Source organism: Panthera tigris, chromosome A3 (genome assembly GCF_018350195.1).
Source record: "Panthera tigris isolate Pti1 chromosome A3, P.tigris_Pti1_mat1.1, whole genome shotgun sequence".
NCBI classification, from domain to species: Eukaryota; Metazoa; Chordata; class Mammalia; order Carnivora; family Felidae; genus Panthera; species Panthera tigris.
This window is the reverse complement of record NC_056662.1, coordinates 110,340,405-110,412,493: the sequence shown is the minus strand read 5'-3', so window position 1 is coordinate 110,412,493 and position 72,089 is coordinate 110,340,405. Positions and strand designations below refer to the sequence as shown.

The 72,089-nt window shown below is 37.0% G+C and overlaps 1 long non-coding RNA gene across 1 annotated transcript; it reads left to right on the top strand.

Moving 5' to 3' along the window:
• The first annotated feature begins 24,562 nt into the window (after positions 1-24,562).
• On the top strand, positions 24,563-64,095 carry LOC122237063. Its single transcript, XR_006215270.1, has 3 exons — positions 24,563-24,747; positions 26,075-26,191; positions 64,000-64,095. It is a non-coding gene; the product is annotated as an uncharacterized LOC122237063 (long non-coding RNA).
• The last annotated feature ends 7,994 nt before the right edge of the window (positions 64,096-72,089 follow it).

Genomic DNA, 72,089 nt, shown 5'->3' with positions numbered 1-72,089 from the left:
AAGTACACTGTCTTTGTTCAGCATTAATTAATACACAAGCTCCTTTGAGATACAGAGAAAAACCTTGGGGGCCTGAGTATGAGCAGAATCACTCCACAGTCTTTTCTAGAGAGGAAAAAGAATGTGCTGGCTTCTCCTCTGGGATGCAAAGGAGCAGAGCAAAGGACAGAGCAAAGGGTGATCCATGATGGGATCCCCATGATTTAAAACGTGGTCTCACCCATATTTTGCTGAATATCCGTGGTGAAGGAATAAATTCATGAAATGCTTGCATGATGGAGGATTTTGTGGAAAACTGGTGAAAGCTGGAGTTTTGCACTCATGTGGCGGGGGTGAAATCAGGACTGAAAGGACAGAAGCAGTCAGGTGACAGCCAAGAGAAAGGTATAAAAATAAAAGTGATTAGATGTTGGTGATTGGCAACAAGTTTACAGAAATCTCTTATGCCTGTGGTCACTCAGGTTTCATTTTACACTCTATGCCCTGGATCCTGTGATCTAGCACAACTTGGCCAGCTACGTATTGTATGTAATTATCCACCCTCGAACACAATCAAGGTTGTGGATGGTCTTGCCTTGACTCCTATCTATTGAAAGAATTGGATAAGGATGTAGAGCATCACCAGGCACAAGTCCTGACTGCTTTTGGAATAAACCTCAAAGTCAAAGCAAAGTTTCGGAAACTACTACTTACACTATTGGATGGTGTCAAATGGAAAGCTAAGCACACAAAAAGTAGGGTGTGAACTTACTAGACTCAGCAATTCTAAGAAACTCCCACCTGAAGCAGCTGACTAGAGGTTGTTTTTAACACAGCTTAGCTGACATGCCATGCGTTAAGAAATTGAAGAAATCTTTCCTAGAAGGGGAAAAAAAGCCTGTTGCACATGTATTTAAGCTGAATTTCTTTCTCGTATTTCATCCACTGAGAGAGGAATCTGCAGCCTGGACTGTTACTATAATAGCGTCTATCTGACAGATACTGGAATCTCTAAATAAGGCTACAAGCTACTAGAAACAAGGGGCATTTTAATGGAGCATATATTTAGGGTTTGCAGTGGAGGATTTGGAACCAAGGAGAGAGCGTGATCCTGAAATGTTGTAGTGCAGCCACAGGTCTTGAGAGTAGCAAAGTAACAGCAATTAATAGAAAGTTGGGAGGATATATAGCATACGATCCCAAAGCCACCAGGGAAAATATCTTGCAGATACAATAGCATAAAATACTAGAATGGGTACTTAAGAAAGTGGAGAAATTCTAGAATGCAATTCAAATTTCTGACCATAAACAGGAAGGGAATGGCATAGAAATATTTTAAGACATATGAGACACCTTAAGTAAACCATTCAGCAAAGTGCTTGGAAGTCATTTTTAAAAATCAGGCCCAGGGAGCAATTTACAGCAATGCTTTACTAGAAAAAAATTTCACCAGCATAAGCAGGTTTAGAGCCCCCAAATTCTTACTATTAGTGAATCTAATCCAGAAAAAAAGAGAGTGATGTGACATCAGCTGCCCTCTGGGATCAAGAATAAATCGACTTCCACACTGAAAGTGAGTGGGAATTTGAACTGAGGTAAATATAATGCAGACCCAGAAGACGAATGCAGGTGCTAGAAGTCAGCTGAAGCTGGCTCCCCACCTTTAGTAAGAAGGTATGGCAGCCAAACGTGCTTTTGAACAAGTATTTCCTCTTCTCTAACATATGGTGGTATCACATTTCTCCATTCCCTTTGAATTTAGGCATTGCCACCCAACTTGCTTTGGCCAATGAAATGTGAGCAGAAGTGATCAAGTCACTTTATAAGATAAAAACATTTAGAGTTAGTACACAAGTTGTTTCATACCTTCCCATTGCTGCAGTGATTAAGGAAACATATCAAAATGGAGTTTCCATGGGCACCTTGGTGGCTTAGTTGGTTAAGTGTCCAGCTTCAGCTCAGGTCATGATCTCACAGTCTGTGAGTTCAAGCCCCACGTCCTGCTCCGTGCTAACAGCTCAGAGTCTGGAGCCTGCTTCAGATTCTGTCTCCCTCTCTCTCTGTTCTTCCCCTGCTCATGCTTTCTTTCGTTCTCTCTGCCTCTGTCTCTCTTGAAAATAAATAAACATTTTTTAAGATGAGGTCTCCATTAGCCTGGGTCCTTGAATGTCTCCAGTGAACATGTACATAGATATGACTTAGAACTTAGGACAGTTAACCGACTGAGCCACCCAGGCGTCCCTATTATATTAATTTTAAAACATTATTCTGAGAAGGGATACACAGGATTTACCAGATGTCCAAATGGGTTTAGGGCCCATAAAAATACTGAGATCAAAGATAGGCAAGAAGTGTTAAGATTACCAGTGAGCTAAACAATCAAATCCATAGAAATCAGGGGAACACCAAGTGGAGCGCGACCCTTATACCTCTGAGAATTACTGTTATTTCCTATGCCCAGGTTTGGACATTTTATACCTACTATGTGAAATATCTGACTATATCTTTAAAAGACCTTAGTGAAAAATATGAGATATAATTTTTTTTCCTGCTGTAGCTGAAGTCTTTATATGTAATGGCTGATGAAACAGTAAGTGGTATTATCATGCTGAGTCAAATCATTCAAGTTGACTACCAGTTAAGGAACGTAAACACGGGTTGTATTGAATTGGGAGGGAATAATGAAAAAAATTAAACTCCATCATCATTCCTATCATTTCAATTATTGTTTTGCTTATAACATTCCAATCCTCTTTCAGTAACTTAAGATAACTTAAGATATATTTACATATGCATTCTAGTGGTGGTTTTAAATAAGCATTCTGTCAGCCTCCAGTTATTACCTCAACTAATTTGAGAAAGAGAATCTGTGGCTAGAATTACAAATGAGTGGGTTTGCAACTCACGGCACTTAGGGAGTGAAGGACCATTGACAGTAATTACTTCTTTTCCCCTTGAGGGCCCCTGAGAAGGAAAGTACTGCATTTTCCTACTGAGAAAATTCAGTGTTTGACAGACCATGGACAATTATAAAATTAGCTAATTGATAACTTATTAACATGAGAAACATGCATGTTCATCAGTAGATATTTTTAAAATAAAGTTCTACTCTAATTTCGCATGAATATTTCAAATGAGGCCTATCAAGAAATTCTGTTTCATTTTACTTCCTTTTTCTTCATTTGCATTGTCTGTCATCCCTGATAAATTCTGGAATCTTCAGAGATTTAGGTATAAATAGGGAAAACCACTGACTCTGAGGTCTCTGAAGTTTTCCACAATTGCAAATTAATCTATGACATAATTCTAAAAATATTAAAAATTATTATCAACAAGTGCAACAGGAATGAGGCTGGATGAAGTAAGGCCACCTCTGACTGTTTCTTTAAAACAGAAACACACTCACACACACACCTTGATTCTGGACTATTTGAAGGCAATGGACACTAAATAAAGGAAGAATAACAGATGGGAGCATACTCTGTTTTCAATATCCTTGAGGACTTGTTTTAGAAAAAGACTTGTTTAAGCCATTCTGCCCGACCTACAAAATTCTGTTGTAAAATTTAGTCTCTTGAGAAATAGGAATAAAAAAAAAATACCTGATGAAGAGAATAGCTCTATATTGTCATGTTCAAACAAAGGTTAACTAGAAAATGGAAAATCTTGATTCTAACAAGTTTATAATGCCATAGTTCATGGCAGCACTTAAAAGCTGCTTACTGGCAAAGTAGAATCTGAGCTCAAATTCCACTGCCACGTTCCACCTGCCTATCCTAGGGAAAAGGAATGAATGAGCCTTAGATGATTCACGTGTAAAAGGAGGAAAATAACAATTCTCCCTCAGGGATGTTGTGAGGATTTCATGAAACAAGAAAAGTGCCTAGGAAAGTGCCTGACATATGACAGGTGCTCAATAAACTGAAGCATGCTGCCCTCTTCTGCTGGTTTGTACCCTACTGTCCACCAGACTGAGCAGCATGTACAGGAGTGAGCCAAATGGATACTAATTTGGGGTAAGATGGAATCAAGGAAAAGAAAGGAACATAGAGTGATTACATTTGAAATAGGACTACACCTTGAGAAAGAGAAAAGCAATACCTCTCAGATAGGCAATGAAATAACTCAAGCTTACATATCTTTAATTCTTGTTAGTTCGAATCTCTGAGGCCCTTTCTTAGTTTCTTTTTTCTCAACATTCCCCGTGGCTTTCCAGAAAATCATTGCCTTATGTTTTGGTTATTTATTTTGATGCTATATATTTAAATTGGGCTTATTATGTTTTCAGTGATTTAAAGGAAGTGGACTTACAGTGGTAGTACATAATATTTCTTAATGCTTACTATCTTCAACTAAAATTTAGGTAATAAACCACTAGAAGATAGATTTCCCCATTCTAAAAACCCCATAACCCAAATGACTGGTTTGTTTAAGCAACAATAAGTGAGGAGGGAAGAATAAAAATCAAGAGAAGGAGAGAAGAGTGAAGGAAGGAGGGAAACAGGAAAAAAAAGGATAAATATGCACTCCTTTAAAAAAATACAATTTCAGTTAGGTGAGTAGTTAATGGCTTCTTGAAAATATAGACTTAGGGCATTTCTGTAACCCAAAAATCCAGCAAGGTATGGACTGTTTGCAAAAATATAAGAAAACACACTACCTTTCCAATCTGCTTCTTCCTCTAAAACCCTATATATTTCTTTGTTGTTGCACCTGCAGAAATGCAAAATGGAATTGGGAGATTTTCAGAAAGGAAAACCAAAGCAATCACAGGGATTTGGAGTAGGAATCAAGCTAGGGAAGTCATCCAGCAATGCAAGAAGAAACTGAAAGAGGAAAAGTCTTCAACCAGGAAAGGCAAAACCATAGGATGCTAACCACATTAAAATCATTACAATACAAAATTGCTATGACCAGAACAAACATACACTTAACTTTCAAAATCTGAAAGACTAGGGTGAATCTTCCTTAAAGGAGATGTTTCTCAAACTGAGCAAGGCAAACTTAGGAAAAAGAAAAAAAGGAAGTACTTTTTTAGACAGAGGACAATAATCTTACGAAATGTAATCCCCAAGAGGTAGGTACTGACAGCAAATATAAGTAAGTTTTGAAAGGGATTGGCTGAATTTATATACCACAGTGCCATCAATAGAGATTAAGAAGAACTGACGCATGTTCTACCTCTAAGGTTGATGTCAGAATGAAAAATTACAACCACTCATGGTTCATCCCTAAGGGCCATTGTTTGCACAGATTTGGGGGCTAGTTGGAACATTAATCTAGACCAGTCATGGTTATTTCTAAGTTTCTAAGCTTTATCTTTATAATTTAAAATTTATAAAGTCAGGAAATAAGTTGGAAGAAAACTTAGGTCTCATCTGGTTTAACCTCCCTCATATTTTTCATAGGAAGCTTGAGTCCCGGAGTCACATTGACTTACCTCAGGTCACCCAATTTGCTGATGGAAGAATCAAAAATAAAATCAATTCTTCTCCAAAATTTATAGATGACAGCATTAACATTCTTCTCTCCTCATGGCAACTATAAATAAAATTATAGACTATAATATAGCTAATCAAGATGCATACCCAGGGCAGGAGTCATTGTGGTTCTCCTACCTCAATCAGGAAATTAATTTTGTAGTAATGGTTTGAGGTATTCTATTTACCTCTTCATCAGTTCATCTGTCATGGGCCTTGAAATCCACATAAATTTAGTTTCTTTACTAAATTCTCAGTTCTCAGTCAGTTTTTAAGCCTGCACTAAAGCAAAAATCTCTGAGAGACCCTTTTTTTCTGTTAAAGAAACTTCAAATTAGGGAAACTGACATCATCTTTGTCTTACTTAATTTTAAAACTTATCTTGGTAAGCAGCTCTACAGAAAGTAATTGACTACCAGGGTTTTATGTAGATGCCTTCAAAACCACAAAATCACCTTGAACTAAATCATAGTAAACGCCCCTCCCAGGTTAACTTGAGTAAATGGAACCACTCAGTTATAGCTGGTAAGCATTTTCCCTCTTCATTAATGTGTGTACCCATATTTTTAGCCATTCTTCAGAGAATTGCACTATTTGGCATTGCATTTACAGGGTCCGTTAAGGTAGATGGTCTCAGATATTTACTGGAAACAAATAAGAATTATTATTCACACGTAAAATTTAAGATGTACATGCACTACCTCAATGCAACGATGTTGCAATTTTATTTGACTGATATTCAGAGAAATCAAACCACAAGGGAAATTAACCTGAGAATCCAGTGGAGCTCTGGTCACCAAAAGGTCACTCATGGAATTCTATATTAATGTCTGTTATCAGAACTTAGTAACCAAAGGGATATGCAAAGTGTAAGCAATAGAGATTAACTGAAAACATAAACTACACATAACTATACCTAGCATACAAATGTCCATGAGTAGGAAAGAATATGAGAAGATTATGCAAAAAGAGAAAAGCTTGTTATTCTGGGCAAATGCAATCTACTTAGGGTATGAATTTTGCCTAAGGAAGGCCTCACTTGCTCTGGAACTTCTGAGTAAACCATTACTTGATTGTAGCATGGAAATGCAAAGTGATTCCTTCAGAGGACTGCTATTGGAACATCCCAATATTAAGACCAAGTCATGGAAATTCTCTTCAAAGCAGCCAGTCGTGCTCTCTGCATACTCTGAAGAATTGTAGTACTTCATGTTTTATACTTGATGATTATATTCTCATTCCTGATTTTTTTTAATTAGACTATAACCTATTCAAGGAAAATAATACTATAATCTTTCAAAATATTTTTAAACTCATTGTGCCCCACATAGTATCTGACCTGGACCATTAACAGACTGAGCAAGCTTAGATCATGATAGGCAATCAAAATGGAGAGGGCAAGGAAAAAGGGGGACATTTTTCAAAGTACATTTATATTCATAATCTGACCTTTAGATTTCTTATAGAGTTTTGGAAATGATTTTTTTGATAAGATAAAATTATTATTCCATGCATACTAAATCTGCTGTGGCTGACATTTTGGAATAAACAGAATTTTTACACAGCAGAAAAACATATCTAAATCTACTTTATAAAGAAATTCAAATCCTGCCTGGCCATGATGGAGTAATAATGCTAGAATACCGCTTCTACTGCAGACCATTAAAAGGTAGACAGAATATATGAAATTACTTTTTTAGTCACTAGAAAGCAAATGGCACAGACCTACAGTCCTTGAAAACAGGAGTCTTTGGCTTTCTGCCTATGTCCAGTTTCAGGACTGGATAAGAAGGAAGGGAAACTCAAATAGAGATTGCCATCTTTCTTAGTACAGGACACAGAGATTGACATTCAATGAGGCCAAGGAAACTCAAATTAGTTGTGGGAGGCAAAGGAGGAATTATAGAATGCCAGAGAGGAGAAAGCTATGAAGAGAAAGAGGTCCAATATGTATTGCAGTCCTCTTGAATCTTTAGCTGAATATAAATCTGCATATATTTGTGGTGGACCAGACAAAGAACAACTTTCAGGGAAAGAAAACGTACTGGTAATCTGTTGGAAAATAATTCCTAGCACTCACTCAGGGCAAGAAATAATGTGTGTTCCCACCAACCAAAATGGAAAGACCTTGTTAATATACAGGGCATTCAGTACATGTCCTGAAAGAATCAAGCTTTAGTAATGAAGCTAGAGTGGAGGCTACTCTCTACCTGTCCCCACCCCAAAAGCTTGAAAACAAATCACAAAAGCATCAAAATGATTTGTAACCAACTTGATTGCCTGTCAGGACATTCTTCATACAAATTTGAAAAGTTCAATACTCGAAAAAAAATGTAAAGTCATAATGCCCATCAGCCAATAAAAACCACTAGATAAGTGAAAAGGCAGAAAAATGTAACCTACAACCAGGAGAAGAATCAAATAACAGAAGCAGACATAGAAATGACAATGACAATGGAATTAGGAGAAAAGTATACTAACATCATTATTATTAATGTGTCAATTTTGCTCAAAGATTTAAAGAGAAACATAATGAGAAGAGAAATAGAAAATATAAGAATCAAATGCAACTTCTAGAAATGAAATACTGAAATGAAACTGTCACTAGGAAGAATTAAGACCAGATTAGACACTCAGGAAGAAAGGTCAGTGAATCTGAAGACATAACAAAAGCAACTACCTAAAAAATACAATGAGAGGGGAAAAAAAAAAAGAGAGCAAGAGAGATTGGAAAAAAGAAGAGTCTCAGTGATGTATGCTTAATTGCAAGATGTGTAACCACCATGTAGTTTGAGTACCAGAAGAAAGGAAAGAAGAGGGAGATAGAAAAATATTTAAGGAAATTAAAATTCCAAAATTGTCCAAGAGTTTTCCAAATTTGGTGAAAACAATAAACCCACAGATTCAAGAAGATCAATAAACATTAACTGAATACAAAACCACACCAACACACATTACAATCAAATTACTGAAAACTTCAACAAAGAGAAAAATCATAGGAAAAAAGATACATTTTTTACATAATAAAAAAAATGACCACAGACACATGAAAAGTCAGTGATTCAGAGTTGATGAAATGAGAGGGGGAAAAGAAACTTGCCAAACAACACAGTGAAAATATTCTACAAAAAAATAAGCAATGAAGACTTTTTCAGGCCAAAAAAAATCTGTAACAATGTTTTGCCAGCAAGTATTCACTGAAAGAAATGTTGAAGGAAATTCTTCAGATATAATGAAATGATACCAGACGAAAAACTAGATGACAAAAAAGAAAGAAAAATAAAAGGTAAATAGGTAGGTAGACACAAAAGCATGTTTGTTTTATGTTTAATTTTTATTTTTTTAAGTTTATTTATTTACTTTGAGAGAGTGAGTGCATGAGAGGGGCAGAGAGAGAGGGAAAGAGAATCCCACGTAGGTTCTTCACTGTCAGCACGGACCCTGATACGGGGCTTGAATTCATGAACTGAGGGATCGTGACCTGAGCTGAAATCAAGAGTTGGACACTTAACTGACTGAGTCACCGAGGCCACCCAGGTTTGTTTTATTAAGGGGGGGAAAAAAAAAAAAAAAAAAAAAAAAAAAAAATATATATATATATATATATATATGTATAATTGGTTGTTTAAAACAAAAATATACTGTGGGATTTAACTTATTCCTATAACTATACCTATATACACATAAAGTGCACCACAACAAAAATACAAAGGATTGGAAGGGAAATGGTTTAGGGAAAATTTTTTAAGGTTTTTAGCCATACATGTAATGTAAAATATGTTAAGTTACAGATATATAGTGCAAAATCTATAGTAGCCACAAAAAGATGTATACCTAATACACCAATAGTGGAGATAAATATTAACAAATTAGACAAAAAATAATCAAAAGATAAAGAGAAATAAACAAATATCAGATAGCATGATGGTATATGTAAGCCAATTACGTTAAAATTTACTTAAATACAAATGGTCTAAGCACTCTAACTAAAAATCAGAGATTATCAGACTGAACCAAAAAAGCAATAATGAACTATATTTTGTCTACATTTAAGTATGTTTTTTTAAGTGTAAAGATGTCAACAGGATAAAAGTAAAATGGTACAAAAAGGACTGTACAAACACTAATATTAAGAAAGCTATAGTGACTGTGATTAGATAAAATGCAAATCAAAGAATATTAACAGGGATTAAAAAGAATATTTCATAATGCTTCATAAGGATAAATAGGTCAATTCTCAATGAAGATACAATAATTTTACACTTTACGTGCCTAAACATAAATTTTAAAAACGAGTTTCAAAATTCCATGGAGCAACAAATCAGAACTGAAATGAGAAAGAAGCAAATATATTATTCTAATTAGAGAGTTCAACATTCTGAGCAATGACAGAACATGTAGACAGAATATCAGTGAAGATACAGAAAACTGAGCAACACATTCTAACAATGTGACCTAACTGACATTTATTTACACAACACTTTACCAAAGAACAGCAACACATACATTATTTTCAATTGAACATGCCACATGCTACCAAGATAAACCATATGGTGGACTATAAAACAAGTCAATAAATTTTAAAAGATTCAAATACACAGTATGTTCTCTGACAACAATAGAATTAGCACAGAAATTAACAAAGCTATCTGGGAAATTCCCAAATATATAGACACAAAACAATGCACTTCTAAACAAATATGTCAAAGAAAGAATCACCAAAAGAATTAGAAATGCCTTAAACTGGTGAAAATGAAGTCATCAAAATATCAAAATTTGTAAGTTTTGGCTAAAACAGTTCTTAGAGAGATAATTATAGATTGATAAACTTATATCAGAAAAGAAGAAAGTTCTAAAAATAAGTGAGGTAAGCTCTCAACTTAAGAAACTAGGAAAAGAAGAGCTAATTAAAAATAAATTAGCATAATGAAGAAAATAACGGATACACAATTGAAAATCAATACAGAAAAACAATAAAGAAAAATCGGTTAAAGCAAAAATTGTCCCTTTGAGAAGGTCAACAAAAATGGTAACTAATTATCCTGATCAAGAAAAAAGAGAGAGAAGAGACACAAATTGCCAAAAATGATGGAGGAGATCACTAAAGATCCCACAGACATTAAAAATATAATAAAGGATAATTTCACAACTTAATAACAATATATGCTACTTCCAAGAAAAACAAATTCCTTGAAAATCAGTGAACCAAAACTAATACAAGATGATACAGAAAATCTAATCTAATTTTTGAAATATTCGTTAAACACATTGATTTTTCTATCACTTTCAAAAAACTGTAGAACCTTATGATTTATATGAATTATGTCATACATTTATGAAATAAATAATACCAGCCACATACATACTCTTTCAGAAAGCAGAGAAGGAAGCACTTATCAAATCACTTTATAAAGCTAGCATCACTCTATCACCAAAATCAGTTGAAGACTTTACAAAAACAGGAGCTGCAGACCACATCCTTATGCATATAAATGCAAAAACTCTTAACAATTTATAACAAATAAAATCCTATAACATATAAAGAGGCTGACATATAGGGTTTACCCTCGAAATGAGAAGATAGTCATGAAGAAAGAAGTAAGATCTATAAATGGATCTTATCTGGGGAACGTAAATACTGGAGGAAGAGGCCACTTGTTTTTATGTAAAGACAGCAACACAAGACTTCAAGGAACAGGAAGAAATCAAGGAACCATGACACCACCAAAGGAACACACTATAGACTCTTCAACAGTGATGTTAGAACAACTGGGTAACCATATGGGAAAAACTAAATCTCAACTCTTAACTGCATCTTAAAAAAATTAATTCAAAATGGTTCTTAGACTTAAATGGTAAAACTTTAATTATAAAATTCTAGAAGAAAATATAAGAGAAAGATATGTGATCTTGGACTAGCAAAAAGTTCCAAAGTCATACACATACACACACAACAAACCATGAATCATAAAAGAACTGAACGTAATCACAATTAAAAATTACCGTTTTTCTCGGGGCGACTGGGTGGCTCAGTCGGTTGGGCGTCGACTTCGGCTCAGGTCACGATCTCGCAGTCCGTGAGTTCAAGCCCCGCGTCGGGCTCTGTGCTGACTGCTCAGAGCCTGGAGCCTGTTTCAGATTCTGAGTCTCCCTCTCTCTCTGACCCTCCCCCGTTCATGCTCTGTCTCTCTCTGTCTCAAAAATAAATAAACGTTAAAAAAAATTTTAAAAAATTACTATTTTTCTGAAGACACTTATATGGAAAGTCACAATCTGAGAGAAGATATTTGCACTACACACATGTGATAAAGGACTTGTATGCACAATATATAAAGAATATTTACAACTCGGGGCACCTTGGGTGGCTCAGTCGGTTAAGTATCTGACTTTGCCTCAGGTCATGATCTCACAGTTCATGAGTTCAAGCCCCACATCAGGCTAGCTGCTGGAAGCGCAGAGCCTGCTTCAGATCCTCTGTCTCCCTCGCTCTCTGCCCCTTATCCTCTCTCTCTCTCTCTCCCTCTGTATGTGTGTGTGTGTGTGTGTCAAAAATAAATAAAACATTATATATATATTTTTTAAAAAGAATATTTACAACTCAATAATGCAAAGGAGATCTGACTTAAAAATGGGCAAATGATTTGAACAGACACTTCATCAAAAAAGAAAATACAAATAACTAATAAGCACATGAAAAGATGTTCAACGTCATTAGTCATCAGAGAAAATGTGACTTTAAACTGCAATAACTTACCATTGTACACTCACACTCAAATGTCCAAAGTTGAAAAGACTTGTCCAGGTAGTAGAAAAACTGGAGCTCATACATGGCTGGTAGGAACATGAAAGGGTAAAACCTTTGGGACACTGATTTTTTAAAAGAATTTAAACATACAGGGGCACCTGGGTGGCTCAGTCGGTTGAGTGTCCGACTTCAGCTCAGGTCATGAACTCACCGCTTGTGAGTTTGAGTCCCGCGTCAGGCTCTGTGCTGACAGCTCAGAGCCTGGATCCTGCTTTGGATTCTGTGTCCCGCTCTCTCTCTGCCCTTCCCTCGCTCATGCTCTGTCTCTCTCTCTCTCTCTCTCTCTCAAGAATAAATAAAACATTTTTAAAACATTTTTAAAAAAGAATTTAAACATACAGTTACCATATGATTCAGTTATTCAACTAAGATATTCACCCAGGAAAAGTGAAAACATTTATGCACAAAAACACTTGTACAAGAATGTTCACGTCAACTGTTTTCTGTAGTCAAAAATTGGGAACAATCAGAATGTCTATCAATAAGCAAATGGAAAAGCAGTTGGTAGGGACTAGTTGGTAATATAAAAGAACTAACAACTGAGAACAATGTGGCTGAATCTAAAAACAACACATTGAGTGAAAGAAACCAGATACGAAACTACATGATTCCATTTCTATGAAACTCTAGAAAAAGGCGAATCCTACATATAAGCGAAAGAAAGCATGTCAGTGTCTACCTGGGACTCAAGTTGCAGTAATGGAAATGTTCTCTATATTGATTTTAGTGGTAGTTTTCAGATACATACATTTACCAAATCACATAAACTTCCCATTGGAAATCAGATCTTTTCTGCTTCCTTTGGCTACCACAATGAAAGACTACCATGTCTAGGGAGACTTGTAGAGTTTGTTTTTGATCTTTACATTTCTGATGTTTAATAGCATAGTGCATATAATGTCGTCGTAGATACAGATGCACAGATTCTATATAAATGTTTGTTCATAGGCTTTGACGCCTTGGAAGGGTATATATATTTTCTCAATATTGGCTGCAGAGTTGTACACATGACTATCCATTCAGGCTGTTTATTAGATTGTTTGATTGATCAGTATCTAAAAATGCTATTTTTCCTTCGTAATTCTGTCAATATTTATGTCTTATGTTTGAGGCTACAGGTATATTCAGGGTTCAGAACTGGTATATCTTTATAGTGAATCATTCCTTTTATGGTTAAGTGATAATAATATATTTGTCTTGGATCTGTTTTGATAATAGTGCCACATCAATGTTCTTTTGAATAGAATTTTTAAAACATACATTTTCCATTTCCTACCTTTCAAACTTTCTATATCTTTATATCATAAGGATGTCTCTTGAAATTACCTGAGCTGGATTTAGTTTTTGCTTTTACAGCAAAAACTTTCTCTCTCTCTCTAAGAGATTGTGATCAAGAAAGTTTCTTATATTTACAAGTATTGTGATTATTGATGCATTTAAACTCATTTTAGTTTTTAATTTTTCATGCATTTTTTATTAGTATGCAGCTTTTAATATCCAGTTTGTAATATTTGTTAGTGGCATATGTTACGAGACCATGATTTTTTTTTTTTCCATTTGAAACTCTCAAGATGTGCTTCCTAAATATGATGATCAGAAGAGGGAAGCAGAGGCACCAGTTGATGTCTGTTTCTTAACTGAAATGATCAGTCCTACCCCCCCCAGTAAGAAGATGTATTTGTGAGAATTTTGGACTTGGAAAGAGTCTCAAAAATGTGGCCTAATCCATTTTACATGTGAAAATTGAAAACTGGAAGGTTTAGATTTGTTGTTCAAGGTCACAAAGCGAGCTAATTATTACGATATGACTGGAGTGGAGTCTCCTAACTCTTTGTCTAGTATTCTCTCCATGCTGTCCTTTCAGATTTATGCTGCACAGACAATATTGAGTATCATCATTTCGGCGATACAATTGTAGCACATGTCTTCCTGAAGGAGCTTGCAAGTTGAATCAATTCTGATGTGCATATTAAGTTAAGAAGCATGCAAAGCAGATGGTAAAATGCAAATGGATTAAGAGCTCCAAGGTTATACAGATTTGAATCTATTTTAAAAAGCGATAGCCTGTTTTAAGTCTCATCAGTGACTTTGAAAACAATAGACTCAACCACAATGGGAAATATGAAATATTTTCTAACTTGCAGTTGCCCTTTGTAAAAAATGTTTTATTTCCATACCTAATTTATTATTTCTCATTTATGTAATACCCTTCAGCTTTATTTCTCTACAACTTTTACCTTCCCATTGAGTATTTAAATTTTTCTATCATTTATTTTCCCTCAAAGGCATTAACCTGCTTTTCTAAACCATATTTCATTTTCTTTGTTACTTTCCAGACACCTAAAATTTTTAAATATTATTTCTAGTTAATCCCATATGGCACACAAAATGGAGAGCCAGTGTAGAGAATAATTACTCAGTATTTCAAAATGCAGGACTGCTGGGGTAAATTACATGATGGGAATCAATGCCATCAGGTCTCATAGTATTGACCATGAAAATGTAGCAGTCATACTTGGAAAAAGCTTTTACTTTCTCTACATGAGAAAGAAAAGGAAAACACAAAAATCCAATCTCAAATTATGCTTCAATTTCTACATTAATGTTCTCTTCTTAAAATATACATCGCTAAACCCCCTGGTTCAGCAGATCTTTCAAAACCAGCCTTTGAGATTTCAGTCTAGGTCTGCATTCTGAGCATATTTTTTAGCAGATAGACCAATTAGGCTTTTTTCCTGACAGCAGCCAATGTCGTGGGGCCTTTGTTGAATTTCTATCACATCTTGTGTTTATGAAAATGAACTGTGTCCTTGGGAATTTCAAAAGGTAATGAAGCATGGGTCTACGGGGAGCACCAGAGGGAGGCATAGCACAGAGTTTGTGACTATGCCACTCTGATGGGGGTATTTGATTTCAACTGATAGCGATGGTTCTCTATGGTACATAGGTCCAAAGAATCAGAAATCAAAACAAAACCTCGTGAACTCTAATATCTAGAAAAACCCAATTTTTGTTTAAGCCCATGTGTACCACCAATTAATCCCAAGAAGAGATAGATTTGGAATTTGGCATATTTTATTTTTTTACAGAGACCTATTTAAACTTGAGAAAGGGCAGACATGAGCTATTTACAATCTCTTGGGCATATACTATGTTGTGCCTGCCTCATGCCAGCCCCACGCTCAGCCTTTCACTGTTTTGGTTGAAGGACTCCCTCAAAGGTCGGCTCATCCTGAACTCTACAGTCAAGCTCTTTCCACTTTCATTCTTCTCCCTTGGCTATTCTTCTTTCCATCCAGGGATGCATTTATCTGTTCATCCTCAGACTCTGGAACTTTGGGTGATCAAATCATGCAGCTTTGCCAGGGACTGTCTCAGTTTTAGCCCTATAAATCGCACCTCCCAGGAACACCCCATTTTTCCTTTCCAAGCTGCTCTGGAGATTTACATCTTCCTCCAAGCCCAACCAAGGGATTGATCTTACTGCATATTCATTCTTTCAATAAGATCCTTCTCCTAAGTCACTGCCCCATCCCCTCCCCAAACACACACACACACACACACACACACACACACACACACACGAGCTTAGAAATATACTGAGAATGAGCACGAAGGCTTTGCTTCATTGATGTGATGTTTGGCCTAAATGTCACCTCTTCTTTGCCTTTTCAAAATCAGCCAGGACTTGAAAGACCTGCCTCAGTCTGCTTAGTGTCTGTGTCTTCAATCTGTGTTCCCAGGTCAGCCTTATGCTGAGTAGGTGTTACTCTCCCTTGGGCTCATTTCACCAAGCTTTTTATGCTCTCTGATGGCCTTCACTTGCTGGCTCAGGCTCATCTTGGATGAGCCTGGGAGCAACCTGGGAGAGAAAGTTCCTATTTCAGTTACGCCTCTCCACCATATTTCTAGGAAGTGGAACATGGAATTTTCATACTTCACATTTTGGGATTTGCGGGACCAACTATGATTGCTCTTTTTGTATGTGACTTGCTTTTTCCTCCTTATTTGGAAGGTTTTAACATCTTTCCTTTGTCCCTACTATTCTGAAAATTCACAAATATGTTCTTTCTTAATATTTTATTTTATTTTTGAGAGAGTGCAAGAAGGGGAGGGGCAGAGAGAGAGGGACAGGGATCCTAAGCGGGCTTTGCGCTGACAGCAGACAGCCTGATGTGGGGCTCAAATTCACAAACCGTGAGACCATGACCTAAGCTGAAGTCGAATGCTCAACTGACTGAGTCACTCAGATGCCCCACAAATATGTCCTTTAATGTGGGTTTTTCTCCATTCATTTAACTAGAAACTCCGTGGGTCCTTTCATTCTGAAAAATCATGTCTTGATACCTTTTTATCCCACTTCTTTATTAATTTAGTCATCTTGCAATTTCCCTGTTCCTTCTAACAGTTTATTGTTGTTTTACTCCTTTCATTATATATGACATCCTATTCTTTTTAATTGATGTAACATTTTCCCTTATTAAGGTGATCATAAAATGTAATATAATGCATTCATTTAATGTTCATTTTCCCCTTTCTAAATATCAAATAATTTTACTGGAATATACCTCCCAGTTCTTTTAATTGTTTTAGCTGTAAATTTAATTGTATCAGTTAAACAGTAAAAGTTTCATTTTATGAATGTTGAGACTATGCAACGTATAATTGTGTAAAATTGGAGGGGGGGATTGTTCAAAGGACTGTGGAAAACCTTGTCTCTGGGCTCTGGTTTCACAGTTTTAAAATGAAAACTGACGGCAAACCTGTGTTTTGTACCTGCCAAAAGACAGGTGATCTTAAAAGAGCCACTCCCTGCTTCCCCCCCCCCCCCCCAGTCCCTGGACATCAGTTGAAGAACTGACATACTTTAATCCTAACCAGTGTTTTGAATGAAAATACAGGGTGGGGGGTGGGGGGGGATTCCACACATTTAACTCCAAAAGGAATACATTTTTAAAATAATAAGAAAAAGAAAATGAATGATATTAACCAATTAGAAACGAGTCAAAGGCCAGGATGCCTGGGTGGCTCAGTCAGTTAAGCATCTCACTCTTGACCTTGACTCAGGTCACAATCTCAGTGTGAGGCTGAGTCCTGCTTGGGCTCCAGACTCTACAGCCAGCGTGAAGCCTGCTTGAGATTCTCAATCTCTCTCTCTCTCTCTCTCTCTCTCTCTCTCCCTCTCTCCCTTTACCCCTCCCCTTCTCACATTCTTTCTTTCTCTCTAAAGTAGAAAGAAAGAAAGAAAGAAAGAAAGAAAGAAAGAAAGAAAGAAAACAAAAGAAAAGAAAACAAAAGAAAAAAGAAAAAAGAAATGAGCCAAGGGCTAAGGGAATTTTAAGTAAAATAAATCCTTAGGATAAAACCAAATTAAAAAGTTTTTAACGGCACAAGGTTCTCACACAAAGACAGGAAAACAATGAGTCAGCACCGAACTAGTAACAAAGTGTCTTATCTGTTAATGAAATTATACCCCACTACAACTGAGTAAGATGACATGGTGAGTCACGTCCATGCCAACGATCAATGTTAAAGCTAAAAGGAATAGTACAGAACAATAAGTTCAACTCTTATTTTCATGAAGAGCCGACTGAGACCAAAAGAAACAAGAAAGTCATTCAAGCCCTCACAAATAGCTAATGGCCCATGCAGCAAATATGTTATTGCTCCAAAATCAAACTGTTCAATCTCTTTATTCCTATGAACTTCAATGTTCTATTCCCTGAAGAAACGGGTCTATAATGAAATATCTAACACAACTACAGATAGGTGGAAAATAATTGGCAAAGTCTAGTTATGGCCCATATAATTTAATACCCAATACAGCGCAGTTTCAAAAAGAGAAAAGATTCCAGATCTATATGTTTTCAATAAAATATCCTTTAAAGTCAAACGTTAGATGGTCCAGAGATGAATAATAAAAGAATAAAAAAGAGAACACCAAAGAACATTTGTGAAGGCAATTAAAGAACTTGGGTTGTAAAATTTAGAGAAAAAAATGTTAAAGAATGACTAGCTACAGTTAAATGACAAATACAGGCTATTATTCCCCATGTTCATGGAGATAAAACAGAATTAGGTAGGCACAGATGTACCCAACAAGCAATTCTTATAGGTAGAGTGACTTAGGTCTGGCTCAGCCCATCAGTAGCGAAATAAAAGGTTAATGGTAGATGGATCCCTAGAGTTTTGGGATAAATGGACTAACAGTTGAAATTTGCTGGGCGGAGGTCTAGAAGCTAGACCAAGTGACCACTACCATACTGCAAAACCGCAAAGCTAACTGCCTTTCTTAATCAAGGAAATGACATGTTCAACTCTTCCAAGTCAAAAAGGTACTGTGATTAAGCACAGACTCAAGGGTCCAGAATGCCTGGGTTCAAATCCCAGTCTTCATCAATAGCTAATGTAAATTTAGGCAAATTACTTTTAAGTATCTCCAGCTTCTCCTATGTCAATGAAGAAGATTTGGGTGACCACCTAAGATGGTGTCTACCAATTCTTGGGCCAACTCTAGGAAATAATGAGTAATTATTATCTTCCATATGTCTGAGAGTGTACAATCTGACATAATTTAACATAATTATTGAAAGTATCAAGATAGAAATGTGGCTTTTAAATTTATCTATTAAAGGTGTCACCAGCTTGATTGAAGAGGGAAAAAAATGTAGCTAAGGATATTTAACAGCCGTTATTACATCACCACGACCCATCAAACGGGCAGTGATGAATACCTTGACTAAATCCTAATTAAGAGTCTACTGAATTAGTGAATTTTCGATTTTTACAATTGGCATTTGCTTCCTCTTGAGTAATGTTAGGCTTTATTTACATGAGCATTGGAGAAGCCGTTTCCTAGTCATGTTTTATTAGAAACTATGTGGCAATACCATGCCTCTCTAAACATAAATTTCTACAAATACTCATAATGTATACACTCAAAATACAACTTGTTTCCAAATGGCTGAATCATTTGGCTGTCAAATGAACTCTCAGTTGGAACAATGGAAGAAGCACAAAGAATTTGTAATTTAGACACAAATAAGAGACTATCCAACAGCATGACTTGGTAGCTAAACTCAATAGTAATGAAATGCTAAATTCTTACATTTCTTTAATTACTGCATAAATCTGTTAAGACTCTAATCTGTAGGTATGGTGAAATGACTATAGAGCAAGAGAAGGAGCTATTAGAGTCCTCTAAGATATCCCAATACAGTCAGTTCTGTGATCTGAGACATACGTCTTCCTAAAAATCAGTGCATTCTGCAAAATTGTGCAATAAAAACCATAGGGCTTAGGTAACAACAACAACAACAAAATGAGGCTATGGCACAAGACTTGAAAGCTTCATCAGTGAAACACTGGAAAAAAAGAGATAGGAACCTAACGACTATGGCCAGAAGAGTTTTTTTTTGTTTGTTTGTTTGTTTTTTTTTTTTTTTTTTTTAATTTTTTTTTTTTTTCAGCGTTTTTAATTTATTTTTGGGACAGAGAGAGACAGAGCATGAATGGGGGAGGGGCAGAGAGAGAGGGAGACACAGAACCGGAAACAGGCTCTAGGCTCCGAGCCATCAGCCCAGAGCCTGACGCGGGGCTCGAACTCACGGACCGCGAGATCGTGACCTGGCTGAAGTCGGACGCTTAACCGACTGCGCCACCCAGGCGCCCCGCCAGAAGAGTTTTATACACATTAAATAGCTAAGAAATACTTAAGTACTAAAATACACCAAGTATTTTACCTGGAAAAAAAGATGTGAAATTGGCTTGTGTAAGTGGACAACAGAGAAGTTGCTGCTTGTGAGTTATTGTAAAGAGGTGGAAGGAGGATTAACAGAAATCATAGGGAAAATTGTAATCCCAGAAGCAGTGAACTGAGGCAGCTGGAAGATATTTGAGGCGCGCACACGTGTATGTCTGTGTGTGCATGCATTCCTACCTAAATCACTTCATTTGGAAAATTTCCTGCATCAACCTAATATTTCTTGCAGATAAAACCATGCATAAGCAAATGCAAAATTCACAGTATGCTCAAATTGTTACCTAAAATACCAATCTCATGGGAACAAATCAGTTTCAAAATAAGATAAAGTATATGACAATTTATCATTGATAAAAACTTGAGACGGGGAATAAGCTTGACAGAAAATTTAAATAATCAACACCGGACCTTCTTGGATCAAGGAGGTTGTTGAATGAACTGAATAAATTAGAAAGATTAACACCTTACAAAACTTTTCCTGGATTTTCTCTCCTTTTTCTTTTAATTTGCTATTCCTTTGCCTTTGAAAATTAACTCAACGATTTCTTAATATATCTACAAATGGCCCTCCTCCATTCTTTTTCTTAACATGACTTTTTCTCCTCTCTATTCATCACCCTGAATTAGTTTCTTTTTCAAAAATGTTTTTTGAACTAACATTCTTGATTTTCTTTCTTCTAAACAGGATATTAACTTTAAGTGTGAGGCTAAAAAATGTTTTAAATACCTTATTTTGAGACATGGGAGGTTTGGGGGTTGGTAAAGGATGGGTGGGTTATGTTTCTAGGGTTGAATTTCTGAAGACTCAATTTGTAATACAAGTACAGTTTCTAATTCCTCACAAAACTGGTTCACAACCTGGATAATACCAGGATGGTGAACCACCCACCCAACTACCTTATCCTCAGTTTGTTTCTTTTTATCAGGGAGAAAATCTTCAACTAAGATGGAAATCAAAAGATTTCTCTGTTCTAGATGTAGAACTGTTTGTCTTGGAATGTTTCACTAAGTCCCTCCACAAAGGCTTAGAATGTTTTTCTTCCCTCTGGATACATTTCACTTTAGCTGAAGGAAGAAGGTGTAGGAAAAAAAAAAATCCTATCAGCCTCTGAATATCAGCTTCCATCCTGGCTAACTTTTGACCATAGAGTTACCTAAAAATAAAAAATCCTTTCAAGTATTTTCTCAGGTCTCAGCTGGGGCACATAGTAAAATATTCCTGGCAGTATGGAACAACCCCTTGGATGCAAAAGGCATCCCCAAAGAGGGTGCAAAGGATACTAGGTACAGAGTCAATCCTCAAAGGTAAACACAAGAAAGACAATTCCTCTGAGAGCTGGAAAGAGTGAATAAGACCCTAGTCACAGATGGAGGGCAACCCACATTTCTGTCCAACCATATTTTGGGGGACTCCAACCTAACAATCACCAACTAAATACACAGGACACAAAATGAGACAATCAAACCAATGGGTACTTGAAAGCAAATTCATGAGCCACAATTTAAAGATCTAATTCTTACAAATGTTTTTTTGCCTGAAAAATCTGAATTTGGGAAGGAAGGGAAAACATTAAGTTTTATCTTCCTTCCTTGACCAGCCACCACCGATACAGATCTGGGAGAAATGACTTCAGTTAAAATCTTACTCTTGCTGCACCTGGGAGGCTCAGTCGGTTAAGTGACAGACTCTTCATTTCCACTCAGGTCATGATCTCATGGTTTCTGAGATCAAGCCCCATATTGGGCTCTGTGCTGACAGCGAGGCACCTGCTTGGAATTCTCTCTCTCCCTCTCTCTACCCCTCCCCAGTTTGCACCTTCTTGCTCTCTCTCTTTCAAAATAAATAAATAAACTTACAAAAGGGGGGGGGGTGGATCTTTTATCTTTTGCCAGCCTCTTCATTTTTCCAGGATCCTGTCTTCAGTCTGCAGAGCAAGTGGATCTCATCCTGGTCACCAGAAACTATAAAGGAGGAAAAATAATTTCCCCTCGACCCTTTGTACTGAGTGCTTGGTTAAGACCCCTTTTTGTTGGACACCTCATAAATGAAAAGGCTTATATATGTTAAAATTCTCCACTGTGGCCACTGTAATTCAAGAATATCTTTGGTAAGGTTAACCTGTTTGTTCAGCCTTAAAACAATTTTTATTTTTTATCTGTGGTCTCACACTGACCTCAGAGCAGTTTAAGTCAGGCCCAGTCTGACTATGGATTCGGTCTGACCCCGAACTCTGTCTGGTTTTCAAGTTGGACCCAGTTTGAATCCCAACCCAGTCTGGCTTTTTAAGTCCAACCCAGTGCAACTCTGGCTAGGTTCTGGACTCAGTCCAGGAAAAAAAAAAAAAAATGGTCAAATAAAATCTCAAAGCTCATAATGCAAGGTTTGCACAGCTAGGATCTGAAAGGTACTTACCCCCACCTTCAGAGATAGCTAGAAGGCAAGGAGCTTAAGGAGCTCAGCAGGTCTCTTTGTGTGGTTACTCATGGCTCTTGGGGGCTGTGGGGTCTCCTTTGGATCCCTCTCCTGACGACAGAACTGTTAAAAGATAAACTGTGGCATATGAAAAATTCTGAGTTCATTTGAGCAAAAATGGATTCAAATCAGGCAGCATCCAACCTAGCAGTAGAAAGGAGTCTTGGAGAGCTGTGCAAAATGAAAGAACCTTAATTTGTTTGTTTATTTATTTTTGAGAGAGAGAGAGAGAGAGTGAGCATGAATGGGGGAGGAGCAGAGAGAGGGAGACACAGAATCTAAAGCAGGCTCCAGGCTCCGAGCTGTCAGCACAGAGCCCAATGCGGGGCTAAAATTCACGAACTGTGAGATCTTGACCTGAGCCAAAGTCAGACAATTAACCGACTGAGCCCCCCAGGTGCCTCTAAATGAAAGAATTTTATAGGCAAAAGGGAACAGGAACAAGAAAGTTATACTAGGAAAACAAAACAGTTCCTTTTCTGTGAGGGGTGGTAGATTACCTACCGGGCGCTGTTCAGGTGACTCCCGGTTACTGGCTTTAGGATTCTGTGCCTCCTAGATTTCAATGTCTGTTTTCTTCCCCAGAATGGGGAAGTTCTCAGCTGATTTGTTCAAGTATACCTTCCGCCCCTTCCTCTCTCTTCTTCTTCTGGAACTACTATGATATAGATATTGTTCTGTTTCATTGAATCACTTAGTTCTCTAGTTCTCCCCTTGTGATCCAGAATTTTTAAATCTTTTTCTCAGCTTCACCTTTTTCCCTAATTTTACCTCTATTTCACTTAATCTCCCCTCTGCCTCTTCAATCCTCGCTGTCACCGCCTCTAGTTTATTTTGCACTTCATTTGCAGCAAGTTTTAATTCATCATGACTATTATTTAGTTCCTTGATCTCTGCAGCAATAGATTCTCTGCTGTCTTCTGTGCTTTTTTCAAGCACAGCAATTAATCTTATGACTATTACTCTAAATTCTTGTTCAGTTATATTGTTTATATCTGTTTTGATCGATTCTTTAGCTGTCATTTCTTCCTGGAATTTCTTTTGAGGAGAATTCTTCTGTTTCATCATTTTGGCTAGTTTTCTGTCCCTTATGTGTTTTAAAAGTTTTTATGTGACCTTCACCTGTGAGCACTACTGTATTAAAGAGGGATCATACACTGTCCAGGGCCTGGCCCTTCAGGAGGTGTTTTTTTGGAGTGTGTTACTTGCTCTCTGTTTTCGTGACTTTGGTTACTTTATCTCCCTACTGGAAGTGATGTTTTGGACCTTCCACCAGATGTGCTTTGATTTTTTTGTCATTGAAGTAGCCCTGGAAAGGAAAACAAACAAAAGACAACCAGAAAACAAAAACAAACACAAAAACAAAAGCTAAAAACCAGAAACACCAGCTACAAGTAAACACCAGGGTGGAGGCAGTGCTGATGGAAGCGGCCTTATCCCACACAGAGAAATGGCAGGGGTGGGGAAAAAGAAAATAAAATAAAAATTGACCAGAGAAACTATATGGCTTAATCCAGAGAGAGAGAGAGAGAAAAATAGAGAAGGTATAGAACATGTATAAAGAGAATAGATTATGTCTGCTTAAACAAACCAATAACCAGAGTAACCAGACTAGAGGAGGGAAGAGACAAGAAGGAGAAAACGAAGGAAGACTATATCTATATAATAAGAATTATCCGAGAATTAAATCAGGCAATGCAAGAGCGCGGGTCTGGAGGAGGGCCTGTCTGGCTTGTCAGCACCAACTCGGCTGCCGTAGATACGCAGTTAGCAGGCGCGGAGGGGCGTGGTTTGCTGCAGGCGGTCCCGCCTCCCCTGTGGACCCACCGCCCTTTCCCAGAAGCCCCACCTTGGTGGTGATCGGGCGAAACATGGCGACGCCCAGTCTCTTTTCCACAGACCGGGTGATCCAAACCACTCTGTTCAAGCCGTCCTCACTGTGCCCTGGGAGCAAAGAAGGCGGTTTGTCCCACCCCGCCAACTCCCGCACCTCCCTGGTGCTTGGCTGGGACTTAAACCCTGATGTCTTTAAGGTTCCCACTCCGTCCGCCGCCAGGGTTTCGGGCAAGTGCAGCTCCGCACTGCCCAATATATGGTCTCCGGCTGGAGGGCGCAGGCAGTCTTTTGTCTTTTTAGTGGATATATACCTTCTTCCCACAGCATTCCAGGAAGGGGATTACTTTCTCCCACTTAGAACTGCGTGTCTGAACCGGTTACCAAGCCCGGGGCTGGCTCCCTTCCTCCCCAGGTGCGTGAACAGAGCAGCCCATCCCAGTCCAGGGAAAGCCCCGCAGTTAGAGATTGTATCTTTCTCCATCCTTGTCCCCGGTTTTTTCCTTGTCCAGATACAGTCCTACACTTCCCCAGCCGCCCTTTCTCTTCCCTTTGTCTCTCCGCAGGAGGGGATCCCTTCCCTCCATTCCTCTGCTGCGGGTTTTCTCTCTCCCAGTTTGCAATCAACCATCTATGGCCCGCCAGGTTGTCCCAGTGCCTGGAGGCATCTCTGTCACTTTGCTTCCTGGACTCTTGGAGTTCAAAGTCTGTTGGCCTCAACACTACTGTGTTTGAGAGATGAGGGAACTTCGGATCCCCCTACTTCACCACGTTGGAAAGTTGCTAGATCTTAAGCATTCTTACTGAACAAAAGAGAGTTAACTATGTGACAGGTTAGATGTGTTAATTACCTTGATGTTGGTAATCATTCTACAATATATATGTATATCAACCCATCACATGCACTTTAAATATATACAAGTACGGTTTTCAATTACCACTTAATAAGGTTAAAAAAATTATTTGGATCAATCTTCCAATTCATGAGTTTAGTTCCTGTATCATGAGTTTAGCTGTATCATTTCTCCTAATCTAACCCCTCCGTATTTACTTTTAGTTTAGTTACCATGTTTCTTAATTCTCAAGGCTTCAAATTTGCTTTTCTATTGAAGTCTGTCATTTTATTCTCTCCTAGAGGGTACTAATAAGTATTTTTGTTTTTCCTATGTTAAAATTTTGGTGTGATCATTTCTTAATTCTGTTGAATCTCTTCTCTTTTGAGTTTCCTTACATGTCTGGGACTTTGTTGAATGTTTGTATTTTTAGATTAGCATCTAAGAAACACTGAAAATACCCATAGAGGGGGGAAAATGAGTCTCAATGAGGAGTCCTATGTCCAGCAGTTATGTAATGGAGCAAAAGGCGGGACTTGTGGTGGGCTAGCATGTTGTAAATGCATGAGAATATTTCACTTGTTCAGGAAGGGGAGGCACCCGTTCTTCATAGTAGACATAAGTTATCTGGAACCTTCTCCATACCTTGTACTCTATAACTCTCATAATCTCTTGTGAGAATGTCTAAATTCGAATTCCTTATTCATATTGTACCCCTCCAACTCTATCCTGAGGCCAAATTAGGAAACAGTGGAAAATAGTAATGAATAGACATTTGTCATTAGTTTCCCCTCATCCAGCCTCTGAACCCTTTTCCATGTTAGGAGAATTTTCCACCGTAGGAGTCTTGCTGAGGCAAAGAATGCCCCCTTTATAAAAAACCGAAGCTCTTGTGATTCTCTTTTCTAGTTATCAGACTTAGACTCTGCCAATCAAAATATATCTGTGCCGGATTTGAAGCTCTGAAAGGGAAGATCTGTGCCCACGCCTGCAAAATTCACCTCCTGGAGCAGAAGTGGCTCAATGGTAAGTCATTGCAATACTACCTGAATAGGGTTGTAGAGATTCCATAGCAAGGCCACTTCTGTGACTTGGAGTTGTTGCTCCTGGCGGCCCAGCCTCCGTCCTGGTTCTCCAGCCTTCTTGCAATTCTGTGAGCCACGCCAATCCGTATCTGCTTCATTCAGAGTAATTTTTGCTTGCACTTGACAGCTGATTAGTACCCTTGGCAGAACTACTTCACAGCCCTTTTATTAATTACCAATCAGACCTCACAAGGCCTCCTTCTCTAAAACATACCACCTGGAGGAAAAGGTGGGTTTTTCTCTTTGCCTGCCTTGTGCTTTTCAGCAATCTCGCGTTCCATTGTCGGCCGAATATTACATGTTCTGTTTCTTTCAAAAAATGCACCACTCTTCTGGGTTTTGGTCACTCTTCCCAGTTTCCAAATTCCTACGCATCCCCTTTTCTTTTATGTATGTTTCCATGAGATCTGGGATGGTAGGAAAAGTACATCCTATTTTTAGGAAACCATACTGAACTGAAAGTTAACTATTTCATTTTCTACCTTTTACTCCTGATTCATTTTTAAATAATAATTGCCATGTGAGTATACTTAAAACTTTATATATGAATGTGTATATATGTGTGTATGTGTGCGTGCATGGGTGTGTGTGTGTGTGTGTGTGTGTGTGAGAGAGAGAGAGAGAGAGAGAGAGAGAGAGAGAGAGAGAGATCTATAGATCACCGGAAGAATTTCTAACTTAATGGCGATGTTAGGAAACAAGTGGAGGCCTTGGTATCAGGTCGTACTGTACTGATACGTCATTCTTTATCACTGTGATCAGTGTAGTCAGGTTGTTTTCAAATTGCTTTCATTGTCAATCAGCAAAGTAAACATTCCATTCCAATTTAGCCCACATAGCTCCTCATCTGCTTTCAATGGGGATCATCTACAGTGTGTTCATTCTCTTTTGTTTTTTGTTTGCCTAAATACCTGTTTGAGATGGAATCATGAAGATTATGACGGTGTCTATTTACTTTGGTGAATATGACATTTCTTCAGGCCTACAGTAAAATCATTACCTAGGTTTATTCAATGTAGAGGTCCATTTATATTTGAAATCATATGCTGCCAAAAAGCCTGAATAAAATAAATGTTTTGTTAACTGGACCCTACTTTGAATGTAGCTAGGTCCATTGCAAGCAGATGTACTTAAAGCTACTGAAAAAAAAAAAAAATCTATACTTTTCAATACAAAATTGTCAGCACATTGCAGGTGCCCAATCACAATCTTGTGTGCTTGATATTCATTCTTTCCTGCCCTTCCCCCACCAAAAAATTCCTCTAATTTATCTGCATTTTTAAAAGTTGTCGATTCCTATAGTGGGTTTTCATAAGCTAGGGCACACCTGTATATATCTCTAACCACTGAATTTTCCAGTTGCCTCAATATCACATTCCCCAATACTGCCTTAAAGACATTCTCTGTTTCTGTTTCCTTTACCTTTGCTGGTTTTCTTCTGGTGAGCTAATACTTTTCAGGCGCTCTTTTTTCAATTTGCTTTAAACTTCTGACTCTACTCTCTGAGTTTTCCTGCTTCTCTTTAAACTTGAGTCAGGCTGTCAACACCACTTATTGAATGCCTGCTGTGAAAAGATACAAAAGGAATCAAGGCGACACTTTCTTTCCTGGAAGACTGTAAAATCTACTTGGTGAGACAGAATATACATTCCCATTGAAAGCATGTAAAAGACTCCAAAATGACCTGAAATAAGCATGTATTAATTTAGTCGAACACTTACATGTATTCTAAAAGAATGCAGTGTTCTTTAGTACTGTGCAAGATTGATTAAGTCTCTTCTAGATCTGAGTTTTGAGTGTCAAACCTATCAGACATCATGTCTCCTTTTATAATAAATATTTTATGATAACTTTTTACTATTTCAAAATGAAATGAATAGATGACAAAATCTAACAATGCACATAATTTCAAGGAAATTAATATAAGGTCTTATCTGCAACACAAAGGAGAGTAAAAATATTTTATAATCAAATAACATATATTTCAAAATATAACTGGCCAGGCACATGCACACTAGAAGACAAAATGAGGTAGAATCAGATTCTGGTCCCATATGTGGCAATTGCAAATGTGTTGGTGGCTCAAAAGTCAGGAAGCATGGCTGTCAGAAGTGTGGATTTCCACAGTGGTGACCTACTCTTGGTCAAGTTCCAGAGGAAAACAAATATTCCCTTGGCTTATATGTAGGTTACACCTGTGAAAAAAATCACTGTGTATTAGAAAAATCACTATGTATTGTTGTATGCAACCATTTTGTTTCCTATATGCGAAAGGGTTAAATTCTGGTCTCAATTAGAAACAGGCATCCCATTTACATGAGGACCCAGGGTCTGTTCAAATATGGCAAGGATTTGGAACTGTTCTTTATTGTACAAGATTGTCCTCACACTGAGGGATGTCTAATATCTTCCTGCTGATCATCTAATCATGTGACAACTGTCCTCACACTGAAGGATGTCTAATATCTTCCTGCTCGCCACCCTGTCCAATCATGTGACAACTGCATGTGTCTCCACATATTTGCCAAAGCATCCTCTGGATATGGGGCTACCTGTGTTGAGAATAACTGGAAGTAGAAGAGAAGACAGATCTTTAGTGATAAATGGGCCAAGCATTTCAGCACCTACCTTCTTTCCATCTCTTTGGTTCCTAAGCCTTATTCATGTCAAAACCATGTGGAGAAACCTCTCATCTATCTAGTTAACACACGCTTAACACGTACTTCCATCGTGTGTTCTATACCTGAAACTGTTATAAATGCTCTACATATATTACCTCATTTAATCTATTTACCAACCTTTCAGGTAGCTTTAAGGTAGACACTATCAGTACAAATTACAGATTAGGAAACTTGCATATTGAGAGGTTAAATGATTTGTGCAGGTCACACAGCTAATAAATATAGAAGCTAAGATTCTAATATAGGTATTTTGGTTTCATGGTAAATGGTAAGTTAATATATTATGCATTAGACATATAAATCCCATCCTCAGTGGTTTTGATTCAATTAAATCTGGTGTCAGGATAGAAAAATCTGTATGTATGTGGATAAGACTTTCACATATATATAGTGAGAAAGGCACTGACTCGTATATGGAAACTTTAGTACTATATCACAGCTCAATTGGGAGTGACAAGAAGGAGACTTATATCATTAGAGTCAAATCTCTGTATTAGAGTATAATGAGAAAGCAAAAAAAAAAACAAAAACAAAACAACAACAACAACAACAACAAAACAGTGGGTGGGGAACTATCCATTTAGAACCTTGGAAGCCAGGCTAATACACATCACTTTTGTAAAATCGTCAATAGGGAGCTATGCATTGTTCAATACAATGAAACATATTGAAAACACAGCATCAGAGGAAGAGCATGAATAGCATTAATAAACATAAAAATGTTATAACACATTCAGCAAAACATACAAAGATAATAAATCTGCACCTGGAGAAAGTACATTAGGTTGTATGCCTGATGTGGGGAAAAAAGCAATAGTATCTAATTAGCTGTTGCATAGCTTTCAATTATGAGGCTTACAAACCAATTAGATAATTGTGAGCTCACAGATAGATAAGCACTGGGATTTAGAAAGTACCTTTGAGAACATTAGGTCTGGAGACCACAAACCCAAACACTTATAAGATCAAGCAGATAATGAGAAAGAATACTTCTAAGACAATGGGGAAGAGTGGGAGGGTGTCAAACTTGAACATGCGTAGAGGGCAGCTGTCATTTTGTTCCAAGCAATTACTGTTAGGATAATTATACTAGCCCAATATTAGCACACACTCTGATTTTAAAGAAAGCCAAGACATTCATATTTTTAGTCAAACAGTTCACATTTTACCATGTTATGCTCAAACATATTTTAGAAATTTTATCACGTAATTTGTTGAAATCTGGATAGTGTATTTTTTATGTCTCCTAATTTTCATAATGTGTGAAAAGTTACTGATAGTGACTATAAAAATATATAGGGACTTTAAAGAGTTGCTGGATGCCCTTTTACTAATCCCTCCCCTGTGACAGGTGGCAATGACAAAAACAAAACAAAACTTCTGTTCTACCTACAGTGATCCCTGCACACATAATGACTGGTAGTTATAAACTACACGTTCTAGGAGTCATGAAAGAAAAGTCAAGACCTGTGTCTTCCATTTATTAGGCATACTAACTTCACCAATGCACTCAACCTGTGCCTACTCTGTAAACTAGAGATTACAATTCCCAGTCTGTATTTCTCACTAGGTTACTATAAAAATCAAATATATATTGAATGTATTCAACCCTGTAAAAATGCAGTACAGTGGATTGGAAATTAAGGGATCGAGTCAGTTAGTCAATTGGTTTTCCACTGGTGTTCTAACCTAAAAATGAGGTTGATCAAGAGCAGCGATCACTTATAGAAATGTAAGGTGAACCGCATTTATAACTAAATGTTCTAGAGTCTGCATTGAAAAAGGAAAAAAGGACAGGTAAAATTAATTTTAATAATATTATATATTTAATTCAGTGTATCCAAAATATTACCATGTCAACATACGATCAAGATAAAAATAATTATTGAGATTTTTTTACATATACTTTTATGTCAAATTTGGTATATGATAATGCATTTTATATTTACGGCATGTCTCAATTTGTGTTAGTCACATGTCAAGTGCTTGATAGTCACAGTGGTAGTGGCTGTCATATTGGATGGCACAGATCAAGATAATGACTAATTCAACTCTTTGATACATGTCTCATTATTATATATCGCATCATGCATCGGTCTTTTTAAATGGCTGAAGCTTAAATCCACCTCACGATGAATCAAATAAGGTCTTTAACATGTTTTTTAATTAGGAATTGAAATGGCCTAACAAAATTATTCTTTTCTAATTCCATAGTAAGGAGAAGATACCAAGAATTACAGTATATAAACAAGTTCCTTTGATATTTTTTAAAACTAGCATAGTCAAAATTAAAATTTTATTCAACAGAAAACTTATTTAGTGCCTTCATTGTTTCAAAAGGGCATATACAATTTCACTCATGTAAGCTGCTTGCTGCATTTGTTGTCAACTGAATGCCAGATATATAATTGAATTTTGAAATCATCAATCTGCTCCAAGAGATATCCACTACCACACTGGCACAGAGAATTTGTTTTGTGCAGATAAATCTTTCAATATGGCGATGAAGAAAAAAGATGCATGGGAAAACTTCCCATTTTTTTCAGGTACGCTGAAATAATGTTTTCCTCTTTGAACATCTTATGGGAATTTCTTAGAGGACACAGTGGAATCTCATCAGATTCTTTAGGACAGAACCTTAACTCTAAGTGCAGGCAGTGAGTTAGTTATTAATTCAACACTTCAGCTTTCAGCCAGAAAGGTTAAGATGGAACTTTCTAATGCCTGGAAGGAATGATTTCAGAGATTTCCCCTTGGTCTCCTTTAGGGGAAATTCTTAAATCTATAAGCATTATATTTGTGTTATTAACAGTACTCTAAATTCAACTTGTCATGTGTAGAATGCTGCAGGACTACAGCATTGCACTAATCCAGAGGGCACCATTTGTATTTTATTGTATGGAGCCCGCTGCCAAAAGGACATATAGCTTGGTGTTTGCAACTTGGCAGTCTTAATGGGTTATGTTTCTCCCCAAAACATGTAAACATGTCTTAATTTAAGAGTAACCAATGCAAGTCATTCAGTTGAGCCACCACCTATACATAGTTCCTTCCTGTAAATTTCCACATGCACACATATAACCACTTATTTTGTATTTCCCATTTCTCCATCTGAGAGTCCTCTTTCATTATTTAGCAAAAAAGCTCCTACTCATTATCCTCTAGAGTTGATTAAAATGACAAGGAAGCATCTTCTTTTTTTCCCCTGCAGATGCTGTTTGAAATATAAATATCAGAAAAAAATAGCTGGAGGTAAATTATCCATAAAATGACACTTCCTAGCTAATCACATATTTACAAATTTTATTATACTGTTTCTATTACAAGTAAATGAAGCAATGTTGTAGAAATTTATTATGTGTATTCTACCAAAGAAAACATAAACTTCACTTTAATTATCACTATTATTAGCGTTACTAAAATCAGGAAATCATTTAAATTTATAAATTACATATTTTTTGTATACCTAACACAAATATGATTCAAAGTAGAGCATGTGTGTGTTTGGGACATAGTCTACCATTAGTCTAAAAAAACATAATTAATTTGAAGTTGAAAATCTTACCCAAAATTGTGCAAGAAAACAATAGCAAGGTTAAGGATCTAGATTAGAACTAAAATTCCATTAAGAAAGCCTCACTTCTTAGAATGTAGAAATTCTTTAATAAGAGCCATACATGTGTGCAAGAGAACAAGGGAGAAAACACAGATTAAAAAAGAAAAGAGATAGATGATGCTCAAACAAGAAATTTCAAGGTGGTGTTCATATTAAGTATTTTCTTTCTATCAAGCTGCATCCTTAAATGGTTTTGCTCCTAAGAAGCGCTAGGCAGCATGTGCACACTGAAGCCCTTGACTTATTTTCTTAGTGTTAGTGTTGTACTAATGAGGTCAAAAGATATATGCCTGCTGCTTAAGGACAATTAAGAGAATTACAAGAAAAAGAAAGTGAAAAGTGCCTAAGAGGATATTTAAAAATTAAGTGATGCTCTGAGCAAACTAGAGGGAATTTGCTCAACTTCATAAAGAATATCTACAAATACCTACAGCTAACATCATCATCAATGATGAGAAAGTTTAAGCTTTACTGCCCGTATCAGGAAAAGGCAAAGATCTCCTTTCTCATGACTGGTTTTCAACATCACACTGCAAGTCCTAGCTAATGCAAGCAGATAAGGAAAGGAAATAAAAGGGCCACAGATTGGGAAAGAAGAAATAAAACTGTCTTGTTTGTAAATGATATGGCCATCTAAGTAGAAAATCCAAAAGAACAGGCAAAAAAATTCTCTAGGCTTGCAGTGACATGCCTTTGTCACTCCCACCCCACATATTGCTTACTGTATATTCTAGACCTTAGCTGATAACTCTCTCCTTCAGAGAAGTTTCAAGGACCCCGAGTCTTTGTTAAGTTTCTCAGTTACATATTCTCACAGCACTGTTTCTTTCCTTTAGAAAATTTACCAAAATTTCTTGTTATATATTTGTTTTATGATCATGTTGTTCATGTCTGACTTTCTTGATATACTGTAAGTTCTAGGAAGGCAGAATTTCTGGGTTTTCTCACCATTGTATCTCCAATATTTAACTCTTGGCAATGCTATTTGCTTTTAAACTGTAATACATTAATACTATTTGAAAGAACACAAGCTGATACTATGTAAAAGTATATACCAACTCGCTGTCTTATGTAATATTACATAATGTGTTCTTGTTTAGAAACCCTTACTAAGGAAAAACAACTACAGAAAGGTAAATAGAAACCTATAACTCACAAAGCTAAAACAAATAATAACTTTGGACTCAATAATCACTTTCCTTTGCTACAGGGCGTACAGATTATTTCTATTACACCTATAATCTAAGTTCTAAATATTTTAAAATCACTCAAAGACTTAAATGAAAAACTGGGCAACAAAAATTTGCCTAATTTAAGTTCTAGTAGGGATTTAACTTAACTCACAGTTTCCCTTCACCACTGTGAATTTGTAAAAAGCATTCTGGCCAGAATTTACCACTTGGTCCAGAAAAAATTTTAAAGAACTATCAAGTATAAAGTATATGTCTAAGTTTTTCTCTCAAGCTCTTTTAGTAGGGAAAAAACCTCCCAGAATAATGATGGAGGGAAATTCTTTAGCTTACTTTGGTTCAACTAGAATCTTATAATCACCATCCTCAGTACAGTAAAACCTCGGTTTGCAAGCATCATTTGTTCAAAAAAATGCTTGTAATCCAAAGCACTTGTTTATCAAAGCAAATTTCCCCATAAGAAATCATGGAAACTCAGATGATTCATTACAAAACCCCAAAATATTCATATAAAAATGATTAAAATACTGCAATATAATACAAAATAATAAAATACAAATTATAAAGAAAAAATAAATTAACCTGCACTTACCTTTGTAATCCTTTGTGGCTGGTGTGAGGGAGACAAGAGAGAGGAGTTATTGTGTAGGATAACTTTTACTACCACTAACAGAATCACTGCTATCTTTTGGCTCAATGGAATCTTTTTCTGCATGGGGGTCATTGTATACACTCGCATGGATGTTGGCTATAGTACAATATTAATAAATTCTTGTCACAATTGCATGTAATGTAACTGGCAATAAGTCAGCAGAAGAAAGGGTCTGCAGGCAGCCTGACCTAGAATGAAGCAAAGCCTTCCTAAGCTCACTCTTGTCTGGAAAAGCAAAGGACTGTCCACAGGTGCTTTGAGGTGACAAAAAACACACTAGTGCCAGTCGTGGGCACCTTCCAACGTTCTGAGAAATCACTGATTTTTGCCAAACACTGAGGCCTGAGACTGAGCATCCGAGCATGGGTGATGAACACCCACAATCCCACAGCAAGGGAGTGAGCGAGAGAGAGAGAGAAACCATTGGCTCAGTTGTGATCATGTGACCTGTGGCATTACACACTACTCCTATTGCAAGACATCACTTGTTTATCAAGTTAAAATTTATTAGAAATGTTTGCCCATCTTGCAGCACACTCACAGAACAGGTGACTCACAATGCAAGGTTTTACTGTACTTTTACGGGCAACCCTTGCCAAGAGTAGGTGCTCTAAGCTTAGTGCTTAATGGTAAAGATAGACCGTAGAGTCTCATAGCATTGGATACAGAATAACAATTAATGCCACTGGTAAAACAATAATTTGATTGTTAAACAATGGTTTGATGCATATTTGTTGAATATTTTCCTCAGTTTACATAATACTTGCTGATACAATGTTTAGTGTACAGGTGAGATTCTCCACATGCAGGGAACTTTACCTGTGATCATATAGCAGAAATAGAGCCAGATGGGGAGGCAGAATATAAATTTAAAAATGGATTCAAATGTCAATAGTTAATAAAAATAACTAATAGGAGTAGTCAACTAGAGAAGAAATGAGGATCAACATTGGGAGAAATTATGAAACAAGCAGAGAACAAGAAAAGCACTGTAAATCCTAAGTAGGGGGGCTTATAGTGCCCACCCTCTTCCCAGGAAGAACATTATTCATCCCCACAGATTGCTATGAGCTTTCAGTACTCTATGGTAGGCGATATCTACATGTTCGCCTCATTGTCAGGGCCATTTGACTTGCTTTGAACAGTGAAATATGAGCAGAAGAGACATTTGAAATCCTAAGTATAGGCTTATGAACCACCTGCATGCTTCTGTTGGCACTCTTGCTTTTGTCTCTCTGCCGTGAGATGGGTAGGTCAAGGCTAGAGGCTGCTTCTTCAGTTTGGACTTTGGAATGAAGACACAAGTCATGACCACCACAGCCACTGCAGTCTACAAATACCATCAAAAAGAAATATTCCTCTTCTGTGAGTCAACAAGATCTGGAGATTGTTACTGCAGCCTTCCCCAGGGAGAGCAAACTAGTGCCGAGAGCATCCAGCAGGACTACTTTTTTGTTTGTAATCTGGAGGACTTCATCAATACGTAGGATTGAAGTCTTAAAGAAGTCAGGTCAGAATGGAAAGGCATTTGCTTTAAGGTTTTGTGCTGAACGCCAAAGGAAAGCTGATAGTTTTTTTTTTTTAATTTTTTAATGTTTATTTATTTTTGAGACAGAGACAGAGCATGAGTGGACGAGGGGCAGAGAGAGAGGGAGACACACAGTGTGAAGCAGGCTCCAGGCTCTGAGCTGTTAGCACAGAGCCTGACACGGGGCTTGAACTCGTCAACCTACAGATCATGACCTGAGCTGAAGTCTGACGCTTAACGGACTGAGCCACCCGGGTGCCCCAGAAAAATGAGTTTTTGCTTTTAAGAACTTTGCATTCCATTTGGGAGAACTTTTATGACTTCACTAAGCTCTGTCTAAATGAGGACTGTTTGAAGGAAAAATGTCAGAGGACTTTAAGACTTACTCTTTCCAGTGATAAATTATCAGAAGATATCTCAGAATTAGAATGTAATTTGAATTTTCAAGGAGGGAAGGATCACCTTTAATAGGTGAACAGAAGGGATATTCAAATTTCTGTGAGTGTAAACATGTAGGCAAATGTACATCTAGGAGGAAAGCATTGGTAAACGTGTGTAGGATTGAAGACCTATAATCAAGAGGACATTAAAACTGTAAATAAAGGTCAAAACAAATTATACAGAACCTTGAATACCAACCTATAGAGCACTAATGTTGAGTTTTTCCAAATAATGCTCACAAACACCTGGAAATGACATAAAAATTTAATGACTACAGCCGCTATAATACTTCTGGACAGATGTCTGAGTAGCAGTGGTCAAGCTTAACTTTCCCCATCTTGACCCCATCCCAGAATGGAGAAACTTAGTTCAAGATACTCATAGATGGCATGGTGTTACGTGAAATCTGTTGTGTGTTTCTTCAGACAATCAGCTCATGCCCTTTCAGAATCACAAAACTCTGCTCTTCAATGCAGTTCTCTTTGGAAACTTGCTGTTTTAAATGCCCAGGTAGAGAGGTAGCAATATGAAGCCATAATATACAGCATCTAGAGTATAGGTGACTGTATATACATATTTTTAATGGAGAATTTAATACTAGGCAAAAATGTACACATTTTATGGGTTACTTTAAATCGCCCATAATTCTATGAAACAATTATTTGATTTAGTAAGCCTTTCTCTCCCTTTCACTATTTATATCTACCTTACCTTCTCTCTGGAGAACAAAGTAGAAGGAAAAAAAAGAGATTATAATGCTGCAACTTTACATATGAGGTTTCAAACAAAAAATATTCTTATTAAATGTGGCTACAATTTTGAATACTCAATGTGTTTTGCTATATGGAATATTTAATAAGTGTTAAGACAATATTGCAATGCTAATTTAAGTTTAGTATTTCTTGTGTTATTTTTACGTTAGGTCTTAGCTTTAATATTTAATTAACATTCTAGTAATATTTAATGTATTTATACATTATAAACATTACTATAAAGGCTTGAATTGTATGTATTTTCATGCATTTCTTACTTAGAAAATCATGAGACTGATCCTGAACTGTTAGCTTGGAAACAACTGATTTGAAGTCATTTTCTAGATGACAGTACTTTGAGGATTACACAAAGCGATTTTATAATCAATCAAACCTGCATCTACATATGTAGTATTAAATGAAGAGAAAAGCAATTTTCTAGACAATTCAGGCAAAATTTCATTTAAGGTGTGTTTGTTTATTTGTTTGGTTATTTTTTTGTGCTAAAATAACATTTGGGTTGAATTCCACCAAATGTATTTATTAATCTATAGTCATCATTTTTTATTAGATATGTAGACATAGTATTTATGCTAATTATATTTGTATGTAGGACAAGAAAACTTATAAATATAATTCATAATTTTCAGAAGTGACCGTATTACAATGTTTGAGAAAACTTACTTTGTTCAAGTTAATACAGTATTTGCAGAGGCCCAGATTCCCAGTAAATCCAATCCAAAATAGTTACTGAAACTGTACCATGAAAAAGGTACGACACAGGGGCTGTAACCAGAAAGAATGTAATATCCCAAATAAGGGGCAAAGCCTTAGCACTTTAAGCCAAATTAAAACCAGAATTTTTGAGGCAAATTCATGACTGATCAAGTGATTCATGTACTTAAATCCCTTCAGTGAAATCCCATTTTCTTGGCCCCTGCCTGCCTCTTTATCTTCATACCTAGCCACACTAGGGGCTGGAGAATCTTTAGATTTCTAAACACTTTCTCTATACACAAACATGCATCATCTCCTAATAACTGAGATTTGTATTTCTTTCTTATTAATACGTATTCATGTTATTTCTTTTGTCTTCCTGGACTGCCTTATTTTTAAGTTATAATATGTAACAAACATACAGAAAATCCAAAAAGACATACATGATTTAACAAAACTGTAAAATTAAATGTCTCCTTAATGCACCCCCCTCCCTCCTGCCCAATCTCAAGAGTGGAGCATGGCTAGCAGCTAAAAAAGCCCCACAGGTTCCTTCTGGATCATGATATCCTTCCTGATTTCAATGATAACCATGCTCCTTAGTGTTTTAAAACATATTCCTTTTTGCCTCCCTTTATCATTTTATTATCTAATTGTTCATTTTGAAAAAATGTGGTTTAATTTGTTTCCTATTTTTAAAGTTTATATAAATGAAATCAATTAGTTGGTATTCTTCCATATCTGATTTCTTTCACTCAACATTATGAAGGTTTATTCATTTTTTGCATGCCTATGTATACATTGAGGTCTAGTTTTCTGAATGAATATACAATGGTCTGTTTACCCTTTCTAATGTTGATGGAAATTTAGGTATTTCCAGTTTTGAGCTATAGCAAATGGTCTTGCTATGAATGTCCTTGTTCGTGTTTCCTAGCATATTTATGCATGCCTAGCAGAATTGCAAGATCACATAATAATGTTTTCAGCATCTTCCAGATGGTGTCAAGCTTTTTCCCAAAGTAGCCATTACCATTTCATATATCCAGGGTGGCTGTTGGGAAAGGAAATGTGGAAGCAAGGTAAAGGAGAGCGAGAACAAGCTGGAACCCAACTTGAGAGTTGTGGTTCAACATCTTCACCAATATTTGATGTTTTCAACCTTAAAATTTTGCCAATCTGGTGGTTGTAGACTGATTGGTATTTAGGCTTTGTGTTTTGTTTGTTTGGTTGGTTTATTTTTTTGTTTGTTGAGAGAGAAAGACCACGTACAAGCAGGGGAGAGGGCAGAGGGATAGAGAGAGAATATTAAGCATGGAGCCTGACGCGGGGCTAGATCCCAGGTGCTGGGATCATGACCTGCGCTGAAATCAAGAATCAGACATTCAACTGACTGAGCCACCCAGGTGCCGCTCTTATTTTTATTTTATATTAATAGTTCTTCTTTCACAGTAAGTATACATTTAATTTATTTAGCTATGATATTGGAAAGAAGCACAGCCTTCTATTTTCTAATGGCCAAGGAAATTCTTCTCAGGTTTCACTTGTAAATATGATTATTGGTCTAAGTTTTCTTCAAGATATATTTTATTAAATTAAAGAGGTTCTCTCATCTTTATAGTTTATGAATTTCTAGCGTAACTAGATATTGAACTATAGCAAATGCTTGTTCTGTATCTAATGAGATAATCATATGATTTCTCTTCTTTGTTAGGCTAATGTGGTAAGTTATATTATTTCATATGTTAATGTAAAACCAACCTTGTACCCTGAAATGAATCTAACTTAATTGTGAAGAAGTATTCTTCTTATCTATAGACATATTTGGTTTACTAATATTTTATTTTGAACTTTGTTCATGCGGAGATTGGTCTATAATATTTTTTATAAAATTTTCCAAGTTTTATAACCACAATCATACCCACTTCAAAACAGGAGATGAGGAATTTCTGATTTTTTTATTCTGAAAGAATTTGTATAAGAATTTCTAAAATATTCAGTAGAATTTGATGGTGAGGCATTAGTGGCTGTGTGTGGGGGGGGAGGGGGGTTGGATATTAAATTAAGGTTTCTTTAAAAATATATGATTCTTATATTTATTTCTCACTGTGTCAGAGTTAAGTTTCATTTTTCTCAGAATGCATCCATTTCAACTAGATATTAATATTTATTAGCATTAAGTCTTTTATAAGATCCTTATGTTTTCTTTGAAATTTCTTTACATTTCTAGTGATACCATATTTTTCAAAACTCTATTATGTTATTGTATTATATATGGTTAGTTGTATTATTTTATTTACTATTTCTTTTTTTTTTAGTGTTTATTTTTGAGACAGAGACAGAGTGTGAGCGGCGGGGGGGGGGGGGGGGGTTGGTGCAGGGGGTTGGTGGGCAGAGAGAAAGAGAGACACAGAATCGGAAGCAGGCTCCAGGCTCTGAGCTGTCAGCACAGAGCCTGATGTGGGACTTGATCTCACGAGTGGTGAGATAATGACCTGAGCCAAAGTCAGACCCTTAACCAACTGAGCCACTCAGGTGACCCTACTATTTCTTTCCTTACATTTCTTTGAGTTTATTTTGCTACTTTTTTCTGCTTTTTTTCATATATTTTAAATGTGTCTCCTATGAACAATATACGGTCTGAGTGTTGTGTTTTTGAATCCAGTTCAACAATCTTTGAATTTTGTATAGAGCATTTAGGCTATTTATATTTTATCTAATTACTAGTATATTTGAGCTTATACCTACCACTTTACCATTTGGCTTCTATAGATAATGACTGTTCTATGTTCATTTTTGTCTCCTTTATTACATTTATTTAGCATAATTGATTACTGCATCAGAGTTCAATTAGGGAAACAATACCACCAGGAAAAGTGATGATACAGATAGATAAAGATAGGTATAAAGGGATTTATCACATGATTTGACCATGCACAATTATGAGAGTTGGTTAAGCAATCTCTGTAAGGCTATCATTTTCACATCTGATATTAGACCTTGCAATCCAGAGGTAGGCTGTTGGAAAGGAAATATGGAAGTAAGGTAGAGGAGAGCAAGAACAAGCTGGAACCCATGACAGCTCTTTTTGTCTTTCACCCTGATGATACAGGTGTCTTGCAGAAGCCAGAGACTTCCATCGTGTTACTAAATGCACATTCCCCTGACTCAGGACTTAGAGAAGCTAAAGAAATACTTAAAGATGGAGCAGTTTTCAGGCTTGGCCATTGACTCAAGTCAATGGGTAGGCCCACTGGTAAGGGAAAATATGTGTGAGCTGCAAAAAGGCTGCTGCTTCACTCCTACCTTCCAAATTCCCCAGAAGAATTTCTCTTGTGGACTACTCTACCAGAAACTTAGAGAATAGGAATTCTGGGAATGTAGGTCAGTTTAGACAAGTTGACATATTGAAAAGCCACCAAAACTGTTTTAATCACTTCCATGTTTTCTATAGTTTGGAAGTTATGCAAACTTTGGTTTCTGCACTCTTATTATATGTGTTCAAATGTAAATTTCCTTTTTTTCCCTTTTTTTAAGTTTATTCATTCATTTTGAGAGAGAACACGAGAGGGGGGGAGGCAGAGAGAGAAAGCAAGAAAGTATCCCAAGCAGACCCCTCACTGACAGCACAGAGCCAGATGTGGGGCTAAAATCCATGAACTGTGAGATCATGACCTGAGCTGAAACCAAGAGTTGGGTGCTCAACCAACAGAGTCACCCATGTACCCTGGTAAATTTCCTTTTAATTATCCCATTGGACATCTGTTGGGCTTATTGATCAGTTTTAGAAAATTGTCAATAACTATTTTATGTTACTGCTTCCTCATTTTCTTCTCCACACTTCTGGAACTCTAATAAATGAATGAATTTTAGATATTCTTGTTTTACCCTTTATATTGATTATTCTCTTAACTATATCTCTGTTTTCCAATTCTCCTTGTTTCATTCTGAATTTCTTCTGAGCTATCTTCCTATTCATAATTTTCTCTTCAATTGTATCTCATCTGCCCTAAGAGTCATCTGTTTTTAATATCAGTTATTATATATTTTTCAGTTATATCATTTATAATTGGAGCCTTTTCAAAGCTGCAAAATAATATTTTGTGTTTCCAGTACTTTGCAGAAACTTTTTGCATTTAGATTTTGTTTCTAAGAGTATAATGAACAGAGTGCTATTACATTCTGTCTTGGATGATTTCATGTTTTTGGTCTTGTGAATTTGTTTCTGTTGGCGATTGTTTCTGCTGATTTTAGTTTGTGTTTTATTGCCTCCTGTGCCTCATAAACTTTAATTGCTTGCTGGATACTTTATTTGATAAATTCTTTTTAGAAATAATTTGAGATCTGGAGTTTTATTATCTTGTGTCAGAAATGGTTTTATTTTATTTTTTAATCTTTCTTCCAAGTTCCTGGAAGAAAGAGTGCAAACCCAAGGCATCAGAATTTTCTATGATACTTAGATGATCAGGGCACTATTCCTAATCCCACTCTATAATGTAACCTTTTAGGGTCCTTGCCAGAATAGGGGCCATATAAAACAAGATTTCCACCTTTGGAGAAGACTGTAATTTGATCTTTTCTCTTTGGTTCAAGGAGTTTGTGCCTCAAAGTTCTGTGTGTCTCTTAACAACTTTCTTAAAATTGGCAGAAGAAATACGGAAGTGGACAATTCTCAGAGAGCTTTGCTTCTGGTGGACAAAAGGAATTTGACAGCTGTTCCTTAGCTGTCTCTCATGGAGCCCTAGCTCTGACCTGCTTTAGAAAAATGTCCCTGGATAGAAGCAGCCCTGGTTTAATTCAGGGGCTATTATCTTCTCCTTTTTCATGGTCTGGCAATATCTCACCATCTTACAGAGTTTTGACCAGTTCCTTTAGTTATCATTAGTAGAAGGATTAGTCCAAATCATCTAGTTAGCTATTTATGGAAATGGAAGTCTTTCAGGAAGCTTTTCTTTCACTACCTTAAAGTCTCCATTTTTCTTTAGGGTCTTTGAAAATATTTCATCAGCATATAAATCTTCCACCCATTTTTGAGTATTTTTGAATTCAGATTGGGGCCTTGGACAGATTTCTCAAATTCTCTTTTAAATATTAAACACAAAAATAGTTTTGTGATAAAAATTAAATGTTTAAGTGTTTAAGGTCCTTCACTCTTACTAAAATGTAATATCATTGACAATAATAATGTACTGATAACATTTATTTAATGCTTACTGTGCTAGATACTCTTCTCAGCAATTTCCACCTATAAGACTCAGAGTTTTACTAACTTTTTCAGGTCAGGTAGTAAGTTAGTGATGGAACCTAGTTACAAATATGAAAACTCTGGCTCCAGATTTCCTTCGGTAAACCACTGCACCAAAAATTCCTTGCGTGTAATGACAGTGGTATCTCATTTACCACCTATCTGTACTATCTAACACAAGGACTCAGTGTGTTATGCTCAAAAAGTTCTCAATAAATATGTGTTGGAAGACTGCATGAATGAATTCAATAATTTTCATATGTATTGTAAACATGATAATTTCTATAAGAATAAAGAGAAAGATTATATCAATTTAGATTGTCAGAGAATACAAAGCAGTTAGATTCTAGACAACTAATCTTGTATACTAATTATTATTTGAATAGGAAAATACAAATAAGGCAAACAAAAGTGAAGAGGCAGAGAAGCATATATCCCAACACCTATTTTAAATATGTTTGGGTGGAGTAAAATATTTGGGAGTCATAATACATATCTCAATATTAATAGTAATTAACATTTTGAACAATGGTTCTAGACTGAGTATATATCATTATTTCATTAATATTATATAGTTTACATCATTTATTCCCATTTGACAGAGAGAAAATTGAGTTTCCAAGCGAAATAACAGCCTCAAAATCATATGACTAGCAAGTGGTGAAGCTTTTAAGTAAAGAATGAATAGTAGAAGAAATTGGGACAGGGAAATTAGGATCCAGAATTCACATTTTCTGTGCCTACATAAGGCATTTGGATTTTATCCAGTAGGCAAAGAAGAACAAAGAAATTCCACTTCTGAGGTGAAAAATAACCAAAGTTTGTGTGTGTGGAAAAGAAGTCTTGTGGTAGTAGGCCTGATAGAATTTTTATCTACACTAAAGTTGAAATGAATTTTCATCCCTCATACTCTTTCTGATTAGACTAACATCTATCTATTTGTGGCTATTGTTCCATCTGTTTGTTCTTGTTTCTTATGTATAAATGTAATCTGTGTCAGGTACTGGGTTGGTTCCCAGCAATACAACAAAGAAACAGAAACACAATGTGCAAACAAGCAATTTGTGTACAGTATGGTGCATGGTCTTCATTTAAGAAGTAGGCATAGGATGTCTGAGAAAGTGTTCTGGGAAGGTCATACCTAAGATAAATGATGAATGTGAAGAGTTTAGCCTGTTAAATATGGACAGGTAGACCCACTCTCAGGTAAAAAGATAACACAGGGACAGGGACAGGAACGGAAATATAGAACACTCAGCATATAGGGAACTAGTACTCAAAGGTGGTTACAGAATAGATGTCCAGAGCTGGACACAGAGGCCCATATACACCATGAAAAGAAGCTTTACTTTCATTCCATAAGACGTCTGGAGCCATTCAAAGATTGTACCCAGGGCCCTGATGTGGATAACAATCAGTATGTTGGTACCTGACTTGAAATTTGTCCTCAGTGAGTTCTTATCAAGAACTTTCTACCTGCTCTGTGTGTTGTGGCCACCCCACTTCCATTAACCAACCATACAGGGCTTCAATTTTAGAGTCCAGATATTTTTGAATTTGGAATTGCTTCTCCCTCCACAGACAGTGCTCAGAGACGATTTAATCCAAAATGAACGTGGTAACAGAAGGAGCCATAAATAGGATAAGCCACTCCAAGATATGACACCTTACTGAGGAACAAAAAGTATTGAAGGAGAAAATCCCAGTATAGAAATAAGACAATTAAAAAACCGTATGAAGAAAATTACAAAGACTGAATTTCGGGTTAGCTGTGTGGATGTAAAGAAAGTTTCCTTCTCTATCACCCTCCAATGCTTTATTTGTACCAGATGTTCTCAAGTGTAGACGAACAAAGTTACAGCCAGTAGAACAAGTAGCTTCAGAATTAACCTTCCAATAAAGGTTCCTAAGGGACTCTGATGAAATTCTTAAGAAATTTCCACCACAGTCTGGGGGAAGCAGCAATAGCTTCAGATACAAGGCCGTATATAAACAGAAAACCTCTCCTGGATCTTCCCTCCATGGAGGTTGTATGCCCACAGTTGACCTCATGAGCATGAAATGGATACAAAGAAGAGGACACAAACAAAGATAATAAAAAGGTGGTCCGGGAGTGAGTGCCTGTATGACTTGTGGCTCAGTACATTCTTGCTTGAACACGACTTCCACTTAATGAGTGTGGAACATACTTAACATGTTTACGTGTCTATTTGAAGTGAGTCCACTTCCTAGACAATAATTCCTTTGTCATCTGTCGTCCTTTCTCACGTGTTTCTATCATTTTTTTTTCTAAAATATACATTCAAACTGAAACTTTAATTATGAAACCCTAGCTTTCATGCTTCGATCCACTTATACGTAATGTGTCAGATACCCCCCTGCAGGAAAAATGATCCCTTCCAGTTAGGGCACAGATTTTATTCACCTCAGCATCATCTTAAGCTCAAAGCAACTTTCTAAGAACTTTGGATATAGAATATTTTCGATAAAAGATGTTTGCTTTACAACAATATAGTTACTAAAAAATTCTAGTTGGTGTTTGAATTTGACAGCCGTGATTATATCTGCTGCATTTCCCTTACATCAATTCCATACATAATCAGGGAAATGGAACTTGATGGGGAAAATAAAGAAAGTCCCACAGATTTTAAAGTTTAGAAATCTCAGTTATTAATTAAACTTATAGAGTAAATTCAAAAGCAACCAAAACCTTTTGTAAAAAAAATAACAAATTTAAAAATGTTATCCATATTCAGCCATAGAACTTCAAGGCCAGTTCAACATGTATAGATAAAAAAAAAAGTTCTCCATATGCTACTGGAAAAATAAAACTAGGGTTTCTCATACTAAGGACGTGTTCCTGGTTGAATTAGTGTTAACTAGTCTCCATAGTTTCTGTCTTTTTGGAGTTCTCTCTCTTTGCTTCATGAATTCTGTAAGGGTTTTGTTGCAAATAAATAGTCCAACTCTCCTCAGTGCCGTGGAAAATAGCTGTCTACATCAATATTGCATGGCTAAAACTGTCTCTAGTGCCTACTACTCAAGCATTTTGGCTTCCTCTCTTTGCCCCCAACCAACTCCCATTAACCGTAAAGTTAACAGGATATTCCATGATGTCCCACCAGCAGATATGCTTTCAATGTAACCAGTCCAACAGACTGGAGTTGGCTCAAACTTCAGTATACGTGCAGCCACTCACTGGAAGTAGAAGTCGTTGTCAAATAAAACCCAACAAAATAGGAAGATGATCAACGCAAAACATAAATACCGGAAGCATTTGACATCACCAAATTATAATATATTCCCCCTGATCAGTTTAAAGAAAACAGTAAAAGGCAACAGAACCTAAAACGGAAGTCTTGCTACCTGTAAGTATTTTGGCTGATTCACAGATGTAACAAAAGCCTCTTTCAAGGTGCAACTTCAAAAGATGAAATAGGTTATAACTGTAAAATCTAACACAAAACAGACTGGATTTAGTCCCTAGAGAGATTGAAGTGGAAGAAAGTCACAATGTAAACCATAAATGAAGAATGTGGAAAATTGTCACCATCAATTTCAGTGGCTTTGGAAGGCATTTGGCAGTCCATGCGGGAAGACCAAGTAATACCCAATGATGGATTTAGCCCTCTTGTCACTGCTGAGCTGATGGATACAAATCACTTGCCTTTTAAACTGCAAGTTGTGGAAATAGGATGCATTGAGCTATAAGGGGATCAAATGGATGAAAGTCAAATACCAACAGATCAGAAGGTGTACACCCCAATGTAGTCTGGACCAATTTTTGTAAATTGGTTCCGGTAAAGAAAATTAATATTCTCACTGAATTCTAAGAGTTAGATTTTTTTTTTTAAATCCAATAGTTTCACAGAATGGTGGAAGGAAAGGTGATGTGGTTGATGTAGATAAGGGACATTCCTAGCATCACTTCTAATCACACCAGGGGAGTGGACCAGTTTCACCTCTTTATAAATCTCCAGGTGGAGGACAGAGTGTGAGACAGGGAAGCTGAAACCATTTACCAGTCATGTGACCCTGAGACAGCCACTTAATCTCTCTGAAGCTTATTTTCTATATAAAGAGTGTAAAGACCTAAAAGAGAGAGGGGGGGGGGTTTCTATTTCACAAGGTTGTCTGAGGGTTAAAAGAATTAATTTCTTTGGAAATGCACTGAAGTACATATGTTTAAGGATAGCTGTTTGAGAACAATCAACTGAGTCTCTTCCAAAATTTCTTTGAAATGTCCAAAATGAAAATTATATTTAAACACTTTACCAGTGATAGAAAATGGAGAAAAAAATTGTCATTAAGACAAAAATTTTAAAAGATCCCTTTTAAGATACAGTACAGGTGAGCAAGTTTACAAAAAGCAATAACCAGCTGGCAAATCAGCAGAATGAAGGATGTGAGAAGGTACCCACATGGGTAATAACTTAACAGGATTTCCAACAGAGCCCTCGGAACTTCTCATCTAAAACTGGCATGGCTCAAGAGGGAAGCAGAGTCCCTTGGGGACACTTGGAAGACTAGCAAATTGAACAAATTTAAGAATTTCAGACACTATTTCGGTAGCCAGATACATTTAACAGACTGTGGCCCTGATCACCATTCCTCCACCTAATGTGACCAAACCAAGGTAAACCATGAAATTTGCTACTGCAGACTCATAAAACATAGCCATGTCAGTCAGAGAATGTTTGAAATGACACCTCCCCCCTTAAGTGATGGGGGACTAAGGCAAAAATAACAGCCTCTTTGACAGCTTTTTCCATTCTTCCCTTGAGCAAAAGAATTTTTAATGGATCACAGATATCCCAACTTTCCATCTGGAGGTAGTGGGAGAGGATAGCCATAGGTCAGCTGGCAGAAAGAAAATTACTTGAACAACTTTAGGAACTGCAAGCATGAATATGGACACACACATACAAACTTTGCAACAAATTTTCCTGCCTCCCCAAAGAAGTGTTTTCCTTGTACTAACGTCCTAATTCCCACTTTCAAGCACTAGGAGTAATACAGGGACAAAAATAGATATAAATCCTCACCTTCATATGCTCGTACTCTAAAATAAGTTATCTTCTTTTCTACTTGAAGCTTCCTCTTCCATTTTATATTGCCAGGGAAAGAAAGGCTGTATCTAGAAAAAATTATTGAATCCATAACAAAGATAAACCAAGACCAGGAAATAAATTTTTCTTATGAAAATAGGATAAATAAATTTAAAAATTGAGTTGAGGCAATAAAGAACAGATTAGAAACTGCAGCAAAATGAGTATTTGATTTAAAAACAGGAGTCACCAAACTTGTCTATAAAGAAGAGGATAGTAAGTATTTTAGGCTACGAATTCCAGATATCGTCTGTGTTGCTGTTGCTGCTGCTGCTAATAATAAAAATAATATATAATAATATATTATTATTATTTCTTAGCAACCCTTTAAAAATGTGAAAACCATTTTTAGCTCATGAGCCAAACAAAAGCAGGTCATGCACCATAGTTTACCAATTCTTGATTTAGAAGATCCGCTTATTTCTTTAACATGTTAGAAATATACTAAGATTAAGACAACTTTAGTGGACAGTAGATTTAGGAAATTTCCCAAGAGCAAGAGAGCAAACAAGAAAGTCAAAACTGGGGTGCCTGGGTGGCTCAGTTGGTTAAGCATCCAACTTTGGCTCAGGTCGTGATTTCATAGTTAAGAATCTGTTTCACCAAGAAAATTTTTTTAATCCTTCAAGCATTCAGGCATAGAAAAAGGTGTTTACATACAAAATAAAAATAAAACTTATCTTCACATCAGACTTGTTTTCCGTTTTATTGGTCACCAGAGGACAGCAGAGCAATGACTACACTTTGACCAGTTGGAAGTCTAGCCAGATCAGGTCATTCAAGAGCCAGAGCAACAGAGAGAGTTTCCAATATCCAGTGACCCAGTAGCACACCAGCTACTTGTTACTCCTGGATAAAAATGTCCAAAAATGTACTTTAGAAAAATACATAAAAAAAAAAAAAAAAAAAAAAAACAGTTCAAGAGAAAAAGTAAGGCACTCAAATCTGGCGACAAAAACTGCTAAGAAGACATGGAGAAGTGTAATTGAGGAGGAAAAAATGATATTCTTGGAAATAGAAAAACAATTAGAAATAAGTAGATAAGTAAAATAGAAAAAAATAGAAAATATAAATACATAGGGAAAATATTAAAAGACTAGAGACGAAAAGGTAAAAATTTAGGAAAGATTTTAGATTCACAGTCCATACTCTAGAGAGTATGGCTCAAACACAAAACATTTTTGTAAAATGAAAGAAGATATTGGATCTCCAGCTTCTGAGCATAACAGAGGATTGGATCTAGCCATTTCCTGGGTACCTCGACACACACTGTTCTGATACTTGTGTAGTTAAACTTTAATGCACCTGTAGTTGCAACATTTCTGTGCAAAATACCCCAGAAATACTCCCCAGCTCATAGGGACCTGCTTCAGCAAGGGCACACACTACCCAAATTCATTCATTTACTGACATAAGAGATACAGGGGACCAGGCACTTTCTAGTGCCAGGGATAAACAGGGAACAAAACAGACACAAATCGCTGCCCTCACAGTGCTTACATTCTAAAACAAGCTTATTTTCTCTTCTATTTGAAACCTCTTCCCCATTTTATATTGCCAAGGAAAGGCTACATGAAAAGCTGTCCCACCGACAAGCTTTCATGTTTCTTTGTCTTCTTTTTTTCTTTCTCTTCCCTTTTCCCTCCAACTTTGCTTCTTAAAATGACACTGACGTCGGTAAACAACAGTACTGTTATTCTGAGGATTAGAAATGATTATGCAAAGAAGCAATCTATCAACTAAGAATGAGAGGGGTGGAGTCAGGAACCCTGGCTTCATCATGAGGAGCTCTGGAAACTCAGACAAATCCTCTAACTTATGTGTGCTTCTGTTTTCTTGTGTATATAATAAAGCTAACAGTAGGATTTGCCTTAGACAGTTGTAGTGAGTATTAAATAATATAAATGATGAACAGATTGGGAATAGGGTTAGGCATGGAAAAAAGTGCCCCATATTCCCTGCACTCACATTTAATTATTATGGTCAATCCTGAACAAATGACATGCCTCTCTAAGTATAGGTGTAGGGGCACCTGAGTGGCTCGGTTAAGCATCCTACTTTGGCTCAGGTTACCATCTCACGGTTTGTGGGTTGGAGCCCTACATTGGGCTCTGCACTGACAGTGTGGAGCCTGCGTGGGATTCTCTCTCTCTCTCTGTCTCTCTGTGCCCCTCTCTGACTCATGCTTTCTTTCTCTCTCAAAATAAAAACATAAAGTTAAAAAAAAAAAAAAAGTATGGCTAGGGGTGCCTGGGTGGCTTAGTCAGTTAAGCCTCTAACTCTTGATTTCAGCTCAGGTCATGATCCCAGGGTTGTGGGATAGAGCCCTGTGTCGGATTCCAGGCTGGGTGTGGAGGCTGCTTAAGATTCTCTCTCTCTGACCCCCTACTCCCTACTCATGAACATGCAGGTATGCTGTTTGTCTCTCCCCCCCCCCAAAAAAAAATACTCTCACACATACGAAGTTGTGAAGATACAAAGATAGAAAGAAAGTTCACATATACATTACTACAGGCCACTCCATAATTTGAGCTCCGGTGATCCTGGCTCTAACACTTCTGTTCTGCTTATGCTGCCTTCTTAGGAGAAGCATCTGAATCTCCATTCCTTCAAATAACCCAATTCAACTTAATTCCCTTGGGACAATGCAAAGGCTTTGAGCACATACATGGAGGTGAATGTCACTTACACTGGTACTTTTCTTATGACAAAAGGCTTTTATAAAAAGAAAAGTGCAGTTTAGAAAATGGTATTATGACATTATTGGACATAAAAATAAAGCAGACTGAGCACTTCAGGGAGAACCCACTGCCCTCAGAGAAGAGCTTAATATGTCACTCTCAGAGAAAAGCAATCCTATGGAAAGGGCAAGACCAGTAATCTAGGAAGAACCTCACTTACACTTGGTAGGATGTTGAGCTCCCAGCTCAAGGGCAGACAGAGGGCAAGAGTCATATGGAAGGGTCATGAAGATGAGGGGCCCCATCAGAAAATCCCCTTCGCTTCTATTTGAACACTAACTGTAGCAAGAGTAAGCAAGCACTCATAAAATGCTTACTCTGTGAGGGACACTGTGCTGATTGCTTTACGTCCTTTATTACATTTGGTTCTTCCATTAATAAAGTAAATGTTATTGCTATTCTGATTCCCTAGATGAGGAAAGTGAAACTCAGTGAGGTTAGGAAATTGGCTCAAGATTATCAAACTAGTAAGTGGAGTTGCTGGGACCTGGTTAATGAATTCTTGAGAAACAAGTTACTATAATTGAATTAAACAAAATTAATCATTTTCTTATTCAATTAACATGATCATTCTTCAAGGAAGAAAGTATTATCTGACACTGATTTTAATACAAATAACTTATCAATTTAATTATTCATTAATAACATTGCATCAGTGTATATAGCCAGTGTTTTTAAGGGGCCTATTAAGCGCAAAGCACTTTGCTTGGCATGATAGGAAGTTGGGTTTTAGAATAAAAAAAAAAGTGTAAGGTTACAACAGAAGATGCTCCTAGCAATCCCAGGAACTGCATTATTTACACCAAAGGTGAACATTGGCCACCTCAACGGGATACAGAAACACTTGGCATAACCAGAAGCTAGATTTATGCCCATTCTGAGCCCACTTATTTCACAGCCTTACAGTGCCTTAACCCCCCCTGATGCTCTCTCTCAGGTTTTACTGAGTGCTGTTAAGATACCTGTTTTCTATATTTAGTGCCATAATATCTGAGAAAATACTGAGAAATTTAAGAAAATGTTAGTACCAGCTAACTAGAGAGCAATTTTGCAAAATGGAAAGATTAAGGGAGGGAAAGAAAACTAGATTTGGTTTGGGCATTGCAATCCCAATCAGATCTCAGCCAACCCCTGGGTAGCTTCAGTGCTGGTATGATTTCTCAGAGTTAACTTGAGTTGGGTCAAGAGAGTCAAGCCATTACAGCTCCATGGATGCAGGTTGCCCTTGAAAGGAGCTTAGGTGACACGGTCTTCTTCCTCACCCAGTCTTCCAAAGGAAATCCTCAAAGAAGAATAACAACTAATGGCACATCAAATCTTTGAGTAGCTCTCAGGAGCTGGTGGAATAAACTCTTAATTCCTAAAGGGGCAGAAAGGCAGTGCACCCCAATAACTACAACAGTTTACACTTTGAGCCCCTTGTATACATTTCTTTATATATGGTCTGGGAGCAGTTGGCCTTTCTTCCTGGGAGAAATGCAAAGGGGAGAGAGTGGGATGAACTGCAGCTTTTGTCATTGTAATTGGACTTGGGGCCACAGCTAATATCATTCTGATAAGTCCTATCTGACTTCTCTTATTGTCAGTAGGGATGATTTTTCATGTCACCCTTTTTTTCCAAAGATAAAATGGTCTTTATTGTTGTGAGACTATATTTTAGGAATAATGCGTCACTCTAGCAGATTAAATTCTGTTCTGCTAGTTTTCTTTCTAGTTTTACGTTCACCAAGAAAGAACAATTCCAGTTACCTGTTAAAGATCAGGGTGTATGTTCCATCTCCTTTGTAAGCAAAGAACCAATGTCCTATATGGCTTTAATTTTCCATTTTCACTAATTCTTGTATTCTAAGAATAAATAAGGAACTGTTGCTTTTTATGTTTGCTTACTTATCATTATCAGAACAGTTCATTTATTATCCAATTCTAATATGATAAGTAAGCAAAACAAAGAAGAAACAATAAATTGAGGTTTCAATGGACCTTCTTTAACGACTTGCTTTGAAAATGAATATACATAGGGATGCCTGGGTTGCTCAGTTGCTTGAGCAGCCGACTTCGGCTCAGGTCATGATCTCACAGTCTGTGAGTTCAGGCCCGGCATCGGGCTCTGTGCTGACAGCTCAGAGCCTGGAGCCTGCTTGGGATTCTGTATCTCCCTCTCTCTCTGTCTCACCCCTTCTCACACTGTGTCTCTCTCTCTCTCAAAAATAAATAAACATTAAAAAAATTAATGAATATATATATAATTTCAACCTAAAGAAATCTTCCATGGGTTAATGCATGACTTCAGCTTAGTTTATGGCATGGTTAAGAGTGAACATTAATATATACATGCTACAGATTTGTAGATTTCCAATAATTACTGCTTGCAATATGAAAGGGGAGTTCTTATTTCATTTTGAATAGCAACATGAAATTCTTATTAAAATCATTGACTCTATAGGTCATAGATATCCTTCATTTGCAGAGTGAAATAAATTCAGTTTTTTAAACAATATACTCTATTGCTTTTTTAGCTTTTAATTCTCAAGGCTTTTAATAACCAGATTGAGAAATTAAGTAATTAGCTAGTTTGCTTCTAGTATCTGCTCCCCCCCCCCCCCGAGAAATAGTAACCATCTGCCAAAAACTTCCCTTCCCCATTCCTTTTTCCCTCAGACCCCTTTGTGATTTTTTCCATGAAAAGGTTCTGATAGCTTTAAATAAATCAGGGTAACAAGTCCCCTTGGCCAAAGTGATTAGTTCAGAGTGGGTAGTTAATCTGTTAATCTGGTTAGAGCCAATGAGATGCACAGGCATATTTTCTGGGGCTTCTGGAAATATCAGTCTCTCTCTCTCTCTCTCTCTCTCTCTCTCTCTCTCTCCATCTCTCTCTCCTCTCTCTCTCCATCTCTCTCTCCATCTCTCTCTCCATCTCTCTCTCCTCTCTCTCTCTCTCTGTCTCTGTCTCTCTCTCTCCCTCCCTCCCTTCCTTCACCCTCTGTAAACTGGGATTTAGAAGAGGGAAGGCTTGGCCCAACTGAATCCATCTTGTGACATTGAATGGAACCAACCTAAAAATGCTAGCAACTCAGACCCAGAGACAGCAGACTCAGAAGCAGATCCTAATAACTTTGTTTATGCATCTGAACTAAGCCATGTCGGAAGTTTGTCCTAATCCTAAACTGTCAGCTATGTGACCCAGTAAATTCCCCTTTTCTGTTTGGGCCAAGTTAGTTAGATTTTCTGAGCAACAGCCAGATAAGTACTAACCGAAACCTATGGGAAATCTGCCATTGATCCAATGAGCAGTTGTAGAATTAGCTCTTCATTATGATTAGGCTAATAGGAAATTCCAAACACCATGTTCATCTTTTTATTCCTCTGGAATGTTTACGTATCACCAGTATCACTTCACCAGGAATGAAGTGAATAAAAATATGTACAAGGTAAGTTAAATGGAGAGTCATTAAAGAAAATATAATTCATCTTCAAAAGTGAAATTACCTTGTTAAATTCATCAAAATTCAGGTTCTAGTTCTCAGTCTTGTGCATCTAGAAAATTAAATAAAATGTATCAGTATATCCCAAAGTACTCAGTCTTTCAATGAGCACTAACATTAACCAAAATTACAGTAGGCTAATGTATGATATCTAATAGCAATTTTGTAATAAATAACTAGTCATCTAATTTCCAGATGGTCACATTCTCTGTTCAGGGCATCTCTTCCCCAAAATTAACATAAATTGTAACACCAAAATAGTACTCATACTTTTTCCTTTTTGGTGAGCATGGAAATGAAGCCAGAGAGGGCATAATCCTCAGTGGATCTCAACCAAAGGTAGTAACTCTTACTGAAAGTATTTAAACTTAACAGTGATTGGTAGTGTTTGTGGGGTATTACTGGGGCTTAGTGACCAGGACTAGGATGCTGCTCACTTAGAAACATTTAGGTCAGTCCTGACCAAAATGCCAATAAAGACTGATTGTCTAGTAAGGCCTATCAGAAGGTACAAATCCCAGAATCAGTATCCTTTTCCCCTTATAACATCCTGACCCTAAAGACAATGACAATCTACAATAAAAAGGACCCCTAACATATAGTTTGTGGTCTCTGAATACCATTTTACATAACAGAAACTAGGGGTACAAAGAGACATGGCTGATTCTGTGTCTGGTACAAGAAATATACAATAGTTTTCTTATGCCAGAAACCTATCAAAGACTAATAAACTATTAAGTCTCTTTCATTCAGTAATGAGCCCCAGGGGAGGTGGTGAGGAACCCCAAGCTAAAGGAGCTTTGACTGGTCTAGCATAGTATAAATCAATCATCAAGAAAAAGTTATTACAATAGGTTGCAACACATCAACTATATAAGAATATATATTAATGATATAATGACATAATACGATAATTTTTAAAAAGTAAAAGTCACTGTTTACCACAATGGACAATTCAATGAACAAATTCAGTATTCTACAGATTAACAAATAAAGAAAAACTGCTAAATATCCTTCTTTTCCTCTGAAACTTTATTTCAGGGTAACCAAATATTTGATAAGGGAGAGTCATTTTTTTTTTTTAAGTTTATTTATTTATTTTGAGAAAGAGAGAAAGAGAGAGAGTGGGTGAGCAGGGGAGGGGCAGAGAGGGAGAAAGAGAATCCCAAGCAGGCTCCACACTGTCAATGAGGAGCCTGATATAGGGCTCGATCTCAAGAACCATGAGATCATGACCTGGGTGGAAATCAATAGTCACCCAATGCTTAACTGACTGAGCCACCCAGAGACCCCAGGGAGAGTTCTTTTCGATAGAATGCCTGATCAAAGTACAGGAGGAATGATAAAATTAGAAAACCACCATTTTGCAATCCCAATTAATAATGTATCTAAGTAATATCCATCAATGGATTACAAATCTAATGGTGCAATAGGAATTAACACCATCTATGTATATTCTATCCAAAAATATTACGGTTGAACAAATCAAGTCTTAAGAAGAAAAAAAACTATCACTTAAAAAAGTAGCATAGAAAGCCATTTTTAAAAATCTTCTCAGGAAAAGATGATCAGCCAAATTCATAATGTGGGACATTCTTTAAGACAAATGACCCAGTTTCTGCAAAAGAAGGAGAAGGAGAAGACAAAGAAGAAATGTGAAGAGGAAACAAAGAGCCATTTTTGAATAAAAGAGACTTAAAAGGCATAAGAATAAAATGTGATGTGAGGCTCTTGTTTGCACTTTGATCTAAACAAACCACTTGTTAGTAGATAATTTTGAGAAAATTAGTGAGATTTAAATATGGCCTGTGTATTAGTATTAAATCATTGCCAACTTTCTCAGGTATAATAATGTCATGATAGGTGCATAAAAAATTCAGTGTCAGTTAGTGAAGTATACGGAATGGTTTCAGAAGGAAGTAACTGTTGGGTTGCAACTGCAGGAGCTTCCTGGATGAAACCTAAAACTGGCTTCCATACCCAGAGGGTAAAGAGTGTGCAGAAAGAGGCAGACCATCCCACATTGGTAGATGGCAGGTTTAATAAACAAGGGAAGTTACATATGAAGCTTGTCTTGGGTGGCCACCAGATGCGGAGGTTTCTGCACCTCCCTGCCAGAATCTTAAAAGTTATATAGAGGCCTTAACTGGGTTCACTCATGTATTTAGTCCAGGTGGTCTCAACAACACCTCCCCCTCTCCAGGCTGCATCCCTGAAGCAGCTCCCACTGTGAGAATGGTACCCAGAGCATACATTCCAGGGGCAGGGGAAGGGGTGAACAGCATCTAATTGCCTGGGTCCAGCTGGTGGGTCACCTGGAAGTCACATTCTCTTGATGACCTTCTCTAACAGTAACATGATGGCTAGCATGCTTTCGAATACTCCAGGAAAATAAAAATGTGTGGACAGGGAATACAAGAGACAAAACTAACAAAATGTTGATCATTATTGAAGTTGGTTTATTATATTACTTTCTAAACTTTTATATATACCATTTTTTTATAAAATAGTTTTTAAGAGAAGAAAGTACTAGAGCCAAGCTGTTTCTCTGAGTCCCATTTTGATAAATAATTTCATTGGTAGACTTGTACCAGTTAAGCTAAAGGCAGTCTTCACTACAGATTAATTCTTTTAGTTGCTCAGGACATGAACCTGGATACCAGCCTTGACTCCGTTTGTTTGTTTGTTTGTTTGTTTGTTTGTTTTTCTTTCACACCCCACAATGACTCCATCAGCAAATCTTTCTGGCTTGGTATTTGACACATATCCTAAATCTGACTTCTCATCATTTGCACTGCATCTGCCTTTTTCCAAACTACCACCATCTCTCCTCTGAATTATTGCAAAATCCTCCTAACTGGTATACTTGCTTCTATCTTTTTGCTCTTTTGGTTTGTTCTCAATGGGGCATACAGACAGGTCCTTTTAAAGGCTAGGTCAAGTTAATCCTTTGCTCATCCCCTCTACCTCTAACATTATATCTATCTCACTCAGATTGAAAAGATATATCCTTAATGCAGTCTGCAGGGTTCGACAAGATCTAGACCATTACTCTCCCCTGTTTGTTTCCCCTTCACTCATTCCATTGCAGCCACACTGGTCTCCCTATCATCTCTTGAACATAAGAGCATGTTCCAGTCTCAGGGCCTTTATCTTTGCTGCCCCTTTAAACCGGCCATACACTTTTCCCACATGCCTGTAGGCTTATTCCCTTACTTCTTTTAGGTCTTTGTTCAAATGTCATTTTCTCAGAATTCCTTTTTAAAAATTCTCTACTCTTCCCTATTCCTCATCAATGTCTTATTTTTTGTCGTACCTCAAAAAAATTCAACATATATATGTTGAACTTATTTAAATTGTTTATTTCAGTGTCTTCTATTTTCCATGACAGATTTATGACTCTTCTGTTCACTACTAGATCCCTAGCGCTCAGAATAGTGCCTGCTACATGGTAGGAATTCCATAATTACTGGTTGAATAAACAAATTTGTTGAATAACATTTGATGAATAAATTAAGCTACTATTCCAATAATGTTGTCCATGACCCTAGAGTCTCTTTATGTTCCCAAGTGAATTTACCTTGACTAGTTTTAACCATCAGGGAGCAAACCCACTTGCATTATTCACTTATTCTTTCAAAATATATTTATTGAGTTCCTTCTTTGCATTAGGAACTAAAAATACAATAATTAATGAGATAAAGATGTTATGCACTCTCTTATAATCATCTCTCCCAGTTTTTAGGGAAGAAGGGGCACCTCACTGTCATCCTGTGATTAATGTATATAAGTATTTAATCAGTTATTCTAGACCCTAGGGCAAACTTTCATAAAAAATTTTTCAAAGTGTGTATGCTACAGAAGAGTTATAGAGGTAGGTACTGTGAGATAAGGATCCCTCTGGAATAGGCAGCCTTAGTGATCCTCAGGGGCTGTTTGGAGTCCCAAAGCCAATAGCATCTGATTTTTAGCTTCCTCTTCTGGACCTCCTCCAAGAGCAGCCCAAGAGAAATAGGTTACAAGAGTATTGCCCGTGGTCTTCTCAGGTGGTGAGTGCTCCTAGCCATATCTGGCTCTCACCACTGGACCCTGATATTCACGCGTGGAGCCAAGGAGTAGCTCTGCCACTAGAACAAGAGGGCAGTGTTACTGCGGGAGGCACTCAAAGAGAACCACACAGAGCAGCAGTCCAACCTCCAGCCCATGGGAGGAGAGGAGTGACTCATCATGGGTACAATTCCACACAGTGGCTAATAATTAAAGCTTTTATTCTGATGCTTCTACTGTTTGTGTCTCTTTAGTGATATCCAGGGTAACCTAGGATGGTTGTTCTAACAATGTATGCATGTTCTGCAAGTCAGAGCTCCATCATTAGTTTAAAATACCTACATTCAAGATCCTTTTTTATTACCACAGAATATTTCAACATTGCATTTGTCAGTGGAAGAAAAGAATAATGATTATATTCTTTAAACCTAATTTCCAACTATTAATTTTTGTATTGCTATGATAACAGTTTTAAATTTTTTATCACCTGTTTGTAGGAACAAAGTTTCTTGTTGATAATGACTATCAGATTTTGGAGACATCATCATTTAAAAAAGTCTTAATCAGAAATTGCTTTTGGTCATTTCAGTATAAAGATCTGATGAAAATTATAGTTACGTTCACTGAAGCAAGCTCAAGCTTCTCATTTGAAATTTTAAGGTTTTACTTGGATGTATTCTTCCAGTTAAATATCAAGTATTGTCCTTAATACTTTGCTTTATAAAGAGATATAATTATTTTATCACCATGCCTTATATAGCTACTCCCAAATTTACTCCGATTTACCCCAGGAAATATTATTATTTCCTGTGTGTGCTTTGAAATGGAAAAATGTTGATAAGCACTCCACTGGGGAAACTTATATGCCATGGGTGAATCCATTGGCCTCTTATGTGCAGACATTTTCAGACAGCCAAGATTTCCCAATGGCATTTCAAACCTCTTTCTCTCATGGCTTGATTCCTGTGCAGATGATGACAAGTACTGGTGACAGCAATAGCCTCCCTGTGCTATCATTCAATTCCTTCAGTTTCTTAGAATGAGATCAATAAAGCTTCACTCTTTTGAAGGAAAAATTATACCACTGTCTTGGAGTGTCACTAAAGACAGTATGTGAGTTCAGAAAGAGGATGTATTGATGTTACAGATTTCCAGTCCAAGTTAGAATGACTGTTTCAGGGTCAAGGAAGTGAGACAGAATTATTCTAATCCATACTAGACTGCCATTTGCCACAGTTATTATAGTATATAATCTTAAGTCGTAAGAAGAGAGTTACGGTTGAAATTATAGTTGCCATCTTTGATATCTTGAATATCTCTTAGGCTCATTTACCCTTTTTCTAAATAAACTTAGAACATTAGCACCTAAGAGCTACCCTTATTAGTAATGGGTTTGACTATCAAAAAAGTGTATAATCAAATCTGAGTTGCTTCAGCAAGATGAGGTAACTATGCAATTTCCTGACTACATGGTAGCAGCTGTTTTCCCATTTGTGTGTGCGGTGGAAGGACTTTGTATAATCATAGGTGAGGCTTTATCTTCTGCATATCCATCATACTGTGACCTAGTCAAAGAAGGTATCTGTGAATGGCATAAAAGGATATTTCTCTAACAATTAAGAAAAAATTTAACATTTGGAAAATAACAATTATATTTGGAAAAAGAAGAATCACAAAAATGCTGGTGGTTATGGGTGTGGAAAGTTGGGGCCTGACCTCTGTTCCCATTGCCCTGGTAGTCCCCACCCCCCGCCAATGCAAGGCAGGTGCTTAACCCCTAAGAAAAATCTAATAACTGTTTATAGGTTTGAATGAATAAAATAAGAGATGTAAAAATGTCTTCAATATTCATAACATTCATCACTAATACAGTAGGCGGAGTACAAGGTTTTATTGATATTCAGTCTTTGGTCGGGCATGAGGAAGAGCTGTGAGCAGTGGCTATGTTGTAACCCTATGATATGGTGGAGCCTTAGCTAAGTGTCTGTTCTCTCAGACCCATACTCCCCATGAAAAGGTATATGTGCTATGGTTTCATTTTTGAAACAGACGTTCTTTCCTGCTGCAAAAATTGTCGAGAAGTTGAGTTTATAGAGAGCATGTGTAGCAAAATGTTGAGTGCTTCAGTCAGGATGGCAGAACACCGTACATTTTAAACCGGTGTATTTATAATGTTGCTGATGCATTTGGTTAGAGGAAGGCCCTGTTAAATGCCTCACATGCACTCTCGTTTAACCTTCGGAGTGCTTTTACACAGGTGCTATTTGTAACCCCATCTTACTGATGAGGAAAGTAAAGCTTAGCATCTGAACCCAAGTGTGTCTGAACCAAAATGCCACACTCTAACCCCTTTGCTCATTGCCTCTTAATAATGCACATTCAAGTGCTTACATTTTACACATTATATCTAGAAAAGCTTTTCTACTCTATGACAGCTGTTTACATTTTCAGCCTTTTTGGAGGAAAAGTATAACTTCTGCCACTTTACAGGCTTGTATTAATTATTTGTTAAATTGAAAAATTAATTTTTTACTTTTTGGAAATGCTTACTTTAATACTTGAGTCAATCTGAAATAGATGAGAATTTGGGTATTTTAATATATACTTGAAGAATTATTAAACACTGATTATGATGATTGTAACCGGTATGAGATAAGAGGATACCCGTGGCCAGGAAGGTCAAGAATGAGTTTTCCAGGTCATTGGCTCTGCCCAGAACTGCCTTGGTGAATCACATTCCACACAGTCTCTCAGTGCTGAGCTAGCATCTATGTAGATCAAAGCTGTGGCCAGAATGGCTAATTCATGCACTAAACCCAAATGTCAAGATTTGTTAAACACATGTCCTTTAGAAAAGCTACCTAACTGAACCCACTGCATGAAAAGTGGTAGAACGAATTATTGGTCTAGATTCAGATTTAGATATTTTAATTTACTTTTAGGAGGAGCAGCCACACAATAAAAGCAATAGCATAGGAATAGCCTACCTGGGGGGAAAGTCAGAGTCTGTGGCTGAAAGTCTTCAGGGAAAGACATGTGAGGAAATTAGTGAGATTGATGAAGTGTTTCGCGGTATATGATACAGAGGTTCATAATGGATTGTCCCTCAGTCTTCCCTAACCACATTGAATATAAATGCATTATTGAATGAATAAATCAGCAGCTTAATGATATAAAGGCTTTCAATGTATCAACCCAGCTGTTGATTCTTAATGTCTCTGCTCAGTTTCCCCACCCTTCTTTTTTCTTCTTCTCACTCCTAATGAGGAATGTCTTAGGACTACAAAAGCGTAATAACCCCGACGCTGCCACCACCACATACACATCTTTTTTAATAGGGTGGAGTACTAGTTCAGGACCCTCAAAGCTCCAAAAGCAGAAACCTGATTCCCTTGCTCCTCTTTGTCTCTTTTCTCACCTCCAATTCCACTTAACCAACTCCAGGAGAGCACATACTGGGCTTCTCACAAGGACTTGCATTTATTATACAACATCATTCTTCATACTTTTTATCGTGCCATAAAAATTAGTAGCGTGTGGACACTCATGGCACAAAAAGGTAGGAATCCTGCTATCTTCCCTTTCAGCTCTTCCTCACATAAGGAGAGAAAATGGCAAGCATAAACTAAAAAGATGCTCATAGGGGTGCCGGGGTGGCTCAGTCAGTTAAGCATCCGACTCCTGATTTTGGCTCAGGTCATGATCTTACAGTTTGTGGGTTCAAGCCCTGCATTGGGCTCTGCACACTGACAGTGCAAAGCCTGCTTGGGACTCTCTCCGTCCCTCTCTCTCTCTACCCTGCTCCCACTTGCTTGTTTTCTCTCTCTCTCTCTCAAATAAATAAATTTAAAAAAAAGATGCTTATAATATGATAGACCCAGTGCCACTTATACACACCACAATGTATTACCTGAGTTAACATGAGACTCTCATATAAGGTTCATGCCGTGGTCACTCCTTGCCTTCTACATCCTTTCCACAGTCAATGGTTTCTATGTATTCTGCTTACATAAAGTCAACATAATTATATTTGAAATGTTCAGAGACAAAGAAACTGGTATTTAGCTACAATCCTTGATTTTCCCAGTACCTAGAAACTCAATGACAAAAACTTGAATCCTGTACCTCTCAATTAAGCTAAAGCCTCATACAGACATGTCTGAATGACCAGGATAGACATTCAAGGTCATAGCAGAAAAGAACCTAAGGCCCCCAAATAAAACTGTTACAAGTGCCAAACGAGCTTAGGAAGACAGGACTTCACAGAAGTGCCCGGGCATTGGGAAGAATTAGTTGATGCTCAATAAGACGAGCAGAAACCTATCCGTCATCTTTGCTATTAGTTATGCCAGCTGTGAGGTTAAACTGAGGGGATTATAAAATTAGGGCCTTTAACTCCTCTGCTATGGGATCCCCTTAATGAATAGAGTGGCAAGCAGCTAAGCTCTGAGAAAGGATATGATGAGGAAACGTCCAAAGAAATTTTAGCATTGTTCAAGCATTTCGGGTCCAACCCTACAGAGACCTAAGGCATTGTGTCCAGTCCTTCTACATCCATTACAAGCCAACACTTTATGGGGTCTGGCAGACATTCTCAGGCCAACCATGCCCTCTTGGCCCACACATTTCTGACTTTCAACTCCTTTAATTTTGGCCCCTGTCAGTATCCCTTAGACTTTCATGAGCACAGCTATGCACTTAGGATGTTGTTGCATTTCTAGCTGTCTCACGATGGAAGAATTTTCACCTCCCAATCTCAATATTCCTGGGACTTTAAGAGTCTTCATTTTTCCAAAGAACTCTTTCTAAAATAGATGTGTATAAGGCTGTTGTTTAAAACAATGAATTCACTGAAATTTAGTGTGGTTTCAGCTGCTTTGATATATTTTTGTCAGATACTATGCTCTGAGAACCTCTGTTCAACCTTTGGCTCTCTCAGCCTTCTTTAAGAGGGTAAAAGGAAATGACCTGTGTGGTTATACTTGAAACTCTTCTTTTAGGGATAAAATCTGGAGGCATGTGGTAGAAAGCAAGTAATGTACTGAGGACATTGTAAACATAAGAAAGTAGGGTACAAAAATGCTGGATGGATTATTAACAATATTAGCTTAGCACTGAGTCAATTTCCCAAAGTCCTGTTGTATCTTGGTAGAGTTTCTCCAGGCATGTAAACTATTCCCTGGGTGCAAACTAAACACTTTCAAAACTATATTCACTTTCTTAGGCTTCTGTGGAAGTAAATTCATTAAACTGGAAATTCCCCCTGGACTGAAAGACTGAATGCAGTTTCTTTAAGTGCTCTTTAAGTAAAGGAAAGATGACTTTTAAAAGTGTATTGATTTGGCAACTATTCTGAATCCATTTACAGACAGAATAAGCACAGGCCCCCTATGTCCCCTGGATATCCCACTCTGGCTCCATATTCCTAACTGACAGTCATACCTCTCAAGAAAATAAGCCTAGGTAAAGAAATTTAAAAAGAATTCAATGGTTTGGAGCATGATGCTATTTAGCTATCTCTATTCTTCTTTTCCTATGTAAAACATCAACAGAGCACAGAGAAGTTGGAAAATAGGGACACAGAGAAGTTATGAGACAGTAAAACACAAAGAAGCAAGACCATTGTGGGCTTCCAGGTTGGTTGCAGACCCACCAAACAATAGGTAAGTCTCGCAAACATATTAAACCCAGGTTAGGAGTATAAATACAAAGCCTTCCCCTAATTACAAATATATCTCTTTTGCAAACAGATGTATAGGAGAGAAAGGAAAAGGTCACACAAGGTCCTGAAAAGGAGGCAAAAACAGTGATAAAGAGGGTGGTAAGCCGAGCTTCACTGTACCTAAAGAAAAGTGCCAAGAGACTACTGGGTGTCAAAGTAGGACCATAGACTTTTTAGCGAGAACATGGAAATAAATAAATTGATGGGGGAAAAAAGGGGGGAAATGTGAGCATTGTTGAAGGGAGTCTTGAAAAGATATCTGAGGGGGCACCTGGGTAGCTCAGTCAGTTGGGCGTCCGACTTCAACTCAGATCATGATCTCGCGGTTTGTGAGTTCAAGCCCCGCATCGGGCTCTGTGCTGACAGCTCGGAACCAGGAGCCTGCTTTGGATTCTGTCTCCCTCTCTCTCTGCCCCTCCCCTGTTCACAGACTGTCTCTCTCTGTCTCTCAATAATAAATAAATGTTAAAAAATTAAAAAAAAGAAAGAAAAGATATCTGAGGACTTTTAGGTATGAAGCTAATTATATGTTAAAACTACTGAGGATCTAACCTTATACCCAACGTCCTTTCAAAGTGCCCTTTGAAGACCTGCAATGGGGAATAATGAAGGCAATAACAGAAACCTAGATTCTGTGATCGAGCTTGGGACTAAATTTAGGAAGATTTGCTGTAAATTTAGTAGAAATATGAACACATAAAAAAAAAAGGGTGTGGAGGAGGGGTTTGAAGATTGACATAGGATTGCCTCCTGAACTAAATAAAGTTCTATGCCTCAGAAATAGGTGGGTCTTGGAGAGTCAAGACAATGTTCAGAATCTAAACAATAGTAATATCTTACACTATAATCATCAATGTTGACCCAGGAAGTCTACTCACAAGCCTCTTTAAGGACACATTTAAAAATGTTGAAATGCTTTGTACACACATATATTCATCAAAGGGTTATCTATGATAGTGAAATTGAAATGTCTAACCATAGGCAGGTTGTTAAACGAATGGGGTTTTTTGAAGATCTGAAAATGAGATTTACACATCCAGGTAATAACATGGAAAAGTGTTGCTATGTTTAAAATGTAGGCTGTAGTATATAGATATTTTTAAATTAGAGTTGCAGGAAAAAATGCTTAAATGGAAAATCACAAAAAAGTCAAAATTCTTGCATTTAGATAGGAGAAAATGATGTTGACATCATCTTCCTCTGCCCCTTCCTCCTCTGCTTTCTCGTTTTTTATTTTATAATTTTCAAGTTTTATTTAATGATCTTGTATTATTTTTTAAATGATTTTTTAAAAACAGTTCAATAGAGGTAGAAGCCCATCTGAGGTTATTCATACAGGGAATAGACAGTCTAAGATGGTAGTTCTCCACTTAAGCATATATAAGAATTATCTACAGTTCATGATTCTGTAGATCTGGGACAGGACCAGAAATTTTGCTTTTTTCATATGTTCCCAAAGGATTCCTATAGTATTGATCTAGAGACCAAACATGGAACCACTGCTCTAAGAGAAATGCTTTCATTCCTCATGATTCACAAGATTTTACCCATTTATCCAATCATTTTACCAGTCATTCTACCACACAAATAGAAGGCTCTAGTGTAGTGAAACTGACGCTACAACAGTATGACTCAATATTTTGCCCTTGCCTTTTATCCAAGGTCAAAGTAAATATGACACTTTTCTTTTTCTTGGAAAGGGCGACTGAGGACATGATTTTACATGTTCCAAGTTCCCTTTTAAAAGGCTTATGTTGAAAAAGCTTTCACAGAACAAAGAGGAAAAAGAATTTAATCATATTTTTCTAATTACTTTTCTTTATTAAACAATAGGAACTGATTTTTAACTATGTGTTTATAGCTGCTTTATTCCTGGATTTAGGATTGTTTCCAAAAATAGAGGACAGGAGACAGAAAAAAGTTGCAAATAGATAGGTGAGGAAATCATGACAAAAATTTACATAACAAAGATGGCATTAGCCTGTCCTCTTTACCTTGAAAAGTTATGCATTTGCCATTGCACTACCTTCCTTCGCGTTGGTTTTCTGTTTTTTTTCTGTATTTAGTTTCCTCCTATTGCTTCCATGGCACCTTTGGGTACTTTCTTGCAGACATATCTCCCTTTCGACTCAACTGCCCAAATAGTTACGTTAAATTGTAGATGATGCTTATATTCCTATTCCTCACATAATTAATCTTCAACTAAATATCAACAAATACAAAGTTATGTTCAACTAGCAACACAACTGAAATTAATACTTAAGGACAAGAATATTTAAGTCTACTGTCTCAAATATAGTTTTAAGTATTTGTTTGGATATCTCAACAAAGCCTTGAGAAACAAAAGCTTTGAGAATATGAAAACCTCTCCAATTCAAGATAAAATAAAAGTGTCACAGTCATTGTAATGAATTTACTCAATATCTCAAATTTAACCAGCTGAAATTTTTTTTTCCTTTGTAAGCAGTATTCTATTCAACTTTTAGAAATGAGGATCCTGTCTTACAATGGAAAAGCAGCATATTGTCCTATAGGTGGAACAAAATGTCCTTGACTTATTAATCCTCTAGGGGAGCATTGCCTTTGGTAACAGCTACTTAGCATATATTAAAGGAGTAGATTCCAGTAATTTCACTTCAGGGCTTAAAAGTCCAGAGGCTTCCTTTTGTTCAGCATAAAGAAAAATGCCATTCTAATTCCAATGTACTAGCTTCTGCTTAACTAAACTCTGGCAATATTAGTCTCCTGCTGTGTAAGGACACCCTAAGAACACAAAAGAAAGAAGCAACTTTAAAATAAGTGATTGAAAAATAAAACAAAGTAATAAGTGATTGAAGTAATTAAACACATTAGAAAAGGAGAATGTTGTGATCCAAGAGCAAGTAGGTCAACAGCAAGTTTAAGTGAGACTCAATGTACTGTAAATACCTGCTTGCTTCTTACTGATTTGGGGAATATATAATTAAAAAATAGCACATTTAATCTGTAATTTGCAAAATCAGTGAAACAATAAAAGCCTATTTAAGGGAGAAGTTTTTATACTTTGGTTTTTAAACAGCAAAACACATGATTGGCATTTGCTTACTTAATAAGACTGTTGGAGATAATTTTTCAGGGTTGACACATTATCAATTCAAATCAGTAATTAAAGATACAGATGAAACTTGTCAGTGATATTGATATGGTTCAGAATTGTTTGGAATCAAAGCAAACTCAGAATGAAGTGTTGATGGAAATTATTTTTAAGAAGTACTATTAGGTTCCTCCTGGGTACAGAGTCTTGAATCAAACCCTGGAGAGACAGATAAATTATAAACATCTCCAAGAAATATTGTATACAAGGATAAACTGACAGAATTGCACCATGGAAAGAATTCAGTGTGTTTGTATTCCATTTTTTTAAGGGAAACATTATGACATAATTGGTTCAGAGTTTGCCCACTTGAGAATACTGAGCACTCACCAGGGGTCAGATGCTTCATATAAACATTACGTCGTTTAATCCTTACAACAGTCTGGAGAGGCAGGAAAAATTGTGCCGTTTTACAAAAGAGGAGAAAAGCTCAGAGTGTTTAAAAAACTGTCTCAAAATAGCATTGTTTGTGGGAATCAGAACCAAGACTTGAAGCCAAGACTGCCTGATAAAACTGTTTCCTACAACACACCAGACTGCCATGCAGCACTCTCTCTTCCATACTCTGGGGACACCTTTATCCAATTTCTCATTTCTAAATCGAAGATCATTCTGTTCTTAGGAAGCTCCTCAAATCTTATTTCCCTGGAATATTAATTATATTCTGGCAGCTTCCAGACCAAGAAGCACTTCTACAGAAACTTGGACACCCTCAGGAAGTCATCAACTGGAAACACTTTCCCCTCCATGGGCAGTGTCTCCCACCCACCTTTAGCATCCGGATCTATTTTAGACGTACTTGTTTTTAAAGATTCAACACAAGTAGTACCTATTCCATAAAGCTTTTTCTTTTATTCACAACCAGATGTGATCTTGCCTTCCTCTGTTATAATTTTCTTTTCTTTCTCCAATAGCACTTTGTTTATAGTTCTATGTGGTAGTGCATTGTATTTATTTATGTATATTTATTGACTCAACAAGCATTTACTGAATGCCTTCTAAGTATCACTCTATCTAAGTCACTGCTAAATGCTGAGTCTACAGAAATTAGAATTGTGTAAAGACACCCCAACTTCGTTTCACAGCCTGGCAGAACATGCTTGCTTCATGTGTTAGATAAGACTGAAAGTTCTTTTATGTTTCAACTTATGTCTTGTTCATTTCAACATAAAACATGAACCATGTGTTAACTAAACCAACACATTGTCTTTCTCCTAGCTGCTTTCAAAAGCGGTTGTTTAATTTAATTAGATTGAGAGGCACCTGGACGGCCCAGTCGGTTGAGTGTCCAACCGTGGCTCCAGTCATGATGCTGCAGTGCGTGAGTTTGAGCCCCACTTTGGGTTCTGCGCTGACAGTTCGAAGCTGGCTTCAGATTTTGTGTCTCCCTCTCTCTCTGACCCTCCCCTGCTGTAACTCTGTCTCTCTCTCTTTCTCACAAAAATAAATGTTTAAAAATATATATATTTAAAACGTAAGAATTTAATTAGATTGAAATAACGTGCAATACTTGCAGTGAAAAAATCCAGGTAAAGTTATTTACAAGAATACAGCATTTGTATCCGTATCTTATTATTTCAGGTAGATGAAAGTAAGACTTTTCTCTTTTCTGACATATAAAACTAGGAACTAAGTGTATAGAATTCTGTGTTTATAACCATATGCCAGGTCTCAGTAGAGTCTTAAATGTACCCAATCTGACATTAAATGCATTTTGAATATATTGCTGGTCAAATTAAATCCCAAGAAACATTAAATAAATTACATAATTAAAATGCCTTGGACAGCATGCTCACAAAGGGAATACCCACATACAACAGTCAACAAAAAGCAAACAAAAATGATGTCAGTTTCCTTCTCTGAGTAGTATAAATGGATTCTCCTATATTTTCCTTCAAGTGAAAAATAATGAGATAGTGAAGCTTATTACAGGGTTGCTTTAAATTTTTTATGGGTAGAGAAGTTGCTTCCATATTTTAACCAACCTAAGTCACATTGATTTAAAGTCCCAAAGTGATTCACTTTTTGTCAATACTTTCCTATCCTTTTAAGTCCTTACTTCTTATAGCTGATTTCTAGATCCAAATGACTTGCTGTCTTTAGAATCTTCTTCCACTAGTAGCTTAAGAGAAGAAAGTATGTGTATATTTCTTCTTGAAAGAGTTTTGTGCCATCAACATAATTGGGGCAATGTAGAAGGTCTAGAAGAATGGATCTGTATTTTATTTCTTTAAAAATTTTCATCTAGTGAAGGATAGATATTTTCCACAGTTCAAGTGGATTAGGAGTTTGCCATGTCAATGCTCTGTAGAACACCCAAATTTCACCTCTTATATCTTATTTACTCCTGATATTTCGCCCATAAAGAGAGTAGGTTCAAATAATTTAAGCTTGGTCAGTCTCCCACTAAAATGCAGGCAAAAATAATCCACGTGGTGTTGGTGGAAGAGAATCTGATATAAGGACTAAAAGGTGAAAAGCTAAAAAAATGATTTGAGAACTCTACTGCCTGATGAACTTAGAGATCTTTTTAAGGAACTTCCTGCAATCATTGAGGCAGCACCAGAGTAACATGTTAAGAAAGGGGGGGGGGGCATGGAAATGGAGGGGTCATGGAAGCAAATTAAAAATATGCAAAGAAGTGGGATACAGGTAGGAAGCTGGAGGCCATGCCCAGCAGAGTCTAGTGAGAAAGTCCCCCTCTTAAAAGTGGAGTATCCATCATTGCGGAGGTTCTAGTATTGGAATGAATGAGAGAATAAGTTTATCCAGCTTTCTAAACTGCAGTTGCAGGGAAGCAAGATGGGGTGGACGTTCGTTCTGTGTCCTGGGTACTCTCTTCCAGGCAGCTCATTGCAAGAGAATGTATTTGAAAGCTTCTAATCCCCTGTCTCCTGCTGAGCAGTTTCCACCTGGGTAAGTTCAGCAGGTGTGTCAATCAAGAGTTTGGGCCAATATCTCCTCAAATGCCTTCATTATATCTTACATCTTCCTCTGGCTGTATTTTTTTTTTTCATTTCCAGAGTCTTATTCTGATTTTTTTCAAACTAACAGAAAATTTGAACAATGAACATTTTAATGCCCTTCACCTATATTCATCATTTCTTTTTCTTTCTTTCTTTCTTTCTTTCTTTCTTTCTTTCTTTCTTTCTTTCCTTTTCTTCTCTCTTTCTTTCTCTTTCTTTCTTTCTTTCTCTCCCTCCCTCTCTCTCTCTCTCTCTGTCTCTGTCTCTCTCTCTCTCTCTCTCTGACATTTCTCCTGAGCAATTTGGAATGTAGTTACAGAAATCATGATAGTTTACCGCTAAATATTACATCATGCATCTCATAAGGAAAAAAATCATCTTACCAAGAAAATTAACAATACCATCTACTCTCCATATTAAAATGTTCCCAATTACCGAAAATACATTTTTTTCCAAAAATATATCTTATAACTTTAAAATACAAGATTCAAGGGGCACCTGGGTGGCTCAGTCAGTTGAGCATCTGACTTCGGCTCAGGTCATGATCTCACAGTTTGTGAGTTCAAGCCCCACATCGAGCTCTGTGCTGACACCTCAGAGCCTGGAGCCTGCTTCCAATTCTGTGTCTCTGGCTCTCTCTGCCCCTCCCCTGCTCTCTCTCTCTCTCTCAAAAATAAATAAACATTAAAAAAAATGTTTTTAAATACAAGAGTCAATGAATGATGAAGCATTGCTTTTGATTGTTGTCTTTTTAGCCTTTATAAATTTAGAAGTTACATACCTTTATGTTTGTTTTGTTTTTCAAGACATTGTGTTTTGTTTTGTTTTGTTTTGTTTTTTGTTTTCTGGAGGAGTACAAGCCATTATTTTGAGGAACAGATTACATTTTGAAGTTTCTGATTGTTTTTTAAGGAGTGAATTCAAGTTAAACATATTTGGAAAGAAGAGCATAGGTGTTACTGGTACTTTTTATTATATTACATTAGGAGCATAATGTATCAGATTTTCACACTAATAGTAATGCTGTTTGCTTGTTAGTTAAGGAGTTGACTGTCAGATCTCTCTATTCATAAAAGTACATTTCCCCTGTAAAATTCAATTAGTAAATAACTGGTGGGATTGAATCATTGTTGACTAAATATACTATTTTCTAACCATATTTTAGCTAAAAGTGTTAACATCCACAAAGAATCCTTGCCTAATCTAGTTACTACATTAAGGGTTGCCAATAGAGTTTTCCTAATTTTCCCATTTCTTTTATTTTTTAATGTTTTTGGTTATTTTGAGAGGGAGAGAGAGAGCAAGCAGGGGAGACGCAGAGAAAGAGGGAGAGAGAGAATCTCTCAGGCTCCACAGGCTCCACACTGTCACCATAGAGCCCAAAGCAGGACTCAAACTCACAAACTGAGATCATGACTTGGACAGAAATCAAGGGCCAGTCACTTCACTGATTGAGCCACCCGGGTGCCCCTTCCATTTCTTTTACATTAACTCATTGATATTTTTCTGAAAAATGCTTTAATTTGTACCCCCCCACACACACACACATATTATCTCACAGGAATCACTACCACCACATAGATATTTGTATCAGTGTTATCATCCATTTTCATAAGTCTTTGGTACTCAAAGTGCCCAACTTGTGGCCAGTGGGAGCCCCTTCAACCTGCCTTCCATGTCATTTTCAAATGACCTTGTTGTTTCTGAGTTCCTCTTTGCTTTCTGCCATAGGTATTCCTGGCACACCTTATGCTTTTCCTGCCTCAGAAGGAGGCAGAAGTCAGCCATGTCAGCTACTTCTCAAATGAGTTGCAGTTCTTT